Source organism: Mya arenaria, chromosome 11 (genome assembly GCF_026914265.1).
Source record: "Mya arenaria isolate MELC-2E11 chromosome 11, ASM2691426v1".
Classification (NCBI taxonomy): Eukaryota; Metazoa; Mollusca; class Bivalvia; order Myida; family Myidae; genus Mya; species Mya arenaria.
In genome coordinates this window covers 57,718,506-57,790,594 of record NC_069132.1, presented here as the reverse complement: position 1 = coordinate 57,790,594, position 72,089 = coordinate 57,718,506, and the positions used below count along the sequence as shown (strand labels likewise).

General features: G+C 33.9%; 2 protein-coding genes across 3 annotated transcripts; both read left to right on the top strand.

Annotated features, from left to right (window-relative positions):
* The first annotated feature begins 29,111 nt into the window (after positions 1-29,111).
* LOC128207304 (low-density lipoprotein receptor-related protein 8-like) lies at positions 29,112-50,722 on the top strand. Of its 2 annotated transcripts, XM_052910145.1 has the most exons (9): positions 29,112-29,242; positions 31,398-31,440; positions 33,900-34,028; positions 34,527-34,655; positions 41,356-41,481; positions 45,421-46,026; positions 46,817-46,964; positions 47,401-47,528; positions 47,836-50,722. In XM_052910145.1, exons 1-9 carry the CDS (start codon positions 29,216-29,218, stop codon positions 48,657-48,659), a joined length of 2,160 nt encoding a protein of 719 aa, XP_052766105.1. In that variant the 5' UTR covers positions 29,112-29,215; the 3' UTR covers positions 48,660-50,722. The 2 variants fall into 2 exon arrangements, with proteins under 2 accessions (XP_052766105.1, XP_052766106.1); XM_052910146.1 differs by lacking the exon at positions 41,356-41,481.
* Positions 50,723-61,801: 11,079 nt separating this feature from the next.
* On the top strand, positions 61,802-63,739 carry LOC128209991 (tumor necrosis factor receptor superfamily member 16-like). Its single transcript, XM_052914276.1, has 3 exons — positions 61,802-62,074; positions 62,175-62,598; positions 62,946-63,739. The coding sequence occupies exons 1-3, from the start codon at positions 61,988-61,990 to the stop codon at positions 63,116-63,118; spliced, it is 684 nt and encodes a 227-aa protein (XP_052770236.1). The 5' UTR covers positions 61,802-61,987; the 3' UTR covers positions 63,119-63,739.
* Positions 63,740-72,089: the final 8,350 nt, after the last annotated feature.

Here is a 72,089-nt window from a genome sequence, read left to right as displayed (position 1 = left end):
GGTGCTGAAGTCTCGTGCTTTAACATTGTTCATTTCAGTACTGTAACAGAGGTCTCATACTTTCCATTTACACTTGTACAGCTCTCTGGTACTGAGGGCTCGAACTTTCTTTTTACATCTGAGCACATCTGTAGTACTGAGAGCTCGTACATTCGTTTACATCTAAGCACATCTGTAGTACTTGGGGCTCGAACATTCGTTTACATCTGAGCACATCTATAGTACTGGGGGATCGAACATTCGTTTACATCTGAGCACATCTGTAGTACTGGGGGCTCGAACATTCGTTTACATCTGAGCACATCTGTAGTACTGGGGGCTCGAACATTTGTTTACATCTGAGCACATCTGTAGTACTGAGGGCTCGAACATTCGTTTACATCTGAGCAGCTCTGTATAACTGAGAGCTCGTACATTCGTTTTACACTGTACAACTATGTAGTACTGAGGGCTCTTACGTTAATTTTACATTGTTCAGCTCTGTATTACTGAGGGCTGGTACTTTCTTTTTACATTGTACAGTTATGTGGCACTGATGGTTCGTACTTTCTGTTTACACTGTACAGTTTTGTGGTATTGTGGGCTCGTAGTTTCTTTTTAATTGTTCAGTTATGTAGTACTGAGGGCTGGTACTTTCTCTAAACATTTGTTTAGTGCTGTGGTACTGAGGGCTCGTTCTTTCTTTTTACATTTGTACAGCTCTATATTGTTAAGGGCTCGTACAGAGTCTTGGCATTAGCCCGTTACGCTTTCAAGAACCTACTTGAGACATTTACGTCTCAACAGTCTATTTTAAAATTTGTATGGGTGCCCAGAAGAAAGGGGCGGAAGGGGCCTCAGTAAAATACAGGATACAAGGAACTTTGATTAAAGTCGGGAATGTGTTAACAAGAAACATTAGCTCAGTGAGCTATTTTCCGACATGTAAGGACGACTTCTTAAGTAAGGTCGAAGGACAGAGAGATAAGAGAGAGAAAGAGATTTCCCATAACTTCGCCGTCAATCGCCATCGACATCCAGATGTCAAGTACGAATTTCCTCCGAAAGGAAGATACAAAGAAGAAAAAAATAGAAAAGAGTGAGAAAAGAGTTCCCGGCTCTAGCCCCGGACGTGGAGGGGGGTCAAAGGACTATTGAACTGATCTAGTCTGAGTCCATGTTTAGAGAGACTGAACGGTAAAGAAGTATATGCCCTGGGGGATACAGAGGGAGAGGTCACGCTTGCATCTGATCGAATGATTAACACAGTGCCAGGAGAAGAATAGAAGCTAGAGCATGTCATGAAAACGGCCGTTAGATATGTAAGCATGAAAGGTGTAACAGTCGGACTAAAGGGTTATGGTTTATATAGCTCCTATTAAAGATATAAGGCTGAATAGTAATAAGATGACAATCTGAATATCTCAAATGTATGTGTCTACCTTAGGTTGGCTGTGTAGAGGAATGGATAGATGTATGCCTAGACGTGCTTCCCCCCATATGAAGCATGCTAAATTTATATTTGCAATCAAAGAAAATGAATAGAGTTTTAATTTACTCAATGTACATGGTAGTTGTATCTGAATGTATTATTTCTTTATGCGTAGTAACCAGCAAGTATATTATTTTAAAAAAGAAAACATCTGTTTTTTTTATAAATCAATCTCTTTGGCTTCTTTGCCAACTGTTCATTTATGAACTTGCTTAAATTTGTGTGCTTAAGTGGGTTATACTTTCTAGAAACATAATGTATAGAAATGGGATTGAAAGTTGTTTGCATGAAACATATCGAGTGACCTTTTAGCTGCAGGTACTTATGTTGACAATACTATTCAAAATGTACTGAAGTAATATGTAATATGATATAGAGGATATTTGTTTATTTCAGTGTAAGATCGTAGTTTATTTCACGAGTGTCATAAAAAAACATATTTTCACGAGTGTCATAGAAAAACATATTTTCACGAGTGGCGAAGCCACGAGTGAAAATGTAGTTTTTTTATGATCACGAGTGAAATAGAATACGATCTTACACTGAAATAAACAAACCACGAGTGAAAATGTAGTTTTTTTATGATCATGAGTGAAATAGAATACGATCTTACACTGAAATAAACAAATTTTCTGTTTCTTTTATGCTTATTTTCGGAGTTTTATTTTTATTTTTATTTTTTTTCTGAATTACCCCCTTTTTTGAAAAGGGTGGGCTTTAGGCCGCTACCCGTGGGGCGCACCTCATGCATAGTTATAGCTGTCAACTTTTCTACTTTCGGTTTGCTGAGAAATAGTTCTCTGCTATTCATTCTTATAGCTTAATATTCGCTCGTTTTTTATTGCAAAGCTTTATGAACAGTAAACAATGAAGTATTATTAGTGCACATATGTTCCAAAAAATAATGAAAACACTTTTTATCTTAAGATGGGCATGGATACAAAACCAAATTACTACGCCGCTATTTAAAGAATGAAAATTTGGAAGGTCAAATGTGTTAGCAAAACAAATGTGGATACTCATTGGATTTTAACCATTCTTCTTAGTTTAAGACTGTATGTACGCGTGTTTTTATAGTAAGTTAATATTCAGTCATCTTACTGTCAGAGACCAGTCTGTTTCGATTTAAAATGTTTGTTTTCCAGATAAAGAGTAAATGCCACGCTAGTTTGTTGACACATTTTGAGGTGTGGGTGGGGTAAAAAATATCGGATATATCTGTAAATTGTGTGAATTCTCCAGGAAGCTCATTTTACGTACTACAACGATTAACAGTTCAAAATATATTTGAACGAGGATATAAAATTTTATTTATGTTCGAACAGTTGTTTTTGTTTGTAATTTGTTTGGTATGAAAGCAAATGTTCTAACATTCAGCTCCAAAGATCAGTAAAATGTTTGATAAGCGGGATAACCGGTAATAAACGGTAAGTTGTTAATTTCCAATTATATATTTATTTAAATTTATAAAATATTTCTTTCTTTTTTAACATTTTTTGTCATAATTTACAGAAGTCCAGTGTTCTGTTTTGATCAAGGCAAGTACATGTAACAACAAAGGAATTTAAAAGTAGTTCTGAAAGTTGATATTTTCACTCCTTATTTTGCAGTGAAAATATCAAATTGATATTTTCACTGTTGCTATTTCACTGTTAAACCCCCATATTTAATCGTAAAGCATGAAAGAAAATGTGTTCTTGCAATCATTACAAGTTAATCCATATAATTTGAATGGTCGCAGGAATGAATGGGCAAGTATGTTCCTTGGAAACATTTCCATTTCCTTCAAGAATACGTGTTGTCTATAATAATGTGACTGAATAGTTTGACTGACTGTAGTAATTATACATGGTTTGTCAGTATGCATTTGTAGACGTATACATTCGTGCATTTTGAAAGTACACATAAGTGCCAAACAATTTCCTTTTTATTTTCATTTTGATGAAACCAGGTCATGAAAGCCAGGGTAATGTAGGATTTCCCGTGCTAGATAGGGAGTAAGGCGGTGAAAACTCGTAACCGTGTTACTACTTGAAAGTTTAATGCCTTTTTGGTTTTGGTTAGATATATTTGCTCTTGCCTGTTCATCCTTCCACAAATCCCTTTGCCGTACCATTATAATACTTTGCAGTTTAATTTTCAGAGTATGAGTAGTTGTTGTTTCAGTTATGAAAATGACATACTTGATTAAATAATATTGTTTTACAAGTGTGTTCCTTTTGCAACTCCTGAGCACGTTTAAACAGAGTGGTTTCCTACAATTGAGTAAGTAGTTAGTATAGATATCATGTGTATAACGATGTCTTACAGGAGTTAAAAAATAGTTTAATAAGCGAGGTTTAGGCTAGGTTACCAACATTTTATAGAGATATTGAAGTTAATAGTATGACAAATACTGAACGATTTAGTATGACACGTAACATAAATGATTACAATGAAAATATATATGCTGAATTTTAACCGGCCGGCATGCGCCATTTCGTCATGTTCATGGTAAAATTATTGAATTTTAGTTTTTCATGTAAACAATAAAATGATGTGACCACTTTTCAAATAATTTTCGGTTAAATATAAGTCATTTCATGAAGAAAATGAAATCAGTTATTAAATACACATATACATATTGCACTTATGTATCTTAACACATTCTGATTTAGCTTTAAACGATTTGGAGACATGCCTGAAGAAGAATGAAATCGTACGTATAGAATTTTAATTCTGCACTCTAATTGTTAACGAATAACACAAAATAAAATATAACACCTGAAAAAATGCAACATTTCAAAACTGAAAATATATGCAAACATCAAGTATGCGGTGATAACATCTTTATACCAATTACAAGTGTGTATATACGTATAACTTATACATTTTGAAACTTTTACTTAGAAGTAGTGTATGAGAAAGAAGCTATTGTTTAAATTTTATGTAGGTGAAAATGTATGCGAACATAATTTATAGAATATTGTAGATAATGTGTAATATCTATAACCAACTATATTTTATTCTTATCAAACCTTCGCTGCAAAGTTGTGGGGTTGGGGTATTCTAGATTCAACTAATCCTTTCGAATGTCAGCCAGTCGAACTGTCTGACATAACAGTACAAGTTTAACATGTCTTATTGTGCATACTTCGAGCTTGTGACCATTTTGATATGCATATGCTCTTTTTTCCTGTTTGGTAGATTTTTACACTATCGTGTTGAAATCTCTGTTTTGTAGATTTTGTAGATTCTGATCAAACTTATATCTTATAGACATTACTTTTTGTCCAATCTTTAACTCCTACATTTTTTTTGAGATTTGACTGAACACTTCATACAGAGAAAGACCTTTGTGAGAAGAATTTGGTATTGTTCGAGAAATCACACTTTAATTATATCAATACAGTTTTATATTGGAGTCTGAATTTATTTCATGCATTATCATGAACAATGGGCATCCCGAGTTACATAAGCATTAAATATCTACTTGGTTTGAGGACAACTATTTATAATTTCCTATATATTTCATTATTTTACAATCAAAATTTTGAAATTATACCCAGTTTAATATATAAATTTTGACTAAAATACTTAATATCCGTTATTTTACGGCGCCAGTGGTGTCCCCAGGGCCATTAAAGGAGACTGGATAGGGCAGTCTTTAACTATGCATATGTAACGTGTTATGGATTTCCTAAGATGATATACCCAAAGGTAGTTATTTATTGAATATAACGATGTTTATTATCCCTCCATAGTTTGTTTGCATGACTACTTTATCCAATCACCAGGTGCTAAGGTAAAGATTCCAATATATTCAGACGTTAACGTTGAACCTTAAGAACTCAATTCAAACCAAATGTTTTCTTACAATATATTTAGGAGCTGAAGTACAATCTTAAGAATTGGATACCAAGCACGTCCTTATTTGATAGAAAACTGCTAAGACAGCATTTTATTTCAACTAACAGACATGAAAAGAATTAAAGATGTAAACTGAGTGCATCCACATCATCTTCGTCGTCCTCATCGCTATCATCATATATCCTGGGAAAAGGGGCGTCTAAATAACAAAAAGGAGAGTTGCTCGGCTTGAAAGTGCTTTGATTGAGAAGCAAACATTTGCATTCATTCATTCATTCGTTCATTCATACAGTCAGTCATTCAGAACGGTATAAACTCTTGCATGAATGTTACTTTTCTACAATAATAAAAATTCAGCACCGTTTTTTTTTAATGCGATTCCTTTATTTTGTGTAAATAATTGAATAATTGATATAATAATGTCAAGTGAAGAAACACAACCTAATCGAAATTAAATGTATATACCACAATTATACAATTGTCATACACGAAGAGCATCAGTTGTAAGCTTTAAAATGATTCACAGTGTTTACAGCCGTTGATTTTATAGACTTGGTGACATCTGTATTATAAATTACACAGATTGGGGCCACAGAACAGTACACCGCAACTTGCCCCGGAGAGTGAACTATAAAATCGCTTAAAATAAGCTGTATACCAAATTTGATGAAATTATAGTTGACCAATATCGGATCAATATGTGACGAGAGCTCTGAAGGGTTGCATTATCTTCAAAATGAAGGTTCGTCGAATCCAGAATATGTCATATATTGTTTAAATGCACCTTAATGTAAAACCCTTAAGCGCCAATCATTAAGTTTAAACATTATATATTTTACAGCGATTGTGAAGTTATGTTAACCTATACTAAGTCCCTCTCGTTTGCACGATATTGCGCGAGAGTGTTGCCCGGAAAACACCTTGTCAGGCTTGGTGACCGGAATCGAACCCGGGTCTCTTTGCTGAGGGGTGAGTGCGCTAACTACTGCGCTAATCGGACAACTGCCCATTCTTTGGTATGAAATGATAATATAGGTCATCGATATATCAGTTTTATTTTACATAATGTTTCAATATGCTGCATTCTTTGTTTACAGATGAAAAATGAAATGAATTGATTCATACAATGTGGGTTCTTATTTTCGTTTAGTGTGGTGAAACTTATTCAATGATTGCCAAACATTGATACAGTTTTGCTATCATGTAATTCATTATTAAAAAGGCTGAGGAAATATTTCCGGGGCATTAGTGTGTGGCGGTTAGCATCCATAGAACACCCGTTTGATTCATAAACAGTGCTCCTAATTTCTAAATTTGTCTTATCCTGTACGCAAATGATTGTATTTTGTAACAAAGTAATTGATGTTGTGCTTGAGTTTATTTATTGTGCATCTGGCAACTTTTATTCTCGTAAGTTAAAAAGCAAGGAGAAACATAAAAACAGTTTATTCTGTTTTGTAGACGGACTATTTTTGTGCATCGGACCAAACCTTTACTGTTTTTGTGTTTATTTACAGTTATTGACGCGTAGATGTACTCTTTGTGAACATTTTGAAAGCATCATTGAATTCATTTATTTCTAACAAAAAGCCGGATTTGTATGAGCGTTTTACAGTTGTAACGTCGTCATATTACTGAGCATGGTTTATTTGCACAAGAAGTCGTACCTTTGCAAACACACTGTGTGTAATGCCTGTTCAAGGGACAAAACTATTTTAAAACCGGTGTAAAGTGTAGGCATGCGTAAATGTTGTATGGTGAAACTGGACATTATTCAATAAATATAACCGTTAAATGTAAAAATGATAAATATCTATACAACCATATTTCGAGGTTAGTTAATTAAATGATCTCAGTAAGTGTTATATGTTAGTAAAGCAAAATGATAATAATGCATGCTTTAAAACGACGGGCCATATACAATCAATTTTAAAGATGTAGTATTACTCCCAAATAAGAATTTACATATTTTAATATACCAAAAAGGATGAACAAATGTCGATAACAGTGGTAATCATGAAGGATACCGAGTTGAATCTAAAAGAAATGTGCAGAAATCACGGTATTGCTACCATATGAGACCATAGTAAATCGCAGTAAATCGTTTAGCATTCACCAATCATTTAATATTTTTTAGTTTTCAGCTATTAAATACACAGATATAATAATATTGTTAATTGTAATTAATATATTCCATAAATGCATTCTTTAGTAAGAAGTTGAGGACGTATCACTCAAAATTATGTTTGTTTTACATGTGTATGTATTAATTTCGAATAAGAGTGTCACTTTAAATAATACCGGTTTCACCAGTAAAGCAAGCCCTCAACGATCAGTTTAAACAAGACAAACACTCATTAATAAATAACTCCAGTAATGGGAGTCAACTATTTGTTGTTAAAAGAAAATCTGGAAATTGAAAAAGTGCTTTTTAAATTTTGCACCTAATTTGAGATTCAATCATAATAAGTATATCACAAATAACCGATACAAATATGATAATTTTAAATTATAGGCAATGTATAAAGATACTGTCATATGTGTAGATCAGATCTTGGCGATTTATATCACTACTTGCTGGTCAAGTCAAGCCAAAAGTTTAATTGGCAATATAAGACCATCGGCAAAAAATGCATATCACACAGCATAAATACACTAGAAGTGAGCCACGGGAATGCTGCATTACAAGCACATCAAATTAAATCTGATTACTTCCCTTCAACTATAAATGTTTAAAAGTATAGTTAACACAATAATTTAATTTGTAACCGAATTACTTCCCTTAAACTATAAATGTTTAAAAAGTATAGTAAACAGAATAATTTAATTTGTAACCGGATTACTTCCCTTAAACTATAAATGTTTAAAAGTATAGTTAACACAATCATTTAATTTGTAACTGGATTACTTCCCTTAAACTATTACTATTTAAAAATATGGTGTACACAATAAATTGATTTGTGTTTAGTATTGGAATGGCCAGATTTTAAAAAATAAATAGGGCATTTAAATGTATGCCATTAGAATAGCAATTAGATACATATTGTGTAAGTACATCACTTTATTAATTTTAGTATAAAAACGCATGATATTCACAGTCTTGTGCAGAAATAGTCTTAAACACATTATATTGTCCCCTGGGTTATCATAATGTCTGCAAACCCAACGCGTAAGACAGAAAAAATGAAGACTTATATTAAGTTTCTCTAGCCCTTACACACATAAGAAGTAAGTATCATCCTACTCTTTGTACCTGGAGGCAACCTTTGATTTATTACGAAGAACTTCTACCTGGAACCAATGTTAAAATAATTATTTTAATAAAAAGCTAAGTGAATGTACTGAATTTGTGAAATATTTGATACATAGAAGATAATTCAGTAAAGCCACTATATAACTTCACTTTGTGAAACTAAAATGATCATATGTGCTCTTTTCGTTGGTTATTTACTGATTTGTAATGCTGGTATACTTTTTAGAAAATTAAATATTTATATTTCCCTTTATTACTAAATTATTGTTATGGAATGTTGGTGTATTCAATTCCACCGCAATCATTTCATGTTTTAAATTAAAATACTTATTTCCGTTGGAAATATATAGATGTATTGCATGTATTCTACCTTAAATATAGTTTTAACATACACAACCATATTCATGTCTGCAACTTTGGACGAAGTAAACAATACTACAATATTATTAACAATTGTAATTTATACTGTTTTGTATTAAAGTATGTCTTCATGTACCACCTCTGAGATATAATAACAATGTGATGTATTTGTGAAATATCAACATTTCAAATACACTGTTAATATAATTCATCAATGTAAACTTAAAATACAACTTTTGTAAATAAACAGGCAGACTTTTCTAAACATTTTGATCGTAATGTTTCTTGGTGTCACATCGAAACGCTAGTCTCATTTTTCGAACACGTTACAGATCGGCGATTCTGGACACTCTTCACTTCGTTTTCACAAATATTTGTTTTATCCAAATCTCAAGGATTTATCAATTGTAATGATCCTCGACCGCTTCTAATTCGTAGCAAATGTCATGTCTCTACTAAATGGTACGTTTATGTGTATTGATGGTCTCAATTATGATAATTTACATGTCTATCACATACAGTTGATTATGCCATTTTCCCCACGTTTCTTTGATTCAGCATTACAGCTAGATTGTGTACGACCTCTATCATCCAGTCCCCGTAGTTCTTCATCAAATGTAACTGCGTGTCTTGAAATATGACAAGCTAGTGGTATATGGCAGAAGTATGTGATTCAATATATTAATAATCAAACATAATACTACCAACCAACTTTCTTTTTTACAATTTACCGACACTAAAAACAGCTTGTATTAAAGAGTCATGGACAAAATGTACATTGTATTTTGAAACTTTACCTCTTTGTATTTATTTATTGATAAAATGACGAAATGTTGATCAGTATATCATGAAATATTCGTGTCAATGTTTGCTTTTAAAATCTAAACATCAAGTTAAAAAAGCTATTTAAACCTTTTCCGTTCTGGCAGTGCAACACTTACTACTCATCATGTCACGGAAGTACGTATGCATTTGTAGTAAGTGTTTGAGCTACTCAGTTTTGAGAGACAGGCGATAAATGGATTTATTTTCAATATTTTCCAAACATGCAGAAGTATTTAGATTAACGAATGACGATATTTTATAAATTCTCTGACGAAGCTACTTATAATAAGCACAAAATGTATATTAATTAAGAAGTGTGTGGAGTTCGCGTACTTTGACCAGCCCAATGGCGTCCAAAACCCCGATTATGACATCAATCCCGCAATTCATTACTTATATTAACACCAATAGTTTCATTTAAGAATTGTTAAAAAAAAAACTTCATTTCATATAGGAAAACCTTTCTGTAAGCCTTTCATCCTTATTCGGTAAAGAGAACGACCCGACTTTCACCGGAAAGATTTTATCAAATAACATCACAATAACGAGGGAAAGATCAACCATTTGAAATCACTTTGAAACACTTCAAAAATGGCAAATCATAAATTAACACTTTCTTAAATGTTGATTTATATTTTACGGGACCTGCTGGCACAATACATTTCAAACATTTCATCTTTATTGTTATGCGATGAATCGCGATCCGAACATATCCGAAGATGTTGCGTTCATCAGAGAACAACCACAATTGCCGAAAGGCAGTTCATTCAAGGAATGGACTTTGATGTGTAAATATTAAACTTTAAAACTATGAAATAGGTATTCATTCTGTAAACCACTTGTCTCTACTTAATTATCTTAGAATATGTATAGTAAAGTATGGAGTAATAAACATGCGGAAATTAACTGCATGATGTGCAATACTGTGCTATAAATATTGCGATGTGCTTAAATATAATTGGTACACTACGAGACTATCTGAAGAGCATTCAAGTGGGCTACACTCAGCGAAACGTTTTATATTAAAGAATAAGTGGCGTTTGTACTTAATATATTACTAAACATCTTGAAAGGGGGAGGGCTTAGATGATGTCATCCTCTAAGATCTACCAACAGGGCAACTTCTAGTAATGATGGCCTAGTTGTATACTTCGAAGTCGTAATGAGATATGTTGTAAACATGGCCTGTTTTAAATTCATGGATGCTTTAATAGGTTGAACAAGTCACCGAATATTTCCAACGATACGGTAGTCACCAACTATTTGTTATGATTGTTGATTATGATTTGCAATTAGAAGCATTTTTTTTTTAAAAAAACACTGTTTTTGCTATAGCAAAAGCACTTATTTTCTTAAAACCAAAACAAACAATTGTTTTGAATTTTTCAAACTGTATACACGTTTCAAACTCTCAATAATAAAATCCCACACTGTCAAGTATTTCATCATTTGACAAACAGAATTAAATTAATTTGCATGACCTCCTTACTTATGACCATCAACAATAATGAATTGTTATGAGTATTTGGACTTATTGTTTTGACAAGATTTAACTTCTTGTAATGTGTGTTTACAATTCTATATCTGTATGTTAATATTAAATTTTAAATTAGCTTTTCAGCTGAAACAAATTTACGATGTTGTATAAAGCTTAAGTTACAAAGAGGTTTAAGTAGCCAGTACTTAGTTTATAACGTGGCTAGTGTGTTATGCAATGGGTTTGTTTATGTACTGTTTCTATGTGGTAGGTGTTCCTTTAAGTTGTGGCCCAAAGCGTCTTCATATTGTGGCCTGCGTGTTGTTGTTTTGAGGTCCTCTGTGTCGTTCTAGTGTGGGCCCAGGTGCCAGAAGAAAATGTAGTCTGTTTGCCGCTAAAATGTTAATCGATGTTGATTAGATTCTGATATAACAAAAATATTTTATATTTTCATACAAACCTAAAGGGGTATACGTTTTAGTTTGTACGTGTAAATTAATGTTGCGGTGCCTGCAAGATGGTTTAATCCCCAAGCGAGTGCCAATGTTGTTAGCTACACATTGACCAATGACGATATTTAGATATGTTTTATGAGTATTTTCTTCAAGCGTATTGTCGGCTCCATGGTAAGACATAAGTGTGAACTATTATGACACTTGATCTTTCAACAAACTTGCATCCTGATAAAATAATAATGTATGTTATTATGTACATTGTTTAAATGAGTTGACATGTGTCGATCATCATACTTAAATCCGGCGTTGCTAAAATGGGCGGATCAAAACTTTCAAAACAATACCAGCTAGTAAACTAATAATTCATTAATTAGTAATGAATGAAAGCGATATTAAGAACACTTGTACCATATGAAATATTGTTTACGTTGTTTTTGTTCATATCAGATCGTTAATCAGTTGGCATAGCTCTTACCTTACAGATAAATGACAACTACCGTATTTGCGGATATAAGCTAGCTGCTCATTGAACATTGTCCTTGACGATTGGTATCAAACCGTAACAACATTGACCTCTCGTGATTGAAATCTCTATAAATACTTCCACTTACACGAGTAACTGGTGCAGTGATTAAGTATTAAGCAGCGATAGATTACAGATTCCGAGCAAGTCTCAATCCTGTATCTTTGGGTGGTGGGATTTTTTATGGGAATTAGCAATAGTTTTGTCCAGGCATATAAGTTGTAGGACATGTCCCAGGGTTTAAACAATGACGCATCTGCCCCTCCTGCCGCGCATGTTCTCTTGATCTAAGAGGTTCAATGACAATATGTGCAAAAACATCGCCATTTGATTGAAGATTATTCAATTGTTTGTTTACCAATAAGAATGCGTAATTGCTGCTGCGGAAATTCGTACAGATCCTTCTTGTAAGAAGAAAAAATCAACCACATGTTAAAAAAATTGTGATTTGCCTTTCGGTACAGGATGTGCTATATCTTTATACAAGCAGACGCAAATACACTTGAAAACTCCAACAATTAAATCATTTCTTAATTCCGTTAGTTCTTGAATTATTTTTTACATCCTAGATCCTTGTTGTGGAGTCTTGAGTAAATCACATATTACGACTGTGCTGCTTTCGCGCTTGCTGCATCTCATACAACAGAATGGAAGATTTATTACGCAGTTTTCTGCGAATAAGAATAACAGGATGAATCTGAGTCATATATCTTACAATATACTCGCTTCAAAGTGTATTACGGCATAGAGCATGGCCATAATGAATACATTATATACCCAAATGCAGACACGAACAAATATTTTGTTCAGATGATAATAGTTTTAAACTTTCGCTAAGAACAAAATGAACTTTAATAAGCATCAGACCATGCTTTCAGGTATAACAGAACGCAGAACCTCCAGACGTTACAGATATACAATTCTGTTATGCGACAACCGTATAAGCTCAACTATGGGGTTCATCATTACACCTTAAGAATATATCTAGCACACAGTCTCCGATATAAACATTATCATGTTTAATAGTGTAGTTTTGTTAATTCAATTCACATCCTAAAATTCGGGAATCGTGATGCGACGGTCCTTGTCAAACAATACTTTGATTTGCGCAACTTGACGTAATCGACGTGGTCAGCCGCTCCGTGATTCTGCTGTCATTCTGTTTTAAGCTTGCATACCACAGTAAACACCGCTGTATATCTCATCGATGTACATTCATACGATTGTCCTAACATTTTCATTGTTTTTTGTATTGACTTTCCATAACGCACACAACACTGTGCGTCTAAAGGCTCCAAACAGTTAAATGCCGTCATAATTCAACTAAACCTTAATCACACCAAGTTTATGACGGATAATTTGAATATTTAAGCGTGATAATAATACCACACTGAAACGTCAAGTTTCACGCAATATTAACTATGTGGGCCGGGTTCGCTTGAGTGACGTTGTGATAGATATTGCACTCTACTACTAACATACCTTTGACTATTAGAAATGCTCTACGATTACACTATGTACTGATCAATACATATTAACGACTCAAGTGCGTTTTGTTTATTGTTCGACCCCATGAAAACACATTCCCGCATATTTCGAAACTCTCGATATGTTATCATAGCACTGATGAACAATACAACAAGGTGTACCTCATGCACTTCGAAAGTGGAATACCTTGGTAGCAACTGCATGTGAATGTAAGGCAGTGTGTTTTCATAAAGAAAATGCAGCGATAAGATATAATAAAATCAATACGATCGATAATGTTTAGCGTCTAGGTCCATACAACAGTCAATACTAATAGCTTATGAAAACAGTTGAGTACTTAACTAAATACACCTTACGGGGAAAAGGCTACAAATGTGTAACTATTATCAATAAATTCAACAACAATTTTCTGTCAGTATAACAAAATCTCTTAAAGATATGAAAAACTTAATGTTTACCATATCATATTGTTAAATGTTTCAATAACTTGTATTGACTGCTCCTTCCTATAAGACACTTATGCACATCGCTTGTTATAATGTATCTAACATTCCAAACAATTTAACGCGTTTTCCTTGTCATCATCTGGCGATTTTGATTCATTTTTGTGTAAATAATTTAATGGTCGCGGGGCTACCATTTTCACGCAAACTTGGGTTTCAGTTCACATTTATTTAGACATTATATATTACACCGATTGTAAAGGAAGTTATGATAACTTATACTATTAAGTCACTCTCGTTGGCACGGTGTTGCGTGGGAGTGTGAGCTTGTGATGTTTGGGAAACCGGAGTTCCCGGAGAAAATCCACTTGTCCATATTGGTGACTACTAACCAAAACCCACATGCGCAAAAACCTGGACTCGAACCCAACTATGGGCTTGGTGAGAAGCGGGTGCGCTAACCGGACAACGAAGTTCACATTTGCAGCTAATTCGTCTTTTTCCCTCGTTATAGGTGAGCAGTGAGGAATACTGAATTTCATCTGCAGTTTATGACGTGAACAAATTCAACATCGTCTATTTTTATGTATAATTTATGTTCTTAGGAGACGAGATAGGCTAGGAATAGTTTTTTTTATAAATCATAGCAGGCATACTTAGATAACCTGCCCGATAAAGAAATGAGAGTTGGATTTATTTTATATCGTTCTTTAGGGTGGTACATTTTAACTATGCATATTAAAGTGATTTTACCACCTATTTAAGATTTTGAGTCGGCTCACAATGAGATTCGCTTCTTTGTTTTATTTAAAATTACTCCAGTACACCCCAATCACTTAAATGTGTCAGTTGATGGCAGCCATGATTCCAACCCCATGGTTTCTTCATGCAAACATGGACAAGCTGCTTCTAAGGTTTATATTGTAGCTATTGAAAATCACACTCGTCACAAATATGTGGTGGCACTAGTAGTCCAAATCAACCTGTGCTGGACAGCTTTCCTGAGCAACAGGAACTTTGAATTTGAATGTCCAGGTTGCCATTCCGGCTGTCCAGCAAATCTGCAATACACGAAGCCACTGGTTCGAACACTGACGGCGATGCAGAAACTAACCTTTGAATGCAGGATTTCTATGAGGAACTTGACTTTACCTGGAATGCAGAAAGCTGACCCAGAACATCTTGGATCTCGGCAAATTAAAACGCAAGAGTTGCTTAATAAAGCCAAAATATGTTTCAAAAATTACGTACTAAACTGTCTAAGAAAGAAGTTGCTTCGGCACTAGCCAATGACAAAAAAGACTGTTCTGGAATTATGGAAAAAAATGCGAAAGATTAGTAGCGGCAACATTATAGGCCATAATTACCGCTTACCTGAAGACTACAATTGAGTGCTATTCTGGAAACTGAGGTAACTCTCTGAATTAGTGGCTTATGTGGCTGGTGGTACCACTCGTACATTCGTTTCATGGAAGAATGTCTGATGATGGTCTGCCGACCGAAACAGAGAATATGTGAAGCTAGCTGCATGCACACACTGACACCCACATTTACACTCATTTTGTTATGGCGTCACACTATGTCACTAACACACACACTCACGCTTAATCAATTTATTAATCAACTAGTCAATCAATCAATCGAAATGCACACTCACCTGCAAAGCTATGACATCATGCGGAAGAGATGAATGGTCTGGTAGCCGTGTGTCTTACTGATATGTCCCGAACAGCAACTGCAATTAGAAAAGGAATTCTATCTTAAGTCGTTTACACTGTGTGACTCGAAATGGAGATGATTCACATTAATACAAAGCTTATTATTGTATAACTTTAAGGCTGGTTGACTAGTGGGTACATCGAAATGTGATCTGTAGTGCGTGTCTTATGGCCTGCGGAGAAGGGGTCCCGAGGATCTCTGTAACAAAACTGACCATAGCCTTGTTTGTTCACCCAGTCTGTTCAAACACTCCATTCTCCACTTGCATGCTGTACACTTAACGCTTTCAGCTTCCTATGACACTCTTTTGTTGCTTTTGAAGCCTAAGACGACAATCAAAAGACCCAGAATTCTTTCACATAGTCAGGGGCAGACAAATCCGTTAAACATTAAAATTGTCAAACTTTTAATATTTAAATTAAATTCAAAATACACTTACCTAGATAGAATCCTTTTATAAACTAGGTGTTTATGCCCTCAGAAATTTATGTGTGAAATTTCATTTCGGAACACTCCATATTAGCTGAGTTATTCCAAAATCTGTTTTCCGTTTCTAGGAGTCGGCTCACAACGAGATTCCTTTCTTTGCTATGCGTTAAATTACTCACGTTCACCACTTTATTAGGAATTTGCATAAAAGATTTCAGCTTAAACATTATTCCCACAAATTACGGACAGTTTGTCTGTTGATTTAAAACCAGAAAATCATATCAAGATAAGTTCGTTTTACTGCTATCATCATTTCTTTACAGTAATTGTCTATAACGTCCATGTGACACTGTCATGGCCGCATCTCTGGGGTCATCTCTGAATCCATCCACACAAGGAAGAGGTCCTGCAAAATATCATTCATGACCACATTAATGTCTTAAGATATGATATACGTCATGTGTCGATTTTAAAATACATGCAAGAATGCAATGTACACATAATCAAATGCTACCTAAATGGGGAGAAACATTGTTTTTAAAAACTACTTAAAATGCAAAAACTCGGAAGCATTTCGTTGTGGGCCGACACCATTTAGCAATCTATGATCTTTTAGATAGTAGGGCAAAATTGCGCAGGTAAAATGTAACCGTAAGCGCTTGTTTTAAATCAGTTAATGAACTTTCATGTAATTCTGACTAGTTTATAGTCAGCATAATATATACTTCTCTAAGTTAAATTCCCTATACCCAAGCGGTCAATATCATAAAATACTGTAATGTTGACTGGCAAAATAACATGCGCAGGAAATATGCGCGTTCGTTTTAGATTTTTTAATGGCCGCCTAAATAATTAGAGTAGATGCCCGACCCATAAATATAATTGCAACAAATATAACCGTTTAAATTATCGACTACGGAATGAAATCAAATAAAAAACATATTTAATTATATGTCAGGGAAAAAATCACTGCGTAAGAGATTGGGTTACAGATTACCTAAAATACGAATCAAACAAACGGTCATTGTGCTTTATTTACGTCAAAAGTTCAAGGCTGTTTTATCTGTCCTCTGAGACCAGCGGCAGTGAAACAATGAACTCTAAAAGTTTAACCTTTCTTACGGCGAACGATATAAATACATTAGTTGAGTCTAAAGATTCCAAAAGTTCAAAAAGGACCATACAAAGAAGTGTTCAACTCTTCAGGAGTTTTCTTGGTGAATATGTGTGAATTTGAAAGCTTTTCAAAAGATGTTTTGGACAGAAAGTTTCGTTTGCTTTTTGCATCTTTAAGAACGAGTAATGGTTAAGACATGAAGTCCTCATCTTTGAACTCTATCAGGAATGTCTATTGCTCTATAAAATGTATTGAAATTTATTGCTGCTACAATGAACTAATTAAAAATTAAAAATGTTTCTTTTTGTATAAAATTTGCTTATTTTATTTATTCTTATCTTGGAAATTAAAAAATGATTATTGTCGACATAAAGTCGGCTGATGAAAAACATCGCAGTGCACGTGAGAAATATGTTTTATTTATATTTTTGGAGGGGTGGATTTTGGGAGATTTCAAGTCTTTGTTCAATATTATAAAACAGGGGATTGTTTTTTAGCTAAATAATATGTATTTCGTTCAAAGTATTAAACTTATATTTATGTTATTATTTAAAGTCAGTCTAGTCATATTCACTTTGATGGTGGGGGAATATTTTATTATGATTCGGGTGAGATGAATCCTTAGTTACATAAATCGAAACGATCATGACAGCTGAAAACAGAGATAGTCATTTTTGCTCTTATGTTAGTGTTTGGAACTTTGAAAACTATAGTAAATTATATAAAAGTCTTTTTACCTCCCAATCTGAGGATTTTTATAACAAGATTGCAAAAGTGTTCTAACATAAATATTTTTTTGCATTACGAATTGTTAGTAGTTATCTAATATTCAGGAGGGCGTAACGAAGTTTTTAATTTACGTGATCTAATCGCTAATTACTGAAGTTTACTAGGGGTATGTTGCGGCTATAGAATATACTAGGTGCCAATGTTTAAATGTGCCCAAAACTAGTTCTCAAAACTGTTCAATTTTATTCAATACGTATATATTCAACATAATTGCATTTTATTACGTCAATATCAATTCAAAACATAAACGTTTTTTGAAGCGAATCAGCGTGGATCAGTCACCAAACATTATCTTATCATGTAACAACTATTCCGCAAGTCACACACTACACAGGTTATGCTTCAAAATCACGAGTGTTTACAAACAATCCACATGTTCAATGGATTTAATTAATGTTGATATTAAAGAATAAAGTGTGGGATGTTCAAAACTGTACCTGCAAAGAGAGAATTCATTTCTGTTGTAAGTGAGATTTCGACATAATCATCCAGATTGATGGAACTTTCTGGGCGAGTGATTGTTGAGGCTGGTTGTTGGCGGACTATTGATTAGATTCTGAAGTATTATTTGAGCTTTCTTCCGACATTTCAGAATATAATTGAAGTCCGTTTTTACGGTCACATGACCAACTGACTGCAGATAAACATAACGTGGTCAACCCTCCCTAACAAACAAATATTTACACGGCACCTTGGTTTTGTAAAGATTTGTATGCAAGTGACAGGATAAAAATACAATGCATCTATGTTGCCACTATTTCTCAAAGGTGTTTACTGGCGGTTGGTTTAAGGTAAACTCGTATATGTTCCTACAATAATTCGCACGAGTTTACTGGAATTAGGTTGAGGCTAAACTCTAATGCTACTACGTTATCAATGTATTGCACAGGTGTTTACTGCAAGTAAGTTATGCTTCTATGTTACGTCTGTATTGTATTGGAGTTGACCTTGGGAGGATTGGGGTTAAACTAAATTACAACTATTTTACCAGTGTGTTTTAAGGACGTTTACTAGGGGTAGATTGGGGTTAAACTACAATGTTTATATGTGGCATATATATTTCACATGAGTTTACAAGGGGTGGATTGGGGTTAAAACTCATGCTTGTATGTTACCACTTTACTTCAAAGGACTCTATGGGTGGGTGGGGGTTCAACTCTAATGCATCTATGATACCATTGTAGTGTAAAGAAGTTAACTAGGGGTTGATTAGGGTTAAACTCTTATGTTTATATGTTGGCACTATATTTCAAAGTAGTTTAATAGGGGTGGTCGGGGTTAAAATCTGGAGATTCGATGTTATCGCTATATTTCATAGGCGTATACTGGTTGTGGATTGGGTTTAAACTGTTACCATTTTATTTCACATGAGTTTAATAAGGGTGCGTCGGGTTGAACCTAAATGCTACTATGTTACCACTATTATATTGCACAGGTGTTTATTATGCTTGGGTCGTGGTTAAAGTTTAATGTTACTATGTTACCACTATACTGCACAGAAATATACTGTCGTTGGGTTGGGTTAAACTCTAGTGCTTCGATGTTACCGCTGTGTTCTAAAGAAGATAACCAAGTTGGGGTTTGGGTTAAACCTAAATACTACTATGTTATCACTATATTTCACAGGAGTTCAGATTTGTGTTGGGTTAAACTCTAATGCTACTATCTAAGGACTATAATTCATTGGAGTTGGGTAGTGGTTGGTTGGGGCTAAACTCTAACGCTACAATGTTACCGCTATATTTCATATGCGTTTAATGGAGGTTAGTTTGGGTTAGAGTTTAATTCTACAATGCTACCATTTTAGTTTACACGAGTTTACTGTAGGTTGGTTTGGGCTTAACTCTAATGCTACTACGTTACCACTATATTTCACATGAGTTTAATAGAGGTTAGTTTGGGTTAGAGTGTAATTCTTCTATGCTACCATTTTAGTTTACAGTAGATAACTGAGGTAGGTCTGTGTTAAACTCTAATGCCATTTTGTTACCATTATATTCACATGAGTTTACTGAAGGTAAGTTTGGGTTAGAGTGTAATTCTACAACACTACCATTATATCTCACATGAATTTACTGGAGGTCAGTTTGGGCAAGATTGTAATTCTACTATGCTTACTATCTTTTTCACAGGAGATTACTGGAGGTGGTTAAAGGGACTATTATTTAAAGCTACTATCTTACCATTATATATCACAGGGTTAAAATTTATTGCTATTTTGATACCACTGTATTGCACTTGTGTTTACTAGCTGTGGATTTGGATTAAACTTTATTGCTACTATGTTACCATTGTATTGTATTGGAGTTAACTAGCTGTTGGTAAGGGTTAAACTTCAATGTTACTGTGTAACCACTGTATTGTATTAGAGTTCAGTAGGATGAATAAGGGTTAAACTTCAATGCTACTTTGTTACCCCCTTTATTGTAAAGGAGTTAACGAAGGTAGGGTAAGGGTTAAGCTAAAATGATAGTGTGTTACCACTTAACTGTAAAGGTGTTTACTAGGGGCCGATTTGATCTAATCATTATCGGATGATCGGAGTATATAATCAATAATAAAATATTAATTTGATCATTTTATTTTCTTTAATACATTAGTTATTTCCGTCTCTAAATTTGTAGTAGCGATAATGGCAATAATATAGTATTTTGTATTGTTACCCTTTTCAACCCATTGACATGTGTATCCTCATTTAAATGTACACACGTGACAGTTTCAGAACAACACGAGTTGAAACCCAATCAAAACCTCGAAATGTTGCTGAAAGGAAGTGATAGTAAAGAACACTGGAATGATAAGTCGAAAAATATGTTCCGTACTTGTTGATATACCATAACCCGGATACGTCTTAATAGTGTTTATTTGGTTGGTTGGTGAAGGGTGTATTGGAGATGTAAAATGGCGATGCAATTTACGTCTGTTGAAGGACATGCCCAACCTCTGTTCTATGAATGATGAGGTGCTTCAAGGAGCATCTGCTGTAGGGCATGCCCCGCCCTTTTAGATAAGTGATGGGATGCAGCAAGATACATCTATTGAAGGGCAAGACCTAATGCCCCAAGGTATGCCAGTAGACGCAAGGGTTAAGAGGAAATGGAGGATAATATTTTAGTTGTAAACAAAATCATTGACAACTACTTCAAGAAATCCGTGTTTGATGATTTTGTAAAATGTTGTTGTTTTTTGTTTTTTTTTTTACTAGGATGTATTATATCTTTCCACGTCCAAATTCAAGTTTAATTGAATATCACTGATTCAATCTTACGTCCTATTCCGTTTATTCTCGAGTTAAAAAGATATGTCCTGCATCATAATCGCGGAGTCTACAGCAAAATTAAGTAAACAATATCGTATTGTAGCGTCATAGAAAATTTAGAAAATCAAAAGCCTTCAGTCAAGTTTTCTTTATCAAAATACCAAGATTTAGCTTGGTCATCTATCAGGTATCTTCCAATACTACAAAATTCTAAATGTTTTGATTTATGATTGCATTCTTTCATGCGTTATGCTGTTTGAACGCAGTAGGGCAAGCGAGGAAATGTCCATAAAGCACGCTAGCGCTTGTTGGTAATTTGCTGACTTAGCGTTCTTCGTTCATACAGCATAAACGCAGGGAAATAAATGCGATTTATATTTATATATTTACATTAAGACAAACGTTCAAAAACAACAAATGCATACCGCATATACATTTGCTTATATAATGTAAATACTAGTATATATAACAAATATTGGGGTTCAATCTAAACAGTGGTTGACTGGGTTACCGAATTGGAACGTTCAATCAAAACAGTGTTTGACTGGGGTTACCAACCTTGAACGTTCAAACAAAACAGTGGTTGACTGGGGTTACCGACTTGGAACGGTCAATCAAAACTGTGGGGAACATGGGTTACCGACGTGGAACGGTCAATCGAAACAGTAGTTGGCATGGGTAACCGACGTGGAACGGTCAATCGAAACAGTGGTTGACTCGGGTTACCAACTTTGAGCGTTCAAACGAAACAGTTGTTGACTGGGGTTACCGACGTGAAACGGTCAATCGAAACAGTGGTTGACTTGGGTTACCGACGTAGAACGGTCGTCGAAGCAGTGCTTCACCTGGGTGGCTTTTGCGTACTCAACCTCACACTTGCCACACCTTTTATCTGAATGCCATCTTCTTTGTATTCTTATCATCCCCCGGTGCTGTCTGAAACCACCCTCCCCCACAACAGGATATAAATCGAAATATTTATCATAAAATGAATCAAGGAATGACATAATGCCCTGTGTCAACAATGATCAGAAGTTACAACCCTGACAAAATAAACACTAATTGTAAACCAGTAAGACACAAACTATTTTCGGAGTGTGTGATAACTTTGTCATCCTTATCAAATTTGCCAACAACCTAGCAAAATCAAGACCTTATGCAAGCAAATAAATCATCTTATATATCAATATATTTAGGCATTTCCTTAGTGAGGTTGTTGATTTTGAAAGTCGTTAACAAGTTAGCATCGATACTTATCATTTGATGACCATAGCGTTTGAATAAAGACATGGATATCCAAGAAATGGAAACATGTCATTAAATGCATAATGTCAGAGGCGCCTTCGAGCTACCTCGGAGTCGGGTTGGTTTCGAATGCAGTTACAGACGGTGGTTGACACCTCATGCTTAATACCTGCACGAATCAGATCAGACACTTGACAAGACCTCTGATGAGAGAGTGTAAGAGTTAGTATTACCGTTCAGAGAAAACGGTAGGATCCGCTGAGACGACACTAGTTATTTAGCCTCCCAGGTGGTGAACGCTGGACAGTAAAGATGTGTATAAGACTTGGCCAGATGGAATACTATTGTTCCATTCTTGTTTAAGCTATTGGATATTCATGAAATAGGTGATTTAAAAAACGTGTAATGCAAATCTGATGGAGGCATGTCTTTGATGTGTTAAAAGTACAGAACATGGCCTAGAGGATCTTAGAGTGTTATGACATTAGAAAGAGGGATACATTACCATTTCTTGAATTAATGAGCTAGATCAAATAACCAGTCAAATGTATACTAAAATCCAATCCCAGTATCGCTTTTATCAGTCCACGCGGTGATTGATTGGTGTCCGCAGCTTCTTAAGTGACCGCATCTTAATTTGATTTAAATTTCATAAACTCGCTCATTCTATAAAAACACTACATAAACATTAGTATGCATGTACATTTTTATGTAGAAACCATCGCTTAACATTTGTTTTGTCAACGAAATTATTAAAATAAAAGAGGGTTTTTTATATCGTGACCTTGTTAAAATTGTATATGTATGCGTACTTTTCTACGCTTTTGATAAAATGTTGTTGTTTTTTGGACTGATCTTAAAAGAAACAGAGACTGCCCTGATACATTTCTGGAAGAAAAACCTTCTGATACGCATAATATACAAGATGTATAATCATCATTCTCTGAATAAAAACTTGCATGCATTACATTAGTAAGTGCCTTACGATTATCATACAGCAGAAACTAAACTAATCAAACTACTGTTGAACAGAAAAACCGGTATAAAGCTGGGTGGATGTCGGGTATAGCAATATGACTCATCGAGGGTAAATGTATATATCGTGTCAAGGCATTCTAAGTGTCAAATGCCTGATCGTAGAAATATGTGTACAGTGTATCAAGGCATTACAAGAAATTGGCGGGTATTGTCATATGCCCTATCGCGGGAAATGTGAACATTGTGTCAATATGGTGAATATTAAAGAAGTCCAACTTCAACACAAATTATTTATTTTTGAAACAACGTTTCAGCCATTCGGCCTTCATCAGGTTGTATGTATATAATGAACAGGAAATGACGTCAACATCAAATGACATTGTGTCAAGGAATTACAAGAAATTGACTGGTATTGTCATATGCCTTATCGCAAGGAGATGTGAACATTGTGTCTAAGCATTACTAGAAACATGCTGCTATTATCATTTGCCTTATCGCGGAGAGATATGAACATTGTGTAAACGCATAACTAGGAACAGGTGGGTATGGTTATTTGATTTATCGCGGGAAAATGTTTACATTGTGGTTAGGCATGACAAGAAATTGACGGGTATTGTCATGGAGATGTGAACATTGTGTCTAAGCATTACTAGAAACATGCAGCTTTTGTCATTTGTATATCGTGGGTTAATGTGAACATTTTGTCAAAGCATAACTAGATACATGCGGTTATTATCATTTGCTTTATCGCGGAGAGATATGAACTGTGTGTCCACACATAACTTAACAAAGGCGGATATTGTTATTTGCCTTATCACAGAGAGATGTGAGCATTGTGTCAAAGCATAACTAAAAACAGGCGGGAATTGTCATTTGCCTTATCGCAGGAAAATGTGAACATTGTGTCAAAGCATTACTAGAAATATGCGGTTTTGTCATTTGCTATATCGTGGGTGAATGTGAACATCGTGTCAAAGCATAACTAGAAACACGCGTTTTTTTTTTTGTCATTTGCATTATCGTGGGTGAATTTGAACAATGTGTCAGAGCATAACTAGATCCGTGTGGCTATTGTCATTTGTTAACTTTGCGGTAAATGTGAACATTGTGTCAAAGCATAACTAGAAACATGCGGCTTTTGTCATTGGCCCTATTGCGGGAAAGGTGAACATTTTGTCAAAGCTGAATTAAAAGAAGGCGGTTATTACCATTTGCCCTAAAGGGGGTGAATGTGGACATTGTGTCAAAGCATAACTTGAAGAAGGCTGGTATTGTCATTTGCCCTATCGGGGGTGAATGTGAACATTGTGTTAAAGCATAACTAGAAACATGTGGCTATTGTCACTTGCCCTATCGCGGGTGAATGTGAACTTGTGTTAAAGCATAACTATAAACATGCGGCTATTGTCATTTGCCATATCGTGGTCGAATGTGAGCACTGTGTTAAAGCATAACTATAAACATGCGGCTATTGTCATTGGCGTTTATCGTGGTCGAATGTGAACTTTGTGTTAAAGCATAACTATAAATATGCGGCTATAGCCATTTGCCTTATCGTCGGTGAATGTGAACATTTGATCAAAGCAGTCTAGAATAAATGTCAAAAGTGTGTCAATGCTTTAAAAGTAAAAGTCAGTAAGTGTTATATGCCTTATCGAGGGTAAATGTGATTAAAAATCACAATTGATAAGCGGGATCGCAGTAACCTTTATCGAGGGTAAATGTGAATATTTTTGAAGGCATTTCAAGAAACTGGCGAGTAGTGCCCAGTGCCTTATCGAGTTTGAATATGACCATTAAGTCAAAGTATTCTATGTATTAGGCGGGTATTGTCATTTCCATTATCGAGGGTTAATGTGGATAATGTATCAAGGCATTTCAATATCTTTTTGAAAAACTACAGAAACAAGCTCAGTAGTCTAAGGTTTAAACATAAACCTCGTTCAATGACACAGGGTAAACATAAACCTCGTTCAATGACACAGGGTAAACGCCAAAGACATAGAAGATAAAACAATCACAAACCAGAAACATGGAACAACACAAGCGTGTTTTTTCATGTGCGTTATCGAGGCTTCATGTAAGCATTTTGACTTGTACTTGCAATACATAGGCAGCTAGTGCAATATGCCTTTTTGAGGGTAACTGTGACAATAGTGCAAGGTTATTCCAAGAATCAGGCGGGTCGTGCGATATGCCTAATCGAGGGCAAAAAAGAACATTGTGCTGATGCATTACAAGTAAAGGGCGGGTATTGTCATCTGACTTATTGAGGTGAAATTTTAAAATTGTTTGAAGGCATTCCAAGAAATAGGCGGATATTGTCATGTGCCTTACTGTTGGAAAATGGAAACATTGCATTAATGCGTTACAAGAAACAGACGAGTAGTACTATGTATCATATAGAAGGTGAATAGAAAATGGGTCAAATCATTCCCAGAAACAAGCGGCTAATGTCAAGTGCTTTATCGAGGGGAAACGAAAGCATTGTGTCAATGTATTTAATTTTAATGTATTACAAGATACAGTCTGGTATTGTCATTTGCCTTTTCAGGGTAAATGTGGAAAATGTTACAAGGCATTAAAAGTCCGGTGATGTCATGTGCCTTATTAAGGGTAAATGCGAACATTGTGGAAATGCATTACTTGTAACAGTAGGGTATTGTTATGTACCTTATCGAGGTTAAATGCGAACATTGTGGAAATGCATAACTAGTAACAGTAGGGTATTGTCATGTACCTTATCGAGGTTAAATGCGAACATTGTGGAAATGCATAACTAGTAACAGTAGGGCATTGTCATGTACCTTATCGAGGTCCAATGTGAACATTGTGTAAATGCATTACTGGTAACAGTAGGGTATTGTCATGTGCCTTATCAAGGGTAAATGTGAACATTGTGTAAATGCATTACTAGTAACAGTAGGGTATTGTCATGTACCTTATCGAGGTTAAATGTGAACATTTTGAGTGGGCATTACTAGAAATGGCAGGAAGTGCAATGTGCCTTGTTGAAGGTAAATGTGAAATAAATGTTAAGGTAAACTCTTGTTAAGAACAGGACTACAAATCTTTTAATGGTTTCAAGGTATTGGTTCGAATCCAGCCAGAAGCACAAATATTTATTTTTGTATGTTTTACTTCTTTGTTTCCATTAGCTATCATTCTTTACAGAAGTTAATATTGTTGTTTTTTTCATAAAAAAATAATTAAATACAGTTCTACACATAAATGTTAGCTGCTGTGAATAACTTGCAGGCACGGCTGAAATAGGTGGTTCGGAATTACATTTTTTTTTAAATGAAACTGTAAAACATTTTGAAGTTTTGGCATAATGTTCCCAAAAGATTAAAGGTAATTAAAAAATAAAAAAACAGTTCATGAGTATTTCTCGAATTTGTTGATTTTGCTTTTAAGCGTTGATGTTCCAATTTTGTTCGTTCAAAACCGTATGTAAAAATTGACATACCATATGGCTATTTCAGTCAGTTTGATTATATTTGTTGGTGATGTGATCAATAATGTATTATTTCTGAAAGCAAATATATTCCTTGTTACTTTTATACCAAATTATTACCAAAATGTTAAAACATAAATGAAATAAAGAGTTTTTCTTGTCTCTCAATTGATGTCGTTTTTATCGGCAATTCTGAAATGGGGGTAGAGCAACTCAAATTTAAATAAACTTGTTATTTGACGGTAAATTTATTTAAAATGTTGTTTTTGAATCCAGACAATGAGACACATGAAGAACTTATCAAGCTGATAATATTTTGAAATGGTGCCCATTAAGGGTGTGCTACCTTAAGGCATTCAAAGAAACAAGCGTGTTGTGCAATGTGCCTTAGACAGGGCAATTGTGATCATTGAGGCAAGGTATTCCATGTAACAGAAGGGTAGTGCAATGTGCATTAGATAGAGTAATTGTGATTTTTCAGTCAAGGTATTCCTAGTAACAGTCAAGTAGTGTTATGTATACTATCGAGGGTAAATGTCATCTGACTATTTGAGTTCAAATTTGAAAGTTGTTTGAAGACATTTCAAGAAATGGGCGGGTATATGCATTATTAGAGCAGATGTGAACATTCTGTCAAGGCGTTCCAAAAACAGGCGAGTATTGACATGTTCCTTAACGTGGAAATATGTGAACATTGTGTCAAGGCATATCAAGTTAAAGCTGGGTATTGCAATGTTCCTTAACATGGAAAAATGTGAACATTGAGTCAAGGCATAACAAGTTATAGGTGGGTATTGCAATGTGCCTTAACGTGCAGATATGTGAACATTGAGTCAAAGAATAACAAGATTGCTATAGGCGAGTATTGCAATGTGTCTTAACGTGGAATAATGTGAACATTGAGTCAAGGCAAAACAAGTTATAGGGGGTATTGCAACGATCCTTAATGTAGATAAATGTGAACATTGAGTCAAGGCATAACAAGTTTGTTATAAGCAAATATTGCAATGTGCCTTAATGTGGAGCAATGTGGATATTGAGTCAAGGCATTATAAGTAGAAGGCGTGTATTGCAATGAGCCTTAACGTGAAATATTTGAACATTAAGACAAGGCATAACAAGTAATAGGTGGGTATTGCAATGTGTCTTAACGTGGATAAATGAGAACATTTCGTCAAGGCATAGTAAGTTAAAGGTGGGTATTGCAATGTGAATTAACGTAAATAAATGTGAACAATGAGTCAAGACATAACGAGAAATAGGTGGGTATTGCAATGTGTCTTAACGTGGATAAATGAGAACATTTCGTCAAGGCATATTAAGTTAAAGGTGGGTATTGCAATGTGAATTAACGTAATTAAATGTGAACGATTAGTCAAGACATTACAAGGTATAGGTGGGTATTGCAATGTGCTTTATCGTGGATAAATGAGAACATTTCGTCAAGGCATATTAAGTTAAAGGTGGATATTGCAATGTGAATTAAGCTGAAGAAATGTGAACATTGAGTCAAGACATAACACGTTATAGGTGGATATTGCAATGTGCATTATCTCGGGTTAATGTAAACATCGAGTGAAAATAGTCGGGTATTGATAGACATTTTTCTATTAATTCCATTCGACAAATTTCAAGAACGCAATGCAAAATGTCCCTATTTTTGTGACGAAATTGAGCAGTTAAACAGATTCAAGAACATAAAACTGTCTGTGTTATTTGTTAATTCCTTCTTATGAAATTATTTCATAAAAAAACGTTCGTGATTAGTTTTAATTTCGAAACATTTTATTAATCAGTGAAACCGGTCCATATTTTAGTCTTAGAAAGAGCAGCTTAAAATTAAGTACATTTGCCTTAATAAAATATTACGTACTCTTCATGCTCTGCATTCAAGCACGGATGTAAAAGCTAGATGAGAGCATCCTTTAATTATTTGCATATTTGCATATTTAGTTTACTGCTAAGCTTTCTCAGTAAACGGCCTGTATTCGATCTGCGCTCGCAAGTTGCCACAAAAAAAGTTAAGATAATACAATTATTTTAAACTTGACAGGATAAGTGAAAGTTTATTCGTCACGATGTCTTGGATACAGTTTTGTCTCATTGTAAGTTTATTTTTAACTGACTATCACAGTTTAAACATTCTTTAACGCTGGAACCTCAATGCTGCTGCATTACCGTCTAATTTTGTTTTCCCCTGTATTGTGTATGTGAATTGTAAGTTTGAGATTAATGTATGATATACATGGACGCCTTTATCAGTGGATGACTGTTATTCCATGAATGTTCAAGCAAACATATGGAAGGCAGCGTAAAACTATAGCAAAACTTAATATATGGATGTCTTTTTTGTACCACTTAGGCCATGACATGCTGTTCTGTGTTTACTGTCATCTGCCTAAAATACTTAAGATCTACGACCATGAGAAAATATGAGAACCTATTTGAATTGGAAATACTTTTCAATGATGAAACTTGTTATTGAACTTGCTATTGAAAAGACATTTGAATTGCAATTCGGGCCAGTTTAGTCAATGTCAAGGTCGCTTTCATTAAATAAGAAAATAAAATTCGCTCAAATGATGGCTTAAAAATGAAGTTTTGTAATTGATCGTATTGTACGTTGAAATTGATTAACGCGGTCAGTAGGGAAATGATCAAGGTCGCTATTACTAAAAATAATTAAATTGGTTTCCGTTCAATTACTTTAAATTCCAGTGATGCAAGTTTCAGTGCAGGTAAAACATAGCCCAGCCAACAGATAAATTTTGATTGTTTTTGTTAAGATCAAGGTAGGTGACCAAAAACAACAACATATTATTCGCATAATAACCTGAGTTTGGAATAGCGTTTTACGATGGAATTTTGTGTTAACAAATCTAATTTCAAGACATACATTAGGATTAGATTTATAATGATTGATAGGTGAAAAGGTTAATTAGGATTACTTTTTGAGTTTGTAGGTGCAAGGAAAAAATCGATGTTACTTAAAAAATAGCTTCTGCTAGAGTTAGAAATATGTTACGGTGTTGAAATTTCTGAGCTTAAGTGTAGACGTACTTTGGAATTGCAACTCGCGTTAGTGGGCTCATGGTTAAGGTCGCTGTTACTGAAAGTAGACAATTGTTTTACCTTAATGATTTTTGTTAGAATTGACGTATAATGATGTTGTAAAGTAAGCACATATGAAGACATAGTTTTTGTTTGCCTTAAGGGGGATGGGTTCAAGGTCACTGTTTCCAAATATAGAAAATTGCTTCAAGTCAATTACTTAAGAATATGCTATATATAATATTTTTATAGCAAGGTCATGTGACGTTGTATTTTTTTATGCATTTAGGGCTAGGTGAGTTAAAGTCAAGGTCAGGGATAATAAACACTTATTTACTTAACAACTGAGTTCAGATATATTTACGGTAATACAACTTACTGGCTTAATATGTGGAAACGCACCCTGGGATCGGATTCAGGTCAATGATACAGTTTTGGCTCAATCTATTTCGGAATGTATTCATGAGTTGCACAGGCTTTAACAACACGTTCCAATCGCAATTATGAGATGACTGTTTTTGAAAATAGTAACAATAATGGTAGGTTCGTAAAATATTCATTGAACACAGAAAGTATAGAGATGTATCAGGGTGTTTTCTCATATTGTAGTAATGATTCTCATGACATTGTTGATAGAGTAGTAAGTAGAGAGTATAACTTTGATGATATAACTGATTCGCTTTTCTAGTCTTTTTAATGATCAGACATTTGCTGCAAGTGGTTTAAGTACACCCCTTGGTGGTTCTAGATGTAATAGAAATTATTGAAATGTCAAAAGACATTCGTATTACATATTAACCTCTTTACTTTATTTTTTAGCATAAATAAAGCCGACACATTGTTAAACTATGATTTAATATCGTTGATATTTTTGGATACTTTTTTGCTATAACGAACTTTTAAATAAGGTGCATTAAAGAGCTTAATATTACCAATTTGTTTCGTAAGTCGTGAATATATAAAATATACTAAACTGTGTTGCTTTAACATCAGGAGAACTTTGCTTCTTTTGTGTCACACTGTTATATTGAAGTTAACAATCTATGTATACCATCTGTTAGATATGATAAATGTGTAAATCGTATGTTGCAACTACTATACTATGTTGTTTTTTTGTACATTTTGTGTATTTTGGGCCGGTGGCCTTTATTTACTTGAATAAAATGAATTGAATTGAATTGAATTGATATTATTTTTCTTCTGTTTCAGGCATTTTTTCTTCCCTGGATTGTGCAGCTATTCGACGACTCAGGTAAATTAAATTAACCTATGACATTTTTGTTGTTAATGATTTCGATACTTATCACAACGTTATCAGGATAAGGTCATCGTTCTTTAATTAAATTATTTACAAACTCGCCGCCCCTAACGTATGCGCTAATGAAATAAAAATAAAAGAGTTCGTGAAATGTTTAATATTAAACTAATCAACATTGAAAAAATGGAGCAAGTATATCCCTTCGTCGTAAGGCATTCGGAGCACACTCGGCTATTTCCGAGCTTGCCGGAAAAAGCCGAGTTGGTACGATGTATTGTCGCTTGCAAATAACCAGCAGTTATTACCATATTAAACCTAAAAAAATCTTAAACCGCAAAGAGGAAACTGCAATTAAACTTATCGATCTCCGTGATACAATGTCGCAATTAGCAGCATGTCTAAGTAGATCGGTCAGCTTAAGATATCGACGCAACTGCTATCGACACACCATTTTGGGCAATGAAAGAATTTGGTAATGCATCACTATGTAATCAATTTAATCAAACCTAAAATAATCACGACAGAATACTTAGGCTACAAATGAAAATCTGTTATAGATTTTATTAAATAATAGTAAAGTCCATGTACATATTTTTCACCGCCTGCAGTTGAAATACCACTGCTTTAAATATATATCGGCCTAATTATCAGGCTTATGTTTCACATCTACTAATCCGTTGAATATGAAGTGAACATTGTAAGGAAAGTGAACCCGGTGCGGAGCTCGAACCCAAAACCACAAGACACTAGCTCCTCAGCGCTCATACATATTAAGCTTTATAGGCTGGTTCTTACCCTAGCACACGACCAGCAAGAATGCAGGCCCGGTTTGTAATTCCAGTCCATTCTCCCTATCATTTGTTTATCTAGGATACCTTTAGCTGAATTTTCAGCTACATGTATATTAATTTCAATATAAATCAACAACGAAGTTATGAAAAAAGTGGAAAACAATTCAATGATAAAATGGAACGTCACTTTGACTCAATACGATAATTATCATAATGAACATTAAAGTGTTTTATGTGTTTTCCCTTGCTGCTTCTGTGTTAATATTTACTGTTTTTTCAATATATTTTATATAATGTAAGGGTTTTTTTTAATAGTAAATTAATATGTTTCTGAAGTGAAGCAAACAAATGGCTATTTAAGTATTTATGAAGTTAATCAATATAATGAAAATATGCATACACATAATATAAAACTTTATGAAAACAATATAAAATAATTATGAGTTTAAAATGAATCTTTTATTTTGAATTTTTGTGGTTGATCGCTAATTCTTTTTTTTTAGATATCGTAAATCATTTAATAAAAAAAACGAAAGCATAACGTTATCAAGAATTGAACGCATCGCTTTTGTTTTTATTTTATGAAGCGATAGTTAAAAAAGTAGTTCGATAAACACAACAGGGACGAGCCTAGTAGTGGAACATATAACTTAAAGTATGAATATTGTAGATTAGATATGGTTACGTTCTTTGCTTAAGGTAAGCAAATGTAAATGGTAAAGTTTCATTTTAAAGTTACAAAAAGATAAGTTTGAATATGTTTGAAGTTTTACCAAGAGCTGTTTTTGATATACGCATAATGCTATTTAAGAAACAAAGTAATAAAATGCGATATAATTATAGATCAATTTTGTTTAATCCTCCCTTGAAAGGTACTCATTTATGTTTTTTTTGTGAAATGCACATTTTTGTATGACGAAAGAAAGTGTTGCAAATCATTAGGACTATTAAAACTAAGATACTAAAAGCTGCAAAACTTCAGCAAATGTTGATATTTGCTCGAATATCGTCTTTGAATTCATCATTGTTCTCTAGCGTCAACACGCTTATAATCACTTAATAACAGCTTTGTTGTTGTATGATTTTTTGAGTGATATTATCACGTGATGTTATCAATGCATTGTTAAGAGGTCAAAATATCTACTATTTTTGTGGTTTTGGCTTCGGTTTGAGCGAAATGTGATGTGCGAAGGATAATAAATGTCGACCCATTTTTCCACATTGATCCTTTCTTTTGCTGGTGATATCATTATACGCATTAAAGACTCTTGAATTTTAAATAAAAACAAAACCTTTTAAGCAGTATCAAAATAATTATCATTGAAACCCGTCATGACCATTTCATCATTGGATTGGATGTTGGAGATATTGACATTCTTTTTAAAACAATTCATGCAGACATTAGATTCATTCTTTCTACTTTTTGAAATAGTATATTTTGGTTTTTATAGTTCCGTGTAGCTTTTGGTGCAATACAATCGATGAAATGTGAATGCATTATCTCTTATTGTGCTTTTCTAATGTTGTTCCTGAAACAATCAAAGTATTTTTTGTTATCAAAATCGTTTATATGTAATACATATTTATTTTGTGTTTTACATCGCATAAGTATATTTCATACATTTGCGATATTCGATGCAGCCATTTTCTTCTCTATTACAGCCAGGGATAGATGCCTCGAAAGGGACAAATTTTATTGCAATATTTCCGGGAGATGTATCTACAAGTCTACAGTTTGTGATGGATTTGCCGACTGTAAAGAGGGCGAAGATGAGTCCCCTCCAGCCTGTAGTAAGTCATATCTGTCGAATATCACTTATTTGTTGGTGATGATAATAATATTGTAATGAGCATTTTGAACAAATTTAACTATTAAAAGCAAGAAATGTTTTACATAATATATAATATTTGTTTCATACCAGTAGTTCTCAGCGTATAAATGTATTTTCGACGTTATATTGGGTTTATAACGATCGCACATATAAAATTATTGTTAGCGGAAAAAGGGTCATCTTGGACACAGTAAAGATTGATTGTAATACATTAATGAAGACTTATCCCATACATAATTTATAGTTTTATTTTAAACTAGCATTTGCGACGGTTTATACGGTTTTTAATTGTCACAAAATGTGTCAACACGCAAAGGGTTATTCTAAAACGACCAAAGTGTTTAAGACCATTAAAATCACATATCTAATAACATTGTGTTGGTTTGTGTTTTACATCGCATAAGTATATTTCATACATTTGTGACATTCGATGCAGCCATTTACTAATCTATTGCAGCCATGGATAAATGCCTCCAAAGGGGCAGCTTTTATTGCAATACTTCCGAGAGATGTATCCTCCAGTCTTTAGTTTGTGACGGAGTTACTGACTGTAAAGAGCGCGAAGATGAGTACCCTCCAGCCTGTAGTAAGTCAAATATGTCGACTATCACTTATTTGTTGGTGATAATAATAATGTAGTACACATTGTATACTGATTTAAATTTCTAAAGCATGAAAAATCCGATACATATATCTGATGATATATGTCACTACTATTTCCGACGGTATATACGGTATGTAAATGGACGCAGAAAGTTTCAACGTAGGTTTTGGTAAAAATTATTGATAAAATGTGAATGCATAACAGTCGAAACTCGTTGGCTCGATATCGCTTGGCTCCATATTCTCGTTGGCTAGAAGCGGATTAAAAGGACCGATTTTTTAAATATAGGTTCATATTAAATTCGATCAGTTTGTTTGATATTTGAGGGTCGTTATTTCTCCGCGCTCGACGTCAGTTTTGTGGTTACTTCTACGAATTTCACACACTGTTCTGTGTGCTTGGCTCGATGTCATTTTCGCGGGCTCATGTAAGTATTTCATTAAGGACAAGGCGATAATCGATTGGATTTGCTTGACTGGTATCATAAATATTATCAAATTTAAATGGTTTCAACAGTTTGAGCGAACATGCCATCATTTATTTTTTCTCTTTAATTTGCACGTCAAAATTATATCATTACATATATATCTCAATGCATTTTGATAAGGCGTTATTCACATAAAAATATTGCGCTGAATATTTCTCCAAATGGTAGAATTAATAGTAAAAATGTCATATGCTGAGCAATCTAGAGAAGAACCCGTAACAGCCTAAGCTATGCTTATGCATTATGATACATTACTACAAAAACCAAATTATATTTTCATAGTATCGAATGCGACATGTTGAGAACTTTAACTAATTCCAATAAATATTGTTCTATTAGGATATAACGTAGAAAATAACAAACGAGGTACACAAGACGTTCTAAATGTATCAAAGAAATATAACATTCAGTAAGCAATCCCGTTTGGCTCGATATTCTCGAGGCTCGAAGAACTTTGGCCGGTACTCGGAATTTCGAGCCAACGAGTTTCGACTGTAGATTGTATTGTGCTCTTTTATTGTTGTTCGTTTATGTCTAATTTAAAAAAAAAGTCGCATGAAAAAACGTGAAGTGTTGTGGTATGAAAGCACACTCATGAGTCAAGCGGTTGTTGTTGCTGTAGCTGGTGAACGTAGTCATTATAATATTAACCGTACACAGTTCAAATCAAACACTCTGGGACCATACTTTATAATTATAATTACAAAGTAACTATCTTCCAACCAAAAATAATTTTGGCCGACAGTTTGGTTTCGCTATTTGTTCGTCAAAGAAAGTGACTAAAACAACCTCTACAGTTGAATATGGATCATTATGAAACATGGTTTACATGATTACCATGGAGTTAACTAATTCTTACAATTTGTGTGAGATTCGGTTCAGGTGTTCAAACGTAATGTGCCATTTATTTTGTAATTTAAAGCTATGAATGAAACTAATATTGTTGCGCGAGCGATTGCTTTACTTTCCAATAGATGGCTCTGAAATTTTGTTTTACATGATCATCATGAAGTGTTCTGGTACGTAATATATGTTTGGTGCCTTCGACAAAGTCGCTAAAAGGTGATACTCCCTACATTCTAATACTTACTTGAGACCAAAGAATCTGGATCAAACTAACTATATGGAATACTTAGACTTATTATGGAATATATTTTGATTAGAGCACAAAATGCCAGTTTTTGGTATTTTATGGAGAAATGTTTTCAGTGAGAAATAATGGCAATATCGGTAGAAACCGTATATCATTTAAAATAAGAAACTTCACGTAAACGTTCAGATTGAATTTGTACACATGCATACTTGGGATGGTAATTACCTGCATATGTGTGACATGATTACAACACTCGAATCATGTTTATAGAGCCTGTCTAAAATGATAGATATGTATCACAAATTTTCACACTTTTGCTACCCGTTTCCGATCAGTTAAAGAATAATACATAAGCCAAGGAAACTCAAACGCAGGTGTGTTCATGTGCATCTGTCGATGTTTTAAGTCATAAGTTCAAATGTTATGGTCGCGGTGACATTGATCGGAAAAATAGTCAAACTCGGTGTGATCTTAAAGTGACATCCTTATTAAAAATCAACACATACACATGTATAACACACATGAATTTTGAGTTATAAACCTTTAACTACTTACTAAATAATGCCTTATGGAAAATATTAATTCATGATAATAAGATTGTAACCGTGTATTTAATAGCTGAAAACGCAAAAATATTAGATGATTGGTGAATGCTAAATTTTTTAATGTGATTTACTATAATAGCATAAAGTAGAAATACCATGTTTTCTGCACCTTTCTTTCAAATTAAACTAGGTATCCTTCATAAGAACCATTTTTCGACATTTATTCATCGTTTTAGGTATATCAAAACAATTATACTAATTATGGTTAATCTTATTTGGGAGTAAGAGTGTACCTTTTATTTAAAAAACAGATTCACCGTTATACATGATAGAGAGTAATGGATAGAACAGAACAGAACATAACAGAATGTGTATTCAACTTAAGCATATATAGCTCATCGTTATAAACACAAAAATAAATACACATATTAAATATTGCATGCGATATGAGGATATTACTATTATAGAACGTAGTTAATTATCAACTTTTACTGATCATTTATCTGATGCTAGTTACCTTGGGATTATGCATATTTAGTGTCCTTCTTGCACCAATACATTTGAAGACACAATATATCAATTATAACATTTACTAATAAAGGATTTATTTACAAAAGACATATTCATTAATAGTGAACAGAAACAATCAAATGTTGTCACACAGTACTTATATCTTTTTTAACATATCGACTTCAGAGTATAAAATGTATATATTACTAATTCAAGAGTTTCATATGTAGATTATGTTGTGTAGAAGAAATAGAACAACCGTCTAAGAAGCGCTTCCGAGACATGCGCCCGGAAATTACGTCACTAACCTAACAACCAATGTTGTCAAGTGCCTGATGACTGCCGGTATCAGTTGCCAAGTGCCGGCTGTCTGCCGGTGCCCCCGTAAACCAACGACCAATGTCGTTAAGTGCCGGTCGTCTGCCGGTGCCCTAGTATACGAACGGCCGATGTCGTCAACTTCTGGCCGTCTTCCGGTGCCCTAGTATACGAACGACCGGTGACGTTAAGTGCCGGCCGTATGCCGATTCCCTTGTATACCAACCACGGTTGTCGTTAAGTGCCGGCCCTATGCCGATGTCGACCGTCTGCCGGTTTCTACGTGTACCAACGACCGATGACGTCAAATGCCGGTCGTGTGTAGGTGCCCTCGTATTCCAACGACCGATGTCGTCAAGACGCAGTCGTCTTTTGGTGCCCTCATAAACCAATGACCGATATTGTCAAGTGTCGGCAATCTGCCTGTACCTCGTATACCAACGACTGATGACGTCAACTGCCGGCTGTTTGACGGTGCACTCGTATACCAACGCCGATATCGTCTGCCGTTGCGCTGTACCCAAGCGCTGTAACTTGATCTGGCCTTGGTAGAGTCGGCGTTGTCAACGGGCATGTCTCGGTGTAGACTGGCCGTTTCTTTGATAACAATGGCGCCAAGCTCAATGTGCGTGCTCGTCCCAAAGTATACGCGCCACCCGTCTCACCCAAGTCAGTACGGATACAAAATATGACAAATATCAACTACTATATTTGATTTGGCCAACATGGAAAACTGTTAGTCCAATATCGTTTAATTTGTAAATAATATAAGCAAATACTTTGCACACTCAACGGTACAATATAACATACCACGTCTATGTAGCGCTATATAAATGATTTTCTTTATATACGACACCATAATTTAACAATCCCCATATCCAAAACAAAGAAAGCTTGCATGCATACGCAATTTGCATTTAACCAACACTAATTTATATATTATTTTGCCCTTAAACAATTAACAGCACCTAAATGCCTTATGAGTATAACCGTAACATATCCAGAAATAGCAGACAACTACCACTATCGAAACTTGTTATTAAAACAAAGAATATTAAAGAGTATCTTTTTTGCTACCTATTCGCTTATAGAATCTTATCGAAGCCGTTATTATATATTAAAGCAACAATTCAATTTTAAACCTAATCTAAAACTTTTAATATTGAACAAGACTTGTTTAACAGGACATAATCACAGCGTGATACATAAGAAGTCCGTAAATCTACATACATAGACCTTTATTAGAATTACACGATTAACGATAAACTTTACAACGTCAATTCTTATCGGATTTAAGTCAAATCTACCGAATTGATACGCTGGCATAGAGGTGAAATGTGTATGTTTTTATTTATCTCGTGCGCACGACATACTATATCGTGCGCACGAGTTACTTAGTCGTGGGCACGAGATACTAAGTCGTGCGCTCGAGATACTAAGTCGTGTACACGAGATACTAAGTCGTGCGCACGAGATACTTAAGTCGTGCGCACGAGATACTTAGTCGTGCGCACGAGATACTAAGTCGTGCGCACGAGATACTTAGTCGTGCGCACGAGATACTTAAGTCGTGTGCATGAGATACTTAGTCGTGCCCACGAGATACTAAGTCGTGCACACGAGAAACTATGTCGTGCGCACGAGATACTTAAGTCGTGCGCACGAGATACTTAAGTCGTGCGCACGAGATACTATGTCATGCGCACGAGTTGCTAAGTCGTGCGCACGAGTTACTATGTCGTGCACACGAGTTACTACGTCGTGTGCACTAGATAATAAGCCAATCAAAATGCACTTTAAATAAGATAATTAGTCGCACAATAATCAAGTTTTGTTGTTAGCATGTATATCACCAATTATGATGTTTTTCATGATGCAATAAACATATAAGGGAAAGAATGACACAACTTGATTATTGTGCGACTGTCTGGCAGATCAAATGAAAGGGGTAGAAACGATAGAAGTGGTGTTGCTGACTTATCGGCACATAATAATGGGGAAGTCTTGTAAATTCTGGAACACACCTCGTATTAAGTGTAAATATCCTACACTAGATTTCGCATCACTGTTAAATAAAATCACTGGCCTTGAAATATAAAATACAATGTATACGCTCTAAGTTTGATTTGAAAGCATTATATGTATACGTCCTCCACACGCCACAATGAACAAACTGGCAACCACCACCACCATTACACGTCAGAAACTAATATTATTTTCAGTATACGTTTTGGAAAATTTAAGGTTAATTTTAAAGGTGTTAGCTTCACGCTGTCACATTTAATTTACCCCGAGGGTCGCATATCCGAAGGATGGAAGCAACATCGTTGGCCCGAACCCGTAAACCATTGACAATGCAACGTTGACGCATGACTCGGTTTCCATGCAGAGGTACAGAATGTTCAATTGCGTTGCTAATAAGGTCAACCGCAGTAAAGAGGGTCACCATAGATTCTTCGTCGCAACATTCATTCGCGTAACAATCTATTCAAATGTGTATATTATGCTGATCGCCTAAACGAAACCGAATTTCTTCATACGTTAACCCTGCATTAAAATATAATAGAATAAAATCGTTTCTGCTATCAGCCGTTTTCAAACAACATTCATGTGTGTAAAGTGTATTCTGATTGGCTAATTATTTAGTGCGCACGACTTAATTATCTCGTGCGCACGACTTAGTAACTAGAGCGCACGACATAGTAACTCGTGCGCACGACATAGTATCTCGTGCGCACGACCTAAGTATCTCGTGCGCACGACTTAGTATCTCGTGCGGACGACTTAGTATCTCGTGCGCACGACTTAGTAACTAGTGCGCACGACTTAGTAACTCGTGCGCACGACTTAGTAACTCGTTCGCACGACTTAAGTATCTCGTGCGCACGACTTAGTATCTCGTACGCACGACTAAGTATGTCGTGCGCATGAGATAAATAAAAACATACACATATCACTTCTGTGCCACCGTAAAATGATCCCTGCTTATCATAACGTTGTTTTTATGTTGTATATGCCCAAATGAGGCCCTGCTGTATAATAAATAAAATTATTATGAATAGGTTTCATCCGCCAATTTAGAGTTGGATCTTATGTTTCTCTTCTATGCGTTGATAAGGATGATAATTCACCAGTACATCTCTTTCGACTATCGAATGTGTCTTGCTTATACTAATAATAATGCAGTGGATGTTACAAGTGAATTCAAATAATTATATGATGCAAGCGAATGATGTATGATACAATTTTACTATTGTACAACTTAAGGTATATCTGTATATACGACGGTATATTTGGATTCAACGTATTGTTAACGGTAACGGGGTCATCTTGAACACAGTTAAGGTTGATTGAAATATATATCATGACTAATCCTTTACACACACATATTGTATATATATATATATGATTTTATTTCAAATTAGTATTTGCGACGGTTTATACGTTTTATAATTGTGACTTCTACTACTACTACTGCTACTGCTACTGCTAGTGCTACTACTAATACTACTTCTACTTCTACTAATAATAATAATGCTACTGATACTGATACTGATACTGCTTAATAATAATAATAATAATAATAATAATAATAATAATAATAATAATAATAATATGCGACCGTATATAAACATCGTATGTATGGAATGATAATGATATTCCTTTTTAAACACACAGCTTTTTTCATACATTTTTGACATTCGATTCTGCCTTTTTCCTCTACTACAGCCGAGGATGAATGTTTTCGAAATGGTCGGTCCTTATGTTTTGGATCCCTGTGTATCCACACAAGTTCGTTGATGGACGGAAAGGTTAACTGTCCACGCGGGGAAGATGAGCGGCCTAAAGCCTGGTGTAAGTCATCCTTGTATATCACTTATTATTTGTTGATAATGATAACAATAGTGCAACATATAGTTTTGGCTTAAATAAAACAACACATGCTTCTTATAAAGTATACATGATGATATGTTTTACCAATATCACTATAGAAACTTCTGTATATGCGGTGTTAAATGGTCGCAAATATTTTAAATAAATAATGTATCCTTTATACAATTTATATTTACCTATATCTACGCTGACTAAGATACACATTAAACTTTCTTCTTTCTAAGATGTGGCCACAGAAACAATAATCGAACACGACTAATACAACATGTAGCTGTTGTTAAAAAACATATTTTACCCTCGTGTAAAACGGATGTATACCTACATGTAATAACGATAACGAGACGAAACTAACGAATAACAGTGTTATGGGAATGAATTAACCCTGCCCCTGAGAGAGAGATTATTTTCTTCTTGTAGAAGAGCCCGAATTCTGAATCACTTTGAGCGTATTCAAACACAGTGATTTGATGGGAATGAACTCCTGCTTTAGTGTCATTTGACCAGTACAAAATTTAGTGACATTTAACCTAAAATATATATATATATATTTCTTCAGATTTATCAAAGGGGTCACTCCTACCAATTATCTAGCATAAAATAACTATGAATTACTGCAGTTTACCAATGTCAGAAAAAATCGAAATGCCTAAATGGAGGAAAGTGAAACAACTTCAATTTCATCGAAATGTGTTGAGTACAAAAAACATGTCAAGAAAAGTACCCAAACGAAAAGTTGCAACAAAAACATGCAGCCCGCATGCCGATTACCCTCCAATCTTTTATTTGCAACCAGAATTCTCACCTGAACATGCGTCCAGTTGAAGAAATTTGTTCAAGTTTCGGAAAGTATCCCAAAAGAATCTCAACACAAGGTTCCGATAAACAAACAAAAAAACACAGTCTATTTTTTATAATATTGTATTTAATAATACAATCAACCTTATTCCTAATTCCTTCATTAACATGCAATAATACACGTACACAAAACCTTTACTTGTGAAATAATGTGTAAATTAAAAATATATAACATACATGTTGTGGTTACATTACACTATTACTTCTTCATAGCCGAATTTGGGGAAGAAGTAATAGTGTAATATAACCAGAACATGTACGTTATATTCGGTATACTAGTTTTCAGCTGGTAGTATTATAGATAATTACATCTGTTATAATTTAAAGGTGTTTTATTTCGTTGAAATTATGAAACATTTCTGATCTGTTAACAAGATATGTTGAACAAATTTGATACTATATCCATCCCACCAATCATAGTATACTGTTCTTTCATTTACGTTGATGTACAGTTTTTTTGCGCTAGTCTCATGATTATTTTTTTTTTGCTTTTGTTCACACCATGATAAAAATTATTTTGCTAATATATTACATTTAACTGATGCAAATCAGAGCAGCGTAATCACGAGGATTATCTAATTTAACTCTCTCGCTTGAAGAAACATGTATATGATAATGTGAAAGTCATGTTTCTATATTAATCAGCAGTGTATTGGCATAAGCCGACTGATCATCCTTATGGTTTGATATTTACATATCAAGCTATCCTGAATTAATAATTGTATTTTTCTCCAGAAAATTTACACCTGTGTGTATTTCATACTGTACCACTTAAAAGGTATATTAATATGAGCACACGGACAAATGCGGCCAATCTCTATGTTTACACTTAAAAACCTATGCATCATGATTACAAGATGAGTACAATCTTCTGAAGCTGTCTTTTTATTGTTAGAGAAAGGTTATCGACAACAAAAAGTAATAACCAAAAAAAATGTAAATTCGAACATCTTCGGTACAATGATGTCGCGATCATCCAATCAGAGTGCATTATTGAAAAAGAAAAAAAAAATGACGTCAAAACTGTTTGCGTTTAATACAATATGAAAGTCGATTTTATTTAAACAAAAGCTTATGCGTATATAAATATTGAAAAAATACACTGAATATTTGGTTTTGTATAATAATTTGTCATAAATAATATAGACGTATTATCAAGCATAAAGATATCCGGTTGATTTTTGCAGCAATTTAATCTAAACACACGCAATTTATTTTCGCGTTATTGTTTTAGAATTACTCCAGTTATTTCCTCAACACATTGATTTTATTATTTTAATGTACGCAACGAGACTCATTTATCTAAAATAACTTTATATCTCCATCAGTAATTAATTGGTTCTTGCTGCTCATCCAGCGACTGGTGTACATGTAAAAGTTAAATCGCCGACTTAATTTTTTTAGCAACATAGGTTTGCTGAAATCAGCAATTGACTAGTACCACAATGCCAATAAATTCCCGGAGTAAGTTAACGTGAGATGAGGAATGTTAAAAAGGTAGTGCATATGATATATATATTTGTTATTCATGTCGAAAAATAGCTCATTAAGCTTATGTTTCTTGTTAACATATATCCGACTTTAAATAAAGATTATTGTTTATTGTACCTTGTATCGTGTGCGTAATCCGATTATTATGTAATAGTTATATGACATGAAGTTACCGATTACGAATGGGCGGAGTTAGCGTAGCGACCGACTTAATTATTCAAGTCATTTAGCTTAGAATACAACCTCAGTGGCTGACACATTGTTAATGCAAAATCTGACACAGTGAGTGTGCATCGGATGGATTGCAATAGGCGGACCTTAAACACCCGCAAAAGTTGAAAATCCTTATTATAAAGCCTTGTACTTAATGATTGCATAAATACAATCTCATTGGCTGAAAATGTAGGTTGTATTCTAATTTGTGTTATGCATCATTTTAAATCGAAAATATGAGGTTTGAATGAGGTTTATATGATGTCATTGTTAGCATATATTGAAAAGAGAAAACAAATGTTTGTTTAAGCTATATATCTATTATCTTTCATCGAATGACCATCGTAAGTTAATATTTGCATTCGTAAAACCGGATGTATTTGATCTTGCGCAAAAGTTATCTATATCGAAATGACGGCAATCGAACCGAAATGAAATCATTGCCTTTTCCCAAACCTTTATAAGCCCTGAAGTTCATTTCTCACTATGTAACGGACTTAAATGACAGACAATATACTCTCTTTTAAATCTCATCTGAACACGTGCGTGCGTGTCATCACTACAGAAACAAGACTGTTAGCCTTAACGATAACACGTACGTGTGTGTCATCACTACAGGAACAAGCCGAGTAGCCTTGACGCTAACAAGTGCGTGCGTGTCATCACTACAGGAACAAGACGAGTAACCTTAACGCTTACACGTACGTGCGTGTAATCACTTGAGAAACAAGCTGAGTAGCCTTAACACACGTGCATGCGTGTCATTACTACAGGAACATGTTGAGTAGCCTTAACCCTAACACATGCGTGCGTGTCATCACTACAGACAAAATCTCAGTTGTTTTAACGCTAACACGTGCAAGCGTTTCATCGCTACAGTAACAAAACGATTAGCCTTAAAGATAACACGTGCATGCATGTCGGCACTGCAGGAAGAAACCGAGAAGCCTTAAAGTTACCGGATGCGTGCGTCAGCACCACAGGAACAAGCCCAGTAGGCAGTAGCCTTTAAGTTAATACGTGCATGCGTTCTTTTACAACAGGAAGAAGACGAGTAACCGTAAAGCTAGCACGTGCATGCGTGCCACCACTACAAGAACTAGCGATAGCTCTACTAGCCTTAATGCCAACACCTGCGGGCGTGTAATCACCTTTGCGATGGCTCTAGATTATTTTGCTTTTTGATGGTTTTGTGTACAAATTCGTATCTGAATTACAAAAATTATAATGCAGAAAAGTCCGTATTATACAATATCTGTTTGGTTAATTTAAATAGTTAACACAGTTTTCATTATATATTTTGTTTAAATAGAATATTGCAAAACTTTTTCCTTATTGCAGATCTCAGACACTATTGTGACTCGAATCGTTCTTTATCCCGAGGCTGCTTGGGTGAATGTAAACTTGGTAAATTTGACAAGTATTGCGGGATTACCTGTTTCGAAAAGTGTTCGAATGGCAGTTGTGATAAATCAAGTGGACGTTGTAACATGTGTGCATCTGGCTATCATGGCAAGTACTGCCAGAAAACATGTTCCGAAGAATGTTTGAATGGAATATGTAATAAATCAAGCGGAATTTGTAAGACCTGTACACGAACGTATTTAGAAAATTGTTCACAAGAATGTGGCAAGGAATGTCTAGAAATAAACGGTTTCCCACAATGTGACAGAGAAAGTGGCAAATGCTTGAATGGGTGTAATCTGTATCACTACGGTCACTATTGCAACAATTCATGTAAAAACTGCAAAGGAAATTACTCAAATATTCCATGTGATATTAACGGTGTGTGCCAGTTTGGATGTGAGAACGATTATTGGGACAAGACGTGCAACTCTAAATGCAGTGCCAACTGTCAAGGTGATGAACATGGAAAACGGTGTAATTCATCCACAGGGGAGTGTATAAACGGTTGTACTCGTGGATGGAGTGGTAAATTATGTGGTGGTAAGAATAATGTTCGAAAACTCAACCGCCAATCAAATTAAAGATGTCCGACGAGTTCCAAATGGTTTTATCCAATGGCAGATATACAACTTATTTCATAATGTACCGTTATGTTTATCGAAGAATTTAAGCGAAGTGTTTAATATTACACACGGCATCAGCATCTGTATTATAATCATTTATACTTTTTATTTTAAGATTCTTTAACGTAACAGTCTTTAATATTTTATTTAATTTAGCCAAATAACTGACTTAAAGTTGTTTTTACAAAATAAAAGTTCCTTATGTTTATTTTAAAGATAATTGTATTTCAAAGAATTAGAACCTTTCTATATTAAATCAAATTTAAATGTGCAAAACACGATCATGTTTAGAAATACTTACGTCATTAAACCCACAAATAAGCTAGTTCTCTTTTAGCTCGCTGAGTCTTAATCATCATTTTTGATGCCTTATGGCCCAATGCGATATTGGTCTCAATTGAATGTACATTGTACATAAATGAATTACAGTTAGCACAGTAAACTGAAATATGACGTAAAAATACCTATTTTTGCAATCTTTGTTGGCAATTTGATTTTCCGTATGTTTTTATTTACATATTATTTTTCTGTTTACAAGACCATTTTAAATAATACAAAACAAATATAGGGTCATCAGTTATTCAAAATTCACATATTTGTGGACCGAATATCTTATGATTGCTCGAGAAATTGTTGCTTGTTTATATTCAGGTTTGGTTGTTTTGTTTCCCTATCCATTTATATTATTACGCTCCATTTGTTTTTAGATCCGACCAGTTTGCAAACAACGACTACTGAATCGAACGATAAAGTGAATGTCAGCTCCTTAAATACAATTGTTATAGTCATACCAGTTCTTGCCACTGTGGTTGTCGTTGTCGTCGGGATTATCTGCTATTTTTGGGGTCGAAAAAGGTCAGTGAAGCGAAGAAGCGATTAAATGTATGTGTACCTAGGTATGTGTTGGAATGTTCAAACATATTCTTGAATATTTATAAGTGCGAATGAGTCAGATACAGATTGAATGTGCGCGTTAAAGAGGACGTTTCTGATACGTTACCGTAGACTCTGTTACTGCATGATGATATAACATGTGTTGATGTTTACTTCTCTTAATAACAATTAGTATTCAATTAGTGCTGGTTAACAGAAAGCAAAATAATACAAAGGCTTTTTGAGGTTCCAAAATAGGATTTGTCTTCAGAACATTATATTGCAAGTTAATTGTTTGAACATTCTATTTGGTTCAATGTGCGATTTATGGGAAACCGGTGCTATTAAGTTAATGTCCCATCATTAGATAATGATTGAAAAAAGGCTGTATTATCCTTGATGTTGTTTAATTATGCAGGTTTAACCGTCAGCAGAATGAACGCATTGAGCCGCGCCGAGAATTTCGATTTGGCGTTGCACCAAGGCAACGACCCTCCGGGTCTCGGAGGCGGCAAAGTTCTACCCTGTATGCCGACATCAACGAAGGTATTCACTGTAATTAGTTTAATCAAATTTACTTTATACATTAGAATGTAATTTGGTGTTTTTATCGCTCATATAAAGTTGGATTTTAGTACATTCACGTTATAATAAACTGGATAATTAAAATATAATCATTTTAAAAAAATGTATTGCATTTTTGTAATAGTAAAGACGGCTTTCAATAATACATAGATACATGTGAAAAATACGAATGCTATGATTCTGTTTCCGTGATGCTGATTGCAAATAATTGTAAGGTGCACTTGACGGAGCATGATTGAAAGTTTGTTATTGTTTTCTATTATTTTAGAAACCATGGAACATTATCATTACATCTGCGAGCAAAACCCTCCGGATCACTATGATAAAATCAAAGATCGGAAGCCATGTATCTGTCCTCAGTGCGTTCGGGAAAGAGTCGACCCAATTTTACAAAGGATTTCTTCAGGTTCTTCCAGTACGACTTTTGTGGAACCTTACGCCACCTGCGGGTGGGGTATTGGGAGAACAAGCAGTATTCACAGCTATATAAGCAATCGTGAATTAAACACCCGTCGGAACGTCCCAACAAATGACAGTGATAGTGGAATCGTGCCTACAAAAGAATTAACGGACGATAGGAAGCCTGGGCGAAGTACCTCACATTCTGCTGGTGACCTTGCTCATGTCTGTAAGACAGATTATACGAACGGAGTAAATCCCCGACCTTGCGTTGCAAAATCTAAAAGCTGTATCGAACTTGTGTGCACACATGAATATTTGGACCTTGAAGAACTTTATCAAACAGCCAAGGCCGAAGATAGGCGAAAATTAGCTGCTAAATATTTCGACGAGGGGGAGGACGTTTTTGGTGTCATAGGACAATTTCAAGCGAAAGATAGTCATTATACTGAAACAGAAGAAAGTGAAGTGCTTAATCAACTTGATAATCAAAATCTTGCACTAAATATAGAGTCTTCACTAGTAATAGGTCGATCAGAACAAATTGAAGAAAGCTGTTCTGCAAATGATATAGATTTCATTGTTGAACAGCAACCTGCTCAATCCCAAAACGATGCAAAAATGGACGACCCAAAAGACACTGATGGGATGGACGATAGTGATGAAATAAAACAAACTGATTCTCTTGTATAAAGACGTCAATCTATCCAGCCGTTATAAACGATGTTTCAGCCATTCATTAGATATCATGAATGAAATTTCATTAAACTGCAGATAAGTATAACATTATGGAAGGCTGTATCGTAATAAAAATTTCGAGTAGTCAACTCAAAAGTTAAGGTTACACTTTTAGGTTAAAATTACACGATAGGAATGAAATTGAATTACATTTTGTATCTTGCCTGGGATGGATTTTGAGGGATCGGAGTCAATGTTACTGTAATTGAAAGTAGAAAAATGTTCTACGCCCAATTACTTTAGACTGCTTATTTTTCCTAAATTATACAAGTAATTAATTGGCTATAATTTCTGATTGCCCATATTAAGAACCTGCTTTTGTCGCATTGCGGCGTTTTTATATTCATATGATATCGAATTGCAAATAGGATATTCCACTACATTTCTAGGTTGTAAAGGAAGTCCATATAATGATTTAATCTACGGCGAGCTTGAATTTGTAAACTATCAGCAATTATATAATTATCATACCATAGTAACTTTTGTACTTAAGATGTTACATACAAATGATAATAAGTACAATAATACAATTTATTTTACCGTATTGAAGGTTGGTTAAAGATACTATATTTAATATGTTAGTTTTTATTAGTACAAGATTTGTTAAGCTTGACTTTAACCTGCATATATTGTTTGCAGGTGTAGGAAATGATTATTTAGTTCTGGTATCTTATACAAAACTGGAAGGGAAAATAAGAAGACTCTAATAGAAAATTGTTTTATAAGAAAATAGCATGTTATAAACCCCAGCCTATTGCCAAATTAGAACGTTCCGATTTAGTTCATCGGGGTAACGTGTACCCCACCATAGACTAAAGAGTAAAATGTTGGCATAACACTCCCTAATGAGCGCAAAAAATAAAATATATTAGCAATTCTTAGCAATATGTAGTATATACTATACGATGTAAATATGCACGTTTTATTGAATAGACGTAGAACAAATATGCATATGATTAAGACGATTTGTTACGAAAGCTATCTAAGTTTACAATGCATTTAGATAGATCAGCTGACATGAATTCGTCCTAAACCAGATTTTGGTATTTATGTACCGTGCTAATCAACTTCAGTGGTACGTTGTAAACATATTGCTGTCATTTAGTTACATGTTGTTTATGTTTATGAATATTACTTCATTCATATAGAGACGTATACATATAATTGATGTTGTACATTATGATATTAAACTTAAATTGTACACAAATTATATTTTCATTAAGAAATATATATGACATACCTTTGTATAGTATCTCTTACCTGAAACAAATTCGATTTAAAAAACATACATGCTTCCTATGAATAGAAATACTTAAAATAAATTAAGATTATTAAAAATAATAATGAATCGACTATATTTTGACTATTTATTTGATATAAGCTTTTTGACAATTTGGTTCAGGTAAAAATATTGTTGTTGTTTTTTTTCAGTAAGAGTAACATTCTTTAAGATGTCAAGTAATTTTCCTAAGACTTTCTATATTTTTGTTTTGTATAGGTATTGTACATTGAGTGTCTAATTTTGCATAACTATATAAAATTAAGTATATATCATGCCTCCAGCATGAATAATGCAACGCCATTGGTCCATGCCTGGTCACACGGTGCCCCATATGTGTCTATATTGGGTCACTTATCGTTATATCGTACCAAAATAGCGTATTTTACCAAATCCGATGAATAAATGTTACATTTCCCAGACGGTGCTGACGTCTTGATCAATGTTAACAGATTGGCAACGTGATATATGCGTTATGGGGATAATAGATAATCCGATATAGGACATACGGGGTGCAGGAAACCATATAAGTTCACATACTAACCCTATTACTGATAATGTATATATACATACACGATAGCGAATGCGTCAAGGTTACTTGTAATAGTAACAGTAGATATTAGTTAATATAAATTTGTATAAAGAGTATTCTTTTCGTATTGTTAAATGAATTGTTCATTGATTCACCTGTAAATACTACAATGTATCCTTATGTTCTGTAAATAAATCTTGAAATATCTTGATTCTTTATTTTCTGAATTTTGGAAGCACATCCTAAATACACATTCACATTTTTCCGAGTCAATGAGGGCACGTGATTGGTGCAACTTTTTCAATTACTAGTATGACAATGCTTCTGTATCGGAGCGAAATTTTTCAATCCATTAATGTCAATAGAATAGGTTAATGTCACGTTCAGCTATTGACGCAATATCACGCGTGACAGACATGAAAGAAAAGGCTGGTAATAATTCGTAGTAAAAGTGGACGCTCTAATAGAACGAAACATAGATGAATGTGTCGGTCAAAAGTATTCCCATACACCCAGGTGCTCTATCTTTACTTACGGGATAAATGGTACACATTACAGGGTTATCCGGGTCCGGTGAAAAGTCACAAATGTTTCGTGAACTTATCCCAGTCATTTCACTGTTAACCGATCAAATATGACTATTTAATTCGTGATATTAGGGCCTGATTGGACGTCTCTTGCTACTGTTAAATCGAATTGTAGTGGAATAAGGGGGATAAATGCTTTTGTCTTAGTCATTTTCAGAAACAGACCGGTAGCGTTTGTGACAAAAGTAATGGGTATGAGTTGAACGTCTTAAACATGTCCATTATCCAATACTGAGACCAGTTATTCGGACAGAGTTGCTTACATTGAATCTGTGACGTAATGAGCGGGTACACACATAAGGCGATGACCTAGTTAAATTAAATAAAAAAGCATGTTGACAATACATTTCTCTATCGGACTTAACAGACACCGGACCGGACCAGACTGGAACTTTTATTTAAACAGGCGTAATTGGTGCTTACTATTCGTACATTCAGCTTCTGGTATTGAGTGTTGGATACACAAGCTAATGGCATTTTCCATTAAAATAAAAAAAATATTGAACATAGTTCTTCTACAATGCAATTGAATTAACCTTTAGTAGAAAACTACAAGCAAACAGTTCGCGGACGCTATCGCCCGCGGCGGCCGAAATGGCGATAGAAATACTATCGTATTATTTTATTATCACAGTATCATACATGGTAGGCAACTAATGTCACAGAGAGAAGAGATCAACGTGTTTGTATGCACAAACTGCTGTTATAACCTGGGTTCAAAGACGTATTAACATGTCATTTGGATGAAGCATTTTAAGTTTACGTATACTACGTATACTATCAAACGGAGGATTTCACATTTGATGTACAATTAAGAATCTTATGGAATTAATTTACATCCGTCATAAGGCAACACGTTTAATGCTATCGATGACATAACTTTGCTCTTGGCGAAATCGGGCGAACTGTAATTATTGTTTTAAAAGGTAGTCCCAAATTACAGTATTTCTTCATAAAAGCTTAGAAATGACAAAACGCTGTCTTAATTATATTTACCCGTGTAAATAGTGTGACATTGGTTTCCCACTTTATAGTGTATACAATTGGCTTATAAAAGTCACGTCTTTAGTACAGATGCATATACCGACGCTATTTTTCAATAAACTGGTACTCAGGTGGTAGTAAAACCCAGTAAATTAGAATTGAAACATGTAATTTAAACTGCAAAATATACACGTGTCTTAATACATCAGTAGTTTAGATCCAATGCGTTGTACACAACGATATCAATATTAGGTAATTAGGATATTTCCATTCCGATTGTCATTGGCTGAATTTGGCCATGTATTTTTCTGGCTTGCATGATACTTTTTTTACAACTTTAAAATTACACCGGCGTTTGAAAGAAGCAATTCCTATTCGCTATCATGTGCAACGCATGTCTATTCAGCCGAGCATTGTGTACGAAGCGTCTTTACTACTTGAACAACTTATGGAATTATGAATAAATTTCCAAACATAATCTCTAACAAAAAGGCAATTTGGTATGACAGTCAGGACGAGCTTTAAGAAACAACACATGGATTGGCAGGCATATAATTCGCTACCTTATATCATGACATAATATGATTATATAGGTTGACTATTGTGAGCCCGTCACAGTTTCATTTTCACATCTTAGGAATCGTATTGCATAAATACCACGTTGATACAATAAACACGTCCTACAGAACAGATTTTAGATTCCAGTTACTTGCTCCAAGGTTGATTGACGAGCACTTTATCGGGTGCTTAACTCTGTCAAAAGAGCCAAAAAAGTATTGAAAAATACATTTTATTCGGGCTGCTTTGGAAAACATTGGGAATAATGCAGATACTTATTTATATTTAAACTGAAAAAGTTGATGAGATTTCTTGTTATAAGTCATGTGACTTTATCATATGCATGCATAAAAAGTAATGTTATTACTTAGCTTACATATTCTTTTTTTTTTTGGGGGGGGGGTAAAAGACAACCATATTCTGGAACGTCTCTCAATAGGGTTTTAAAAAATACGGATTTGTTGTTATTGCGTGATAAATTATCGTCATTTTAACTAAATTATCGTCATTTAAACTGTTACATTTTGAATAATATTGTCGTTTATACAGAGAATCAGGAGAATACAACTGTGACATCGTTCATCTTAATAGCGTGTGACTGAGGTTGGAGGCTCGTTCTCCTGGAACACGAGTACCATATATTCACAAATATCACTCATGTTGACAGTAAATGGCCTTCATAAGGTATTGAGAAGAAAGACAACTCCAGATTGTTTACATGTAAAATAGTCGTATGATTAAGCTCCCATATCAGTTCCCCGAAAGTTAACTCCCTTATAAATGACTGTCCTATTATCATAGATATCCTTTTGCAGTATTTAATTTAACTATGAATATATATGTGAAAAACTACTGAATTGAATACATTTTCCCGTCTTGTAATAATCAGTTTATTTTTCTACTATTATTACAGATATACAACCATCGTAAACACACAAACAAAGATATGCATATTTCTGAATCAAATATGTTTCACAATGTATTATTTAATAATTATAACTTAGTCTGAAATCCTGTCTCGTCGAGCTTCATAATATGTATATTCCGAACTAACTATTTTTGCTGAGGAAACTTATAATCTTAAGAATGCTATATTGCCTTTCTTAAACACACAGTTATAAAACTAATTGAGGTTATAACGTAAAGTTTTATACATAAAAAGCAGTCATTTGACTTTAATAATCATAACAAAACCAACGCATAGGATCTTGGTACAGGTAAAAATACTAGCCTTTACAATTTTGTTTTCTTTAAAAATAATAACTGTTTAGTCAAACAATGTCCAAATTAAAAATATTCGCCAACGTACCGTTTACTTCTTGCACGCTGTATCTTAATCATACGCATTCTTTCTGGTTTTTCCATTTGCTTTGCTTCTGACTATGTTTTGCGCTTTAATTTTTCGATTCAACGGATTTGTGTACGTTCCGTACATATTGTTTGTAACACATACACCCTTTTTACCGGCTTTGTTCCATCACTAGCTCTATAACTACATCATGTAATACTTACTCCAGGTCGTCACTTAAAACGGACCTTGAAATAACATTACTTTTGTGTATTCCTATTACAACTCCAGATTTTCCTATATGATATATATATATGTATGGTTAAATATTGAAATCTTGTTAATCAATGTTATTTAGGTATTTACACACTTGGATTTTGTAACGTCATTATTTACGGTGTCACTCAGTGTGAGCTACATAAATTACAACGTATACAGAATCTGTGTGTTAAACTTGTTCTCAACCGCTTTAGGCGTGATAGTTTAAAACAGGCATTATATGATCTGCACTGGTTACCCAGAAAGGCAAGAATTAATTTTAAGATCCTCACTTATATGTACAACTGTTTTGTTGGAAATGCGCCTAAATACCATATTGAACTTTTGTCTAGAAAAGATTCAAAACGCACACTACGATCCTCGGAATCATCAATGGGATGCTACGTTGTGCCCTTAAATAATAAAAAGACCTTCAGTGACAGCAGTTCTAGAACTATTGGCCCTACGCTTTGGAATAAACTGCCTCTGTGCCTTAGACAAAGTGATTCAGTAAACATCTTCAAGAAACATTTGAAAACTCATCTTTTGAGAGAGTAATATGCATTGTTCTAAAATGTATACCCGTGAACAAACTAATATATTGATGTGCTGTTGTATATTTACACGTTGGTAAACACCCATCATGTAATTACATGTTGTATATAATTTATATACTATGCATTGGACTATGTATCTCATGCACTGTGTGCAAATATTCGTGAATTAATGCTTGTGTCTGTATTGCTTTTTGCTTTTATTATCTTCTAATTCATTATTGTACAACCACATTGATTATGTATTTATATGTAGAAATATGCCTTTAAGCAAATAAATACTTTTCATGTTTCAAGTTCAAGGTATTTAAGTTTATATTTCGATTTGAGGGAATAATATTATGTACTTCTGTTGAGTTTAATACTTCTTTGAACCTGGTTTTACATACGGTTTTATATCGGTCCATCAGGGGTTGTCCTTGCATTTTTGTGGTTAAGTTTAGATCGGCCACACAGTTTCATTTCATGTGAAACGTACCTTGTTAACAAAACTGAGTATGTTTTAAACGCAAATTAACTCCCTTACAATAGCAGGATTTCGTATAATTGTACTTGTACATCCATTGTGCGTATTTCTTTAAATTTCTTTATTCGTCTATTACAGAAGGGTTTTCTGCAAAAATAGACGTCTTTTAAACAGTTTTGCTTAGAATGAGTGTTTCGGCCGTAGATTTCAGCTTTATTTAAGAGAAACGAATGAAATCGACAAAACAAGGCAAGGCAATGGTATGCAGGTAAATTGTACACGGTTTATGGCGTTATTATGCAAATTTATGAGCTTCCCTTTGTACTTAAAACAAGACAAAATATTAGATTCAATAAATGAAAATAATACCGAAGTTTCATTTAAACTATGTCGCATGTACTTATTTGTCCTGTATTTAATATTGATTTCATAAATAATGCTTCAATGCATAATTGTGATGCCTACAATATCCCGCCTTAATGACTTTAGATCTTTTTTTAGCTTCCTTTTATAACCAATACGAGTATTCCAGTTGTTTTTCAAGTCAATCTATAGTACATTGGTAACGTGGACTTTTGCAAGTGCGTGTTATTTCCAACCGAATAATTTGCATTTATGCTATGTTTCATAAGTACTATTTCAAGCTTATTTACTCTGCTACTAAGAATAATCGTTATATTTACAAAGTGGAGTTCAAGGGGGAAGTTTTGATGATCCGGCGCGCATTCCCGTGATAGTGTATGTCAAAATCTTGGAAAAAACACTAACGTAAATGAGGACGACTCATACCACTCTTATAGCAATTAAACCATGTATAATTCAATTATTGGTGAGGGGTCACATGCCACAAGTTGTGCCTTAAAATGGCGAACACTTAAGCCCGGACTGCCCATGAAATCGATATTATCTTTCATTCTTTTACATTCAAATTGTGTTTTCTTATTGAAGGACGGCATTCAGATCGGATTTCAATATTTAAGGTAGTTTTGAATGGTGGGAATGTTGAAAAGATAAGAATCACAGCTTATCAAGGACTCTACTGCGGCAAGGTAATGCAACAATATGAAACTATTGGTATTGGGGTGGATTTATTACTCACAAATGAACCTGTCAATATTTGTTCATAGATTTATAAACTTATTTTAATATATCGTGACATTCGCTGAATAAAATTATCGAACTATAAAAAGAATATGACCATAAGGTCAAGCAAAATCAAACACCTAAAAGGAACATTGCTGAATTCATGTCCAATTCTGAATTAACCTAGCCTCAATTAAAACCATTGGATGCAAATGTTTAATTTATGACTGATTCATGCATTCATTTCGTATAAACGCTCTGTTAAAAAACACAGTCAAAATTTTTGCTTTTACTAAACGTTGGCCTTGTTCGAGAAAAAGTAATATAGTGTAATGTGAAATATTATAAGCAGTAGTTCGTTGTTTTTGCACTTTTATCAAAGTTAACACAGACTAGTCTAGAAACGGGTATCATTGTTCATTTCTCAGCTTAACAATAACGAATATCTAAGTGGTTTGCATGACTCGCTACAACGATACCGTTTAGATCACCCTAAGAAACTAGATACTTTCCATTGTCTGATTTTAAGATAACACAATATTTTGAGTAAAGAGTGCATACAGGTGTATTATGTCCTGGACAAGCGCGGTACTCACGATTTACCAAAATGAAAGTAAATACCCAGACTAATGATCTGAAACTAACTTTTATATAGCAATATAAGAAAAACGTTGCTTACAACTCATTTTGACAGGTTTCACAAAGTAAGCACTATGCTTTGTCCGCTAAAATTTCACTTAGAAGGAAAGGTTGTTGATATTAATACCTTATGCTTGCTTTAATGCGATGCAAACTTCGGTGTGTTTTTTAAATCTCTCAGATCTGAAACGTTATGGATAGTGTACTAAAATTTATCTCGAAATAGTAATTTGTATGTGTCTGTGGGATAAACGGTCCAATGAGTTTGATATCATGTGTTAAGTTTAAAAGTTTTAATTTAAGTTTAATCATACGTTATTTAACTCTCTTGTATACATCAAGAATTTAGTTATACCATTGACTTACAAACAAAACGAAGAAATTGGTTGTGCTGAAAGTTATTTTAACGTTAGTTCCAGCTCTTCCTATGCACAATTGAAGCGTCAATTTCATATGTATCTAAGAATAGACGTAAATAAAAAAGGAATATCAATTCAAAACACTGATCACATACTAATGAGTATGTCAAATAGAGAATAAGTTGTCACCATATAAAAATAATACAACAAAAGAATACCTATTACGTACTGAATAGAGCGACAGTCAACAGAAACGCTTGTCTACACTTATATTCCCTCTGGATTTCAGCAATAAACACATTTTTTGTACTGAGGTACGTATGGAGCATACCGTAGATCGAGTAAGTATTGTTTTTAGTATAGCATTAACAACCTGATTAGGTTGAATAGGGAAAAATGTTTTTGGCGTGCTTTTCAAAATTAAGAGAGCTGAATGTTTTAATGCATTATTTAAATCCGTAGCAATGACTAAGTTTTAGACTTATTTAGTTATTTAATGTTGCACAGAAAGTGACGACGAAACATCAACGGATATTTCCGCACCGATTTCCATTGGTTAAATTTAGCCATCCATATTTTCTGGCTTGCATGATACTCTTAGTACACCTTTAAAATTACTCCGGAGTTTAAAAGAAGCAATCCCTATTCATTATCATGTAAAACACATGTCTATTCAGCCGAGCAATGTGTACGAAGCGTCTTAACTACTTGAACAATTTAGGGAATTATGAATAGATTGCGAAACGTAATCTCTAACAAAAAGGCCTTTTGTACGACAGTCAGGCAAATCTTTAACAAACAACACAAGGAGTGGCATATAATAAGCTACCTTATATCATGACAAAATAAAATTATAAAGGTTGAGCCCGTCACAGTTCCGTTTTCACATCTAAGGTATCGTATAGCATAAATACCACGTTGAAACAATAAACACATCCTACACAACATATTTTAGATCCCAGTCACTTACTCCAAGGTTGAATGACGAGCGCTTTATCGGGAACTTAGCTCTACCGAAAGACCCAAAAAAGTATTGAAGAATACATTCTAATCGGGCTGCTAAGGGAAACATTAAATAATGTAGATAATTACAAACGATGATGAGATGTTTTGTTAAAAGTAATAGCACTTTATCATTTGCATGCATAAAAAGTAATATTATTACTGAGCATTCATATTAATTTTTGGGGGGTAAAAGGCAACCATATTCTAGAACGTCTCTCAATAGGGTTTTAAATAATACGGATTTGTTGTTATTGCATGATCAATTATCGTCATTTTAACTAAATTATCGTCATTTAAATTGTTACCTTTCGAATAGTATTGTCGTTTATTCAGAGAATTAGGAGAATAGAACTGTGGCATCGCTCTACTTAAAAGCGTGTGACTTAGGTCGGAGCCTCGTTCTACTGGAACACGAGAATCATTGCACTAACTGAACGAACAATCAGAGTATATATGCGTATATACACATACGGACAGGCCACAAGTTCTCGAACTATCTTAAGTTCCTTTTAACATGAGTAAGCTAAGTGCACCATTTTGTTTTGAAACAAATGTGCATTATTCAGCGGGGATACAGTGGTATCAGATAACACTTACATACAAAAAATAGCCTTGCTGGTAAACAAGTAGTTATATTATACATGTATATAGCTAAGATTCTTAACTAAATGTGAAAATAACTTTACACGAACGTTTACATAAATGTTCACGAATATCACTCATGTTGACGGTAATTCGCCTTCAATATGGTAATGAGAAGAAAGGCAACTACAGATTGTTTACATGTAAAATAGTCGTAAGATTAAGCTCCCATACCTATTTCCCAAAAGTTAACCCCCTTTTAAATGACTGTCCTATAATCGTAGATATCCTTTTGCAGTATTTAATTATTGAAATTGAATAGCTCGTGAAAGTTATCCATATCCAGATTTAAATATAATACGTCATGTTAATTTGAAAAAAATGCCGTTTTTGACATTTTACCGTCTTGGAACAATCATTTTATTTTTCTAATGTTATGACAGATTTATGTACATCGTAAACACAACAACAATAATATGAATATTTCTGAATCAAACATGTTTTACGATGTATTATTTAATATGTATTGCACAGTCTTCAATCTTGTCTCATCAAGCTTCATAATACGTATATTCCGAACGGTGTGTGCAACTATAACAGGACAGTTAAAGTGCAAAAACACAAACACTCGTCTGTTATAGTTTACGTAAAGGGTCATAACTCGGCAATTATTAAATACAGAGTCGAACTCTATAAAATTAAGTAGATGTGTACATAAGTGAAATCGAATGCATAAGATAGCTTAGGCGTTCCATATTACTAATTACTACATACAATAACTTAATTAGGCACTGACCATGTCATCAGTACGCCACATGAATCTGTGTGAAATAATAATTTAGTCCTTAAAATAGCCCTCAAACTTGATATTTCTAATTTTCTTACTTTGATTTTTCGAGCAAAGACAAAAACACTCGTCTGTTATAGTTTACGTAAATGGTCATAACTCGGCAATTACTAAATACAGAGTCAAACTCTTTATAATGAAGTATTAAGTGAAATCGAATGTATGAGACAGCTTAGGCGTTCCATATCACTCATAACTACATGTAGTAACTTAATTTGGCACTGACGTTGTCGTCATTACGCCACATGAATCTGTGTGAAATAATAATTTAGTCCTTAAAATAGCCCTCAAACTTGATATTTCTAATTTTCTTACTTTGATGTATTCGAATTAACAACTTTCAAACATTATTGTTTTAAATTGCCATTTCTATTACAGCTCAAAACTGTACAAACATATTGGAATGAGATATTTTTATTTTAAAATAAACAAGACATTTAACAGTTTACATTATTTAAGACATGCTTTATTGCTCATACATATAGTGTTCAGTAGAAAAGAGAAATTAAAGCAACATCTAAGTTATGTTAAATAATTTAAAACATTTTTCCAGGATTGTAAATTGTTGAGAGGCTTTATACAATTTTCTAAATAAAGCTAGCAAATAAACAAACTTAAGCGTTTAAAGCTTTTCAATATATATATCATTGAATCCGGTCTGTATTAAAAATCGACCTCAGAGCTTGCGCAAAAGCCGGTAACGTGTATTTTGCTTATCTAAAATAATCAACTTGTGAGAAATGTGTGTTAGAAAAAGAATTTTTGTCCTTTCCAACAAAGCCCAGGCGACTTTGTTTACTGACTTCATGAAGCGTAGTAGTTATATGTATCACTGTTTACGTCATCCTCGAAAAGTCGCTTTTTGAAGATTTTTATTTTTATGTTTAATTAAATGTCTTGCATACTCATATATTTCAATTTGCTTTTTTTGAATGATAGTATACACTTTAATAAGCCATACATGAAAAATAAATAAAAAGTGGCATGTTGTTGCTCGTGACTCGTCTAGTGCCAGGCGGGATTTTCAAGCATGGCTGAATTGACTGGAAATGCCTATCCGTTGTGCTCGAAAACGTATTCTCCTAACTCATCGAACACGTTGAAGATCCAATAACAGGTATTATGAAAAATCCGTGATTTTGGTTATAAATGAAGCTTATATGATATGCTAAATATAATAAGATGGACAATTTAGCATATAGAAAACACCAGATGCTTTGGTGTCGTATATTGGGTATATTACTGACCTCCAGTTATTTTTTAAATAAAACCACATAAATGGGTAATCTTAAATAAAGCTACATATTGTCAAAACGTCAGGGCGCATAATGCAAGCTTATCTATAAGGAAAAGGTTTATAATTAAAGAAGATCACATGTTAAAACAAGGGTAATACAATCAGTATACAATAATAAACTTAATACTTTATCGATATTCAAAACACTCCCTCCATAAAGCTTAAAAAAAAATAAAAAGATAACGTTAATGTTTGCTATTCTGCTTGTTTGTATGTAATAAGTTCAATAAGATGAATTGAATATTTACATGTTTGTAGTCGGGCACCAGCACTGTACGTTCATTGGGTTGTTTAAACAATACCTGTTGTATAAATATAAATGATTAAACATTATTGCCAGTAATGTTTTTAGGATTTGTATTTGAATAAATGTTTTTGTATCTTAAGCAATTTATTTTGGCATGTGGTTAAACGTTATAATAACCTACATCTGCTTCTTATTGTATTGTAATTTCAGGTTCTAATAATGTAATAAAAACATGTCCCTTTCATAAGAAGTAAATTTGGGAGACCAATAGGGCAGTTTACTGTTCCTCAATGTTAAGACTGTTCGATAACAAAAGTCTCACAATGCTATAACACTTGAGTCTTTTAAAACATTCGATTTCAGATATGTTCGTGGCATTGTATTGAATGATTTATTATTAAAACTTAATTCAAAGTTTAGATTATATCACAGTCACAATTCAATAATTTGTTATAAAATAAGTTGGCAATGCATTGCTTTTTGACATTGTTCTATATCTATGAAGGCAGTTTATTTAATAAAGCTTCGATAACACAGCGGTACCCGCTGTAGTTATTGACTGAATATATATCGCCAGTGCATGTTTACCATAAACTATTGAATGGATCTTACGCGTACTCAACCTTCGGTTTTCAGTGTTTAAATCCATAAAGCATAAAAAATTGCGTGCTTTTTATGAAATAAAGTAAACGCGTGGGAATGCATTTACATTCAAACCATGAAAATCTGTACAGTTCTGGACCATTGTATTGTTTTCGTTTGGATATATTTGATAAACATACAAAGTGTGGTGGGAGTTTTGCCTGTAAGTATTATGATTTGTTTTCTATAGCACAAGTGTGTACATTAATGTAATAATTATTCTAATTGAAATATAAACACTTTTTCAACTTTCAATGTTTCAGTACTCAATCAGTCAAAAAACATCCGGTTATCGTTCGAAAGGCTGTCCTGCAGGAAAATATTATGATGAGGAGACTTACGAAAGGGGTAAATGTAGGAAATGTGTTGTATGCCCTAAAGGCTACACAGAGTTTTCGTCATGTTCCACGACGACGAACAGGTCTTGTAAACCATGTAAAATTGGGACTACTTTCAGTGACAATCGCGGAGGAATTTGCCGGAACTGCACTGATTGTGAACGAGGTCAGTTTGTCAGAAGACAGTGTTTGCCATATAGGGATGCAAGGTGTAAAAACTGTCCTAATGGAACGTATTCCTTAGACGGGAAAGGTTTTGGGTGTAAATACTGCTCGGTTTGCAAAGAACATGAAGAAGAAGTGTCGCCTTGCACATCACTTCAGAATCGAGAATGTAGTTTGAAAGAAGGTACGCATGGTTCGAAATAGACATAACTTTACTAAATAATAAATAATCTTAATTCATGCGCTACGTTTACTACATAAATAAATATTTCGATACGATATAAAACAAACAGTGTGATAAAGGGAAGAAGATATCGATAGAAAAACAAATAATATACGTTCGTATTAAAAGTGTTCCAATTCATGAAACTCGTTTTGTTAAATGAACTTGTAGATAAGAAGTGGTTGACATTGTTAATCTTAGCTACATAACATAATGCAAGTTCACGCACTACCATTATAATAAAGGTTCTAAATTTCAATGCTGTAAGTTTAATCGAATGACGAGACTGGCTATAATTTTCATTTCAGATTACACATTGGGCAACACAAACCATTGGAATACTGGGCCAGAATATAACAAGGATTTCAGTTTTTCCACACGGCTCGTCCTCCTCTCTCTTCTAATAGTTATTTCTTGCTCTTTCTTTATTTTCTTGTTTGCAACTATTTTACAAACAATCAGCTCAAAGTTCCTACGCTAATGACTTTCTTGATTCAACATTCGTAATAATACATTTATACCCTTATATCCTTATTGTATAAAAGAATAAGAAACACAAACTACTGGAATGCGAAATACAAAATACTCAAAACTATATTTCTTTTTTATATTATATTTACATTAAAAATTATTACTCATCAAAAATGCTTTGCTGGCGCATAGGGACTGAATTTCTTATTTTAAGATTGCTGCTGTCATTGTTTCGTACCACAATCGGAACCTTTATTTAAAAACTATACTTGTATTGTTATTTAAAGCACTTTTACATGTTTTTTACGCGAGTAACTTCAAAACTAATTTCCCCTAGAAGTTGATGTTTTGTAAGAGAACAAGTAGACAATTATCTTCAATTTAGATATTCTTGAAAATCAGTAAACTTTTATGATCTTATCTGAAAATGTTTCAAAGAGTGCCAATCTTTGCCACTCATGTTCCATTCGTATGATTGGTATAGTATTTGATTGTTCAATACTGTTTTCATATCCTGAAAATATTGCATGGATCTATATTACGACTTCAATAAAAAGCTTATTGTGACGTGTTGATTTATTCATGCACTATTTATAAAACATTGGCAATATCGACACGGACATTACAAAAACAAATCAAACATTTTAACTTTGTTAATTATTTGCTAATATGAAATATTATATTTTATCAAATCACGGCTAAGTATGTCATTGTCTTAGGATTGGCTTTTATCCTGCATACTTTCAGTTATAACTTCCCTCTACTGAAGGTCGTAATTAAAATGAAAAGGCGTATAGACTGCTTTCCATTGATATTCTTTCCTGGCGGAGGTCGTCCTTCAAAATGAGGTTATATCATGGCACTAAGACCAATTGGCCATACAAACAAACATGTATGCAGGTCAGTGATTTCAATTGGAATTACCATTCACATATATAGATAAGCTTATTCAAACACAGTATGAAAAAAACCACAACCTTGCACTGTCCATATTACCAACAAACAACCGTTAGAATACTATATCACTAAGGAAGGTTAAAATAATCACTTATTTAAAATGTTTGAGCACGACATCAAAACTACTGTGTTATCGATGCAGATATCGCATTATGTTTAACAAGTCGATGTCATCATTGCTACATTGCCTGGAAATCAAACCTGTTATCATAATATCCAACATTTCTGGGTACCAGCGTGTTTAATGATGACTTAAACACATCTACATATAACATCAACAATACACATTACGTAAAGGGAGCATACATCTTAGCTTTGTTATCATTTGTTTCATCATGACAGGCGATGTTTCCAAAATTGTTTGGTCTTTAATAGAATGAGAACCACCAAATAACGACTGCCAACATTTCAGCATTTGAAAATAGAACAGTTCATTTGACGTCGATGTTGTGGTGCTGTTCATTGTGTGAACCATAAACTAAAATGTAATGTCATGCACGGGACAAATTAAAATAAAGAAACAGTTTGTTGTGTTTCGTTTGAGTTTAAATGCAATATTTAAATACTTCGAAATATGACATTAAAAAATCGCCGGACACATTTAAGAAGGAAATTCATTTTTGTGGCCTTACAAATTTATTTTTTGAATACGAATTGGCATTTAACAACAAAATTTTACAATATAAACGGGTAATATTAAATTTTGAAATTAAAGTAAACCTCTTCATAACCATTAAAGACATTTATTCTAATTATGTATACAATATGAAGTCATGGTTTTGCAAGTATTCAAGACATGTCATTGAATGTCCCTAATTATCTGAAGACGATCGTCTCAGGAGTGTCAAGTGTTTGTAATAGCTATTTCTAGCATGTCTAATAAAAGAACAAAGACACGGACTCTCTTGCAAATAATGATTTAAGATTGATTGCCGCGTTAGGTTTCGTCAGATATCTTAAATCGACACATTTGGTAAACTACAAAACTTTTTTGTATCGTAATTGCCAGTTTCAATGTTCGGCAATACCTTGTGATACTTTTTAAACGTAACTTGTATATAGTTCAGCACTCTAACTATGCAAATAACATAAAACCAAAGATATAAAGGCTGTAAGGATGTTGCAGATGTCGGCAAAATATAATTGTTACGATATAATGTTTGTATGAAAAACTTCAGAAACAAGCTCGTTGGTCGAAAGTTAAAACATTAAGCCCGTTAAATGGTACAGGGTAATCGCCAAATACATACAACACATAAACGAGCAATCGCAAACCAGAAACATGGAACAACAGCAAAAAAACTCCTGTTTTTGTAGCTTTGTTATATGATACCTAGTAGTATAGTATGTTAGGTTAATTGACTACAAAAGAAAAAATAAACACAAAATTATACGTCGCAAACCAGGATACGATAGACAATTATGGACTGAGTTTCAGCTTGTTATTTATGACATTATTTATTACTATCAATACTTTTTAGCATAGGAAGCCAGCTAACTTTGTGAACTGTGTGAGTTTCGTACCGATGCGCTGGTACCTAACGTTCTTAATAAAGTACCATGACATAGTTTAGGGTATAACTTTCCCCTCTCATGATTTAACGAGTCTTAGGCTTGCCTTCAAATTCACATTTTTTGTTGCAATCATTTGATCTTTTTAAAATTATTTGTATTTTAATTCGCACTATGTTAAACTACAAAACACCATACATTTAAATACTTGCTATCGGTTAGTGCATTAATCTTTGACAAGTTTCTATCTAAGTATTATTAAAATCTGAATGATTTGTGTAATACAGTCGAACCTCGTTATGTCGACTTTTTCGGAACCTAGTGAAAAAATCGAGATAACGAAAAGTCGACTCATCCGAATTACAAAACATATCACCAATCCCAACACGTTTGAGTTGGATTGTACGATGTTTACATCCACAATTGAACGGTCTTGTTAAATATTTTCGTCGTGATAACAGCAAACTTATTATTGAAAAATAAAGTGAAACAAAAGAAGAATTATATGTGTCAAATTTATTTCTTTTACGTTTATGGATCATACAAAACACATATAAAACCACAATTGCATACATTTGTACATTGTAAGATTTTATACCGTGTCCTTCTCTGAATTGGTCGACCAGAGCAGTGGAACTAACATTTGAAGTTATTCTTTCTGTTCCCATTCGGGATTGATATCAATCAATAAAATGTTCATGTTTTATACAATACCAAAGAGCTTGAGCAATAAATGTCTTTTTTAATTAAATACATAAACAGACAACTTTAATTATTCGCACTTACAAATTATATTTTTGTATACCCGAAATATGACAGTTTGTTATATTGACACGCACGGTATTTTGCGACATGCCGCAAACCGTCATGAATATTTTCACACCTACGTCTCGATCTACAGTTTGACATAAAGAACATAAGAAATGTGTGAAATTTGACCACAGGGACTGAAAAACGAGGTCGATATAGCGAAAAAGTCGAGATAAAAAAATCGACACAAAATCGTTTTTTTATATAAAATAAGAAGGAATAAATTCGGGACCGGAAAAAAAATCGACATAACCGGAAAGTCGACTTATCCGACGTCGACATAGCGAGGTTCGACTGTACTGTTCAATTGTCTGGTTTAATTTTGTGTTGTTTTCAGTCGAGTCGAAGCTATGCTATGTTAGTTTAAACATTATATATTTTACAAAGACTGTGAAGATAGTTATGATTACTTATACTAAGTCACTCTCGGTGTTGCGGGAGAGTGTTGTCTTGTGTTGTGTGGGAAGTTGGAATACCTGAAGAAAACCTTCTTGTCCAGCTTTGCGACCATTAGCCGAACTCACGTGCGCCCAGACCGGGAATCGAACCCAGGTCACCTGGGTGAGAAGCGCGTCCAACCAGTTTGGCTATGTTTATGTATTACACTTTTATTAAATGTGTATCATTATTTTTGTACAGAAAAGGGTTGTGTATAAACAAATATTTTCAAATATAAAATAATTGTTTTTTTAAGCTATGTACAATTGCAATGAAGCTGTAGCAATGCACTGCGAAATAAAAACTAATTAATGTCTAAAAGTATTAGAATGTAAATATAAGCATTTTATGATTTCTTAAGTTTCTTAATATGTAAATGTGTATAAACTGTATTTGACCGAGTACATCTGTATTCCTTTGATTACGCAAAGGTATCAGTATGCCCTGGGATTTTTAAAAGAAATAAAGACAGGTCACACTGCGTAATTGTCTTTATATGAGGAAGTCATTCTGAACGGAAATTTAAACCTGTTCAATTGCTAACTTGTAAATCAATACACGGATGTATATAATTGTCCGTAGTAAATGGCGCGCTTTTAGGTTCTACCATAAATAAACGTCTTGGCAGCCGAATGAAAGATAAGACGTTGGTATGTGATAATATCTACAGACATAGAGCTCATCCTTATAACGATTTAAAACAAGGAGTTGATTATTTGGATTAATAAATATCCATAACAAGCCCGGTAAGTTTCTTTATTTTAATTTAATTTATTATATACTTTTTTGGTATTGGATTTCGTTTTGATAAATCAGCGATTGTATCAATATTATTAAATTTATCAATACAAGTTGTCCATGTTGAGTGAATGTCAGTGTAATTGTTGTTATACAAGAAAACAGTTTTATATTTTCAATTATTTTTGTTTAAACTAGTGTCTCTAAACAGGCTTGGTAGTTGAGTGTTTGACTTCTTGCCTCGTCCCTAAAGTTATCATTATAAAATTAAATGAAATATCCCTTCAGGTGTTCCGATTCCTCTTGCAGAAATCATGTCTGGAATGAAAGACGTCATCAGAAATGCTGATACGGCAGAGGATATGCTGCAGGATGTCAATTACTGCTCGTCACAAGCTATCGAGAGATACAAAATTGAAAAGGATATGGCCGCCTTCATCAAGAAGGAATTCGACAAAAAGTAAAAACCAACATGGCACGCATATTGTCAGCCGCTGCTTTGGGAGCTATGTGACCCATGAAACGAAACATTTTATTTACTTTTGTCTAGGAGATATTGAAGTTTTGTTGTCTAAATCCGGCTAAAGATAGCATACGAGTACATCATTATCCCATTACTCATTTTATCAGGGTGTAATGGATCAATAGTGATGCATATATCTAAAATAAATTGTATAGCCATCGAGCTAGTCTGAAGGTATGTTTTAACCGTATGCAGATATTATCGCTACCTAATGACCAATGTTACTGAAATGATTAACTGTGATGTGAAACCATGAAAACTATTCGTTGTTATTAGTTAAATTTGTAGCTAACGAACATTCATAAACTGATCATTATTTATTTAATTGCATACTTGTTGTCCATAGTTTTTAAATAAATATGTTGTTACTTTTATAAAACTTACAACTATGATGATCTGTGTTTTAATACAGGCATTATTATTTGGTACGTGGATAAAAAAGCAAAGGCAAGAGCGACATTTGGCAAGAAACCCATACGGCAACAGATATGTTTGATAGCAAAATAATATATTTTATCCATCTAACTTGAGTGCCAGGTACCCATTAACAGAGGCGTACACAGGTGTGGGCGATAGTAAACAACAAATTGGATTTCAACCAAGCTCAAATTTAAACAGTTGGTTTATGTTTGGCTGTTGGAATTTACCCTGTAAAGGTCATTGTTTTAAAACAACCCTTGTCGGCATACGCCTCTATTATTAAACCCTCATAGTTCACAGTCGTTTGATAGGAATGCACTCTTGTTTTGGTGTCATATGACCCGTACAATATTAAGTGATATTTGATCCAAAAGTATCAATTTTATTCTTAAGATTTCACAAAGGGATTACTCCAACCAATGATCAAATAACATAAAGATTTTTTTTTTAATTACTGCACATTAAAATTGTCAAAACAGCCTAAGGTTAAACATCTCCGATAGTTGGCGAATATTGATGGGTACGAAACATATAACAAGAACATACTTAAACGAACAGATGCAACAAAAACCTACAGACTACATGCATATAAAGATCCAATCTTACAACGACAAGAATTCTCACCTAAACATGGGTCTAGTTGAAGAAATTTGTTAAACTTTCCGAAGGTATATTAAATCACAATACAATCATCGGGTCCACGAGTAAGCACTGTGTACAATTAGAAGGGAAAGAATGAACTCACGAATGGGAAAATTATATCCCTTCAAATGACGGTAATATATACAAATTGTTTCGATAATTCAAAACTAGGTTTAAATTTGTGACATCAAAAATTCTATTTGATAATGTATACGGTCATAATGCTAAGGTTGTCTTATTAATAATTTGCGGGTGTAGGAATCCTACAGAGATTGTTCATTCAACGGGATTTAAACAAACAAAATAAAGGCTTATAACAAATCGTAAATATATGTATGATATATATCCTATATACTCAAAGTATGGTTCAGAAATCAATTTATTCCGATGTGAATATTATGTTGATGTTACAAGCATCGCTTGTGTGAACGGTAAAACCGATTAGTACCATGATTGAGATTACATTTTACCTTTTATTTAAGAAATGTTCTTCATTTCAGCAATAATTATTTATATCAGTAACGCATGTTGACACTTATAAAATAAAATATCACTATGCACTGTATTTTTGTGTTATATTTTTGTTTATTATATCCTAGCTTATTTTAATTAAAAGATAGATCCCTTGAATGTATTTTATTAGTTAAACAAGATAATATTGTAGTTTAAACATTTTAAGCTAAAATACTCGATTATACAGTTTAAAATTTATGTCATCTTTAATATTATTTGTGATCAAATTTTATTGAAATTTTAAAGACCTGCATAGTACTATATCAACATTAATGACGCAAGGTCATTGGTCCCGGACTTGTCACTTGTTGACCCCATATTTTTCCAAATTTTGGTCACCAAATTTATATCGTACCCAAATGACGTCCTCTTTCCGATTCCATTGAATATTCTGAAGAATGAATTAAAACTTTTAAGCATGTAAACAGGTTGTCGACGTGATATATACGATACGGGGTTAGTTGGTGACCAGCTTTTAGCGACAAACGAGGTGGTATTTGCCAGAACTGCATTATGTGTGAAAGATATCAGTTTGTAAGTAGACAATGTTTGCCTAATATGGATAAAATGCGTTCGACGGGAAAGGGTTTGAGTTTAAATACTGTTTGTATAGAACTTGAAGAAGAAGTATCGTCTTATATCCAGTGCAGGTCTAAAAGACGTACGTATAGTTAAAAAATGGAGTGACGTGTTCTGAAAACAGTATAAAAATAATTTTGAATGTTTATGAAATCTTCGTTATTTTCAAGGGAAGGTCCGTATCTATACTGCAACGCGTTCTGTGATAGACATGTTTTTACTGTTGCTTATCTGTATATACCAACACTAATACGGATAGAAAAAAGTATATAAAAATTAATATAGTATTGTTTTAATTTTATTATTTTGGTTACCACTGTTCTCAATTATATTGTTTCAGAATATTGTTTGAACACGATCAACCCTTGGAATACCGGACAAATATACAATACTGATTTTAATTTCTCATCCTCATATCACTCCAGATAGGCTGTTCTTGCTCTTTCTTCATCTTCTTGTTTGCACATGTTATACAAACACTACACTCACAATTTCCATAAAATACGCTTCCAGTATGAATTACATGGTAATTAAGAAAACATGCATACAGAAATCAGTATAAGGATAAAACTTTCATGATTCTACTAAAAGTTAAATTATTTTTGTTTCCTACAAATTAGGAAAAATACTACGATATTTGATACGTGATATTTGTATGTATGTGCATTTTTTTTCTGAATGTGTTGGTCCGTTGCGATGGGTTGTGCAATAGAAACCAACGACGGTTTTTGATGTAAAATCTTCCTTTAATAAGATCAATATGTGGTACCAGATAATTGAATCATGTCGCTGTACAAAAGATATAAATGAAGGCCTGCCGGCTAAGGACTTTTCTAGATACGATTCAACTACAAACGTATAGTGAATTGCATGATCTTCGCTTCAATTAAACGCATATGATGGGCTAATTTAACAGCCTTTTGTCGTTCGAATTTTATTATAAACTGTAGGTATTGCAAAATCAGTTTCTTAAATCTGTGTTTTGTCGAGGTATCTTGGTACACCTGATATAGAGCTGAAACCCAGTAGCGCAACATTTAAGTACAAGAAGAAAACAGAGTATTTAGCAAAAGTGCAATAGACCCCGATTTAGCGTCGCAAACTCTAAAGTTGATAGTGGAATTGAGCGTATAAAATACTAAACTGACAAAAGCAATCCCCAAAGGAACGCCATAAGATTTTACAGGCCCTTGTCTTGTCTGTAAGAAAACTGGAACACACGCAATTATTTCAAGACATGGCGTCGAAAAATCTGATTGCAACACTTTTGTATTCAAACGATTACTTTGACATTGAAACACATTGCAAAGAACGATGGCTGAAGACCGAAAAAACGTCGAGGGGGCGAAAAAAATTCCGTTTTAAAACAAATTTAAGGTTGTCATATTGATGTGAAAAATGAAAGAATAAATAATGAATAGAATTAAGAAAACATTAAATGAATGTCTTGAATCAAAGAGAAGAGAATGAAGATGTAATTAACGTTGGTGTACATCATAAAGATTTTAAATTTTCCAACTCGCTAGTACAATCTTAAAAATTTATTGTTGACGATAAAGAACTTAAGTAACGGTAAAGTTATAAGGTGTTTGCCTATCTGGATCAGGATATCCGGTCATTTTTTTCAAAATAAGTATTTCCAATCGGTTGAATAAAAATCAATTTATCCAGATCCTAGTGCATGATTAACCTCATTTTTGTAAGATGTTCCGGTATGTCTTCTGTCCTTGAACGTGAGTGTATTGTTTTCTTGCATTGGCATTTATGTATTGAATGTGTGTTATAATATTTAACAGATACGATGCTCGATATCGCTTAGTTGGAGTTCTTCGTTGGGTAGAACTGGGTG

Coding starts and splice junctions, on each gene's coding strand:
- LOC128207304 (XM_052910145.1), top strand. CDS start 29,216: ATGTCTTGGATACAGTTTTGTCTCATT. Junction 31,441..33,899: donor GCAGCTATTCGACGACTCAG/GTAAATTAAATT, acceptor TCTCTATTACAG/CCAGGGATAGATGCCTCGAA. Junction 46,027..46,816: donor GAGTGGTAAATTATGTGGTG/GTAAGAATAATG, acceptor ATTTGTTTTTAG/ATCCGACCAGTTTGCAAACA.
- LOC128209991 (XM_052914276.1), top strand. CDS start 61,988: ATGAAAATCTGTACAGTTCTGGACCATTGTATTGTTTTCGTTTGGATA. Junction 62,075..62,174: donor GTGTGGTGGGAGTTTTGCCT/GTAAGTATTATG, acceptor TCAATGTTTCAG/TACTCAATCAGTCAAAAAAC. Junction 62,599..62,945: donor AGAATGTAGTTTGAAAGAAG/GTACGCATGGTT, acceptor TTTTCATTTCAG/ATTACACATTGGGCAACACA.